The following is a 55,297-nucleotide window of genomic DNA, read 5'->3' on the forward strand; positions in this document are numbered from 1 at the left end:
TTTCGCGTCCGCTCTCCTCAGCGGCTCGGTGGGACGGGAGGCTTTTTCGGCCGCGTCGTTTTCAGTGGAAATGGGGAATTCTGTCAGTGTGGCTCATCCATAGGCAGCTGTTCCACATCTGCGCGGCGGAGGAGGCGACGCCTCTGCAGACACCTGCCTGCCTGCTCCGTGGAGCAGTTCGGACTTGTTTATGCATCCTGCCGGCGTTCTGCAGGAGCGATCCGAGAGATCTTTTTGATCAGTTGGGGCTCTCGTGGGGCAGCTGATTCGCTTGTATTGACGCCATAAGCTACTTGTCTTCAGAGAGAGCAAATACTTTTTGATGCCTTCAAAAGGCTGCCAGTTCCAGCCCTTCCTAGAGATGCAGCAGTGCTGGGAAACCTTTACGCAGTAGATAATAGTTTTCACCTTCTATTGTCTTCAGGCGGTTTTTATGTATGGCACAGAGGTGTTGGATGCTGACAGAGGAAGGTATAGCGCAGTCATGGGCAGTGTTGGGGGCTCTGTCTTCCACCATGTGCCAAGATCTGAGCGTGCTTGTATGGATTCTTGAACTTGGAGACAACAAGGAGTTTATGTCATGTGATGAGGCCAGTCCTCTTTTTCATCCTGTTGTCCCAATCGCATGTTCAAGGACTTAAAAAATTCGAGGATGCTGCGACTAAAGAGAAGTCCTTTTCTTAGAGACATTGAGCAAGTTCTTAGTGTACAAGACAATTGAAAATCCTGTGCTGTTGTAGTTCTGCAAAGCATTCATAAGCCTAAATTCATAGAACTGTGCAAAAGGACTCAGATTTTTTATTTTCAGAATGAGCAGGTACCTGACAGGCTTTTTATTGAAAATTTCTGTTCATGTAGAGAGCACAGATATTTTGCTATGAGTCCAATTAATTGTTGCACATATAAATTCTTTTTATACCTATTTTATATGCCTCCAAGTGGAGCAATCAGAGAAATTAGTCAGATTAATTATTATAATGCTTAGCTGGATGGTTTTATTAAACATAACAGCACGTGACATCCAAACAGTATTTCAGGAGTGCTAATCATATTCATGGTACCTTGTGAACTATTAGAACTTGACTATTAATATGCCTTTTTTACTCTGTTGAAAAGGAATATTAAGTTTCTCTAATGTTTTCTTGATGCTACTGTGCTGTCCAGCCAAGCTAGACTAGTGAGTCATAAATAGTGTAATTAAATTGATTTGGCAGTTGTGTGAAGTCTCTTTATTAGGACAGAGGGTAAATAAAACCTAGATTTTTTTAGCTTTCTCCAGTTAAGCTTGCCTGAAGATTCACTGTATTTTCCACTAACGTAGCTCTTCTACTCTTTCTGACTTTAAAACCAAAATTCATAAGCTATTTTAAAACTTACTTCCTTGTACCTCTAAGTTACGTTCCTGTTCCCACTTATCTTTTCTCCCTTCCCTTTTTCACGCTGAAGAAATATGGATGTCAAGAGTAGAAATTATTTAATTATGAACCGCCAGGCATTGGAAAAAGACATCAAGACTTCTTATATCATGGATCATATGATTTCTGACGAAGTACTAACATTACAGGAGGAGGAGAAAGTGAAACAGCAGGTAGAGTCATCTCTCACTTGTTGTCTTCTTAGTTTATTCACGTGTTTTACTATGCTTTTTAAAAACAGTAATTTCTGCCTCTCTAATTCCTGGGTCCAGCAAATTCTTAAGCATGTGGCTAGCAGGCAGCTTTTCTTGCAGTTCATAAGGTTGGGTTAATGGCTTGGTCAAATTGAAGGCTATTTCTGTAACTATAAATAGTCTATAATTTACAGAGTGATAGACGAGATGATTTCTAAGGTCTCTCAGTTTTGTGTAATACCTCTTTGAATGTTCTTTCTAGAGTACACAGAAGGAGCGAGCAGCTATGCTGATAAACATTATTCTTACGAAAGATAACAATTCATATAGATCCTTTTATAATGCACTGCTCCATGAAGGGTACAGCGATCTTGCTGCACTTCTTCAGGATGGAATCCCTTCCGTCTCCTCTGGCAACAGAAAGAGTTCAATGGATGGAATGACTTCATATGGTCAGTGTAATTACAGCAATCCCTGTGCTTGAAAGTAAAGTTGTCTTCTTTATTACTTAGGAAGTGACTATCTATAATACCCATTCCAATGAAGAAGGAGTAGTTGGTGCATTCACTTGTTTTGGTAGCGTCATAGTCAGTATTTCTGTATCTCTTACATTCAATATGACAGGAGAGTTACAGCAGTTGCAGCTTTTGTAGGTCATCTTGAAAGTGTTAGTATTCAGTAATGTTTATTTCACAAGATGGGAAACCAGAAACTCTCCTGGTTTTCGCTACATTGTAAGTTCTAAGTGAAAGACCCTCATTTGTATCTACTGAAGAAGTTGAATATAACACGAAAACTTGTAGCCTCCAAAATTCCAATATTTATCTGGAAGAGTAATCTGTAATAAGAGTAATCTCTTATCCTTTATTCCAATAGTTGATCTATTTTAATATAAATTAGGTTGCTTAGTTCTTTCCACCAGATCTTTTAGTTACCATACGTAAGTTCCTAAGTTCTACCTACATTGTCATTGGTGTCATCTTTGATTAACATGAAATAAATTTGCGGTTTCTAATGGGAAGAACTGTCTAACTGCCATATTTACTGTGTCAAAGGCATGTGGAATTTTGGTTATCCAAGTAAGATCTCCCAAAGTCTATCAGTATAATATGTCACTGTATTTGGCCACAAAGTGAACAGATAAAGTGTACATTTCCTTTTCTGCTATGCTTCACCTCTTCTATTTCAGGTCACTTCAAGAGCCTTCTAGCTATTTAGGGTGGGGAGCTGTTTGGTTTGAGGAGGCATCATGTTGAGAATTCACTTTTTATTTTCATGTTTCTTGTTTTTTACTTTAGTTAAGACAGTTCTCTGCGAAGGAGGTGTACCACAGAGACCAGTTGTGTTTGTCACTCGGCCGAAACTGGTAGATGCTATTAAAAAGAAATTATGCTGCCTGGGAAGTGATCCAGGCTGGGTCACAGTTTATGGAATGGCAGGTTGTGGGAAGACTGTTTTAACAGCAGAAGCTTTAAGGGATCATCAGCTCTTGACAGGTACTTTTAGAAAAACATATGTATTTTTATAAAAATCACTACAGATATATGTGTATTGGAGATAATAAGGTGAAGTATCATATGCCATCTTCCTAGTGATTTAGGTTTCTAAATTTCTTACCTGCTTCTGAACTACTTGCTCCACACAGCTTTCATAACCATTTCGTCCTCTAGGACCACTAAGTATTTTTTTTGTTTATGGAAAAAGATTTTTGAATTGCTTTTCACCTTAGAGTCTGCTGTGGTTTGTGAGAGTAGAGGCATCCTCAATTAACTTGAAATTGTTATTTCAGTTAGTGCAAAATAACCATATCTAGTTCATACTCCTTTTGGGCATTGCTTGTGAAGTCCTCAGACTCTTCTCCTTGTTGTGTGAGTTTACACAAGCTGTGCTCTAACTTTTGCACATATTTTAATAATAGGAATTTGTGGAGTGATTGCACTAGTATCACTTCAGCTGACAGCAGATCATAAGTGAAACCACTTCATTGTGTTTTGATTCTTTTTTCCACCTGCATAGGACACTAGGAGAAGAAAAGTAGGATTCTGGCATTAGAAAACATGAAGTAGGGATAGAGACTACAGCATCCTCTGCTACAGCTGACTCTTCTAGACTAGATGTGGCACTTAGTGCCATGGTCTAGTAACAACGGTAGGGTTGGACTTGATGGTTTTTGAGGTATCTTCCAACCTGGTTGATTCTATGCCGCTGTGATTCTAGATGTCTTCTTGATCACTGTTTTGGGGTTACATAACATCCCAAACTCTGGACTGCAGCAATACAGAGTTAAAAAAGTAAATGTTAAGCCACACTAGCAGGAAGGTGGATGCAGAAGGGACAGGCAGGAACACATGTAGAAAGGAAGGACAACAGCATCAGCTGTTTCATATTTTAGTTGAAATAGAGTTCTTGATTGCTGTCGTAAGCTGCTATTAAATATTTCTGATTTTAAATGTATAACATGATTAATACTGCTTTTTTTGTAAGATTACTTTCCAGGAGGAGTTCACTGGATCTCTGTTGGGAAACAGGACAAAGCAGGGCTCCTAATAAAACTTCAGAATCTCTGTAGTAGATTGGAACATGACTCAGCTCTTTCACAAAGGCCACCACTTAACATTGAGGAGGCTAAAGATCGTCTTCGTTTGCTGATGTTACGCAAATATCCCAGGTGATGTCAGTAAAATGAAACACTATTCTTTTAACTGAGAAAACAACTTTGCAGAGTAACTTTGGTCTGGTTATCTAAGATGTCTGTGTTGTGGTTACATGTCTCTGTGGTGGGTTTTTTTTTTAAAAATCAACTTCTAACTTAGTCTAATAAGGCTTCTGCTAACAAAGTATGTTAATCAACTGTGCAGGAGTCATATGTGCTTGAAAAATTATTAGTCATTGAATAGTGAAAGTTGGGAGCAAACAATTGGACATAAGGATTGCTCTAACTTTCAGTATTCTCATTGTGTGCATAGAGTGCTTCACTGATATGTGAGGATCATACAGCAGAAAAAATGGTGTGTATCAGTGCAGAAAATCTTTCCAGAACAGTGGATGTCTTTTTAAAAAGTGTTTGGTTTAGAGGTACCGAAGTGAAAGCAGGTTTTCATGGTGTGATCAGTTAACCCCAGGAAACCAGTTGCTTTGAAACTTCAGGGAAAGTGACTTGATTTAATCAAATAGTATCTCAGTCACTGCACAGCTTCTTCCTCTTTGAGCAATATGTTTTGTAAAGGATTTTAGTGCTCTCTGGGAAAATCTGTACTAAACTAAACAAGCCTGCACCTCAGTGAGTTGTCTCGGGATGAGTGCTCCAACCTTGTGACCTTATAGATGATATGGAGTAGAATACTGGCATTTTTGTACAGGGGTTAAAAACAGGTCTGTCTTGTGTAGAAGAGATGTGAAAAATATTGCCAGCTTCTCCACAAGAAAGCTTTCCTTTTTTTGGGGGAATCTTACATGAAAGGTTCAAATGATGTTTTCAGCTGAAAGTGTACTTTTCCATGAAGTATGTGAAGTGGTTGTCTCCATGGACACGCTTCCATTTTTAAATCTTGTTTATTAGCAAATTAAACAAAGCCAAACTCTTCAATACAGAAGAATTTTAAGGTTTAATTTGCACACAGCATTAGTGTGGGTGTGAGGGGAGGTAAGTGGGTGTGGGAAGAAGTAGAGGGGAATGTACTGAGGAGTGAGGTTCATAGAGCACAAGTGTATTGAAACCAAGCTTCACTTGTTCTGCAGCTAGTGGAAGAACTTGCTCTGCACTGGAATTTGGAGACAAAAAGTCACTTTAGCTATTTCTGGATTCAAATAGTCAACCTGATATATCTTGGAACTAGAGTATTAGACAAAGGATTCAGATTCTTGGGATTAAAGTATTAGTCAAATGAAGAAATTGAAACTATGATATACTTTAGAGTAATAAATGCCAGAGTTTAATCTCTGGTGGATGTTATCACAGGGTTTTGTTCGTTGGTTTGGGGTGGTTTTGTTTCTTTTGGGTTTTCTTTGTTTTAATTTTTTTTCAATAATCTTAATTAGGATTTAAGATTTATTGGTGTGGTTGAAGGAGAAAAATCGCTGGTGTTGAAAGACTGGGAGGACTTTGAACTTCTCAGATTAATTGAAAGCATAAAATCAGGCTGTAATTCGTACCACCCACCATATTTCCCGGTGTGAAAGTGCCACAAAATTAGTCATTTATGGCTATGGTAGTATCTTGAGAACCCTCTGATTTATCAAAAGGGTATTAATAGAGGAGTTGTATAAAAATGAGATGGGGTAGCCAAGACTTAGGTGTAACTTTGAAAATGTGGTATGATTTGTTTGAAGTTGATTAAGAGGTGTCAGATCCTTATTTATGAGCTTTGGTGGCATAAGTGCTATTTAGCTGAACAAAAAAATGCGGAAGTCTTGGCATGCTTCAGTGGGAATTGGACAAGTTAACCAATGACTAGTGTAGCTGAAATTTTCATTCCTTAAAAAAAAAAAAAGGCAGTAAAGGTGAGCAATTTGTAGGATTATGTTTCAATAACTAAAACCCACCAAATGCAAATAACTGGTATTTCTTTTCATACATCTTCTTGCCAGCTAGTCTTTTGGCTTCTTGCTCCCTTAGAACCAATCTTTAATAAACAATTTTCAGTAATTTCTTTGTCATATGTAGGCAGGTGTATGGAATCATGGAATATCCCCAGTTGGAAGGGACGGATCATCAAAGTCCAAGTCCTGGCCCTGCACAGGACACCTCAACAATCCCACCATGCGCCTGGGAGCATTGTCCAAATGCTCCTTGAGCTCTATCAGACTTGGAGCTGTGACCACTGCCCCTGGGAGCTGTTTCAGTGCCCAGCTACCTTCTGGGGGAAGAACCTGTTCCTGATATCCAGCCTAAACCTCCCCTGACACAGTTCTAAGCCATTCCCTTAGCTCCTGTCACTGGTCACACAGAGCAGAGATCGGTGCTGCCATTCCAGAGGAAGCTATAAACAGCCATGAGATCTCCCCTCTGTCTCCTCCAGGCAGAGATTTATCTCCATGGATAATTTTTCCCTCTTGAAAGCTAGAAATACTCCCATCTCTGCTTCCAAATCACTGGGTTTTGATATTCTATTCATTACTCACTGCTTTGAGAGCTGGTGGTGCATGTCAGATCCCAGCAGCCACCTCTAAGGATCTTTGACTTGCAAATCATGACCATGCTTCACCTGCAGCTCCTCCCTGGCCTGTTCTATCACCTCCAAACCTGCCTTAACATCAAAGCTTGTCCTCTTCACTCTGATTCTTATTTCCCTGCCAGCTTTTACTTGGCATCTGGACAATAATTTTTAAAAGAAGTTCCTGATGTCAGGGAGGGATTGATGGTCACTCACTCAGGTGTAGGGGAGTCTGCTGTACTTATTTTGGTGAGATTCTATGTGGTAACCTCTGTACAGGTCCAACCATAGGATTTGAATACGTAGTCACGATCAAATGTTGGTTGTATAACGAGCCTCACCATCCAAGATAATTCCTTCACAAAAGAATTACTCACGTATAGCTTTCTGAAGATACAAGAATGAAACGGAAAACTCTTGAGTCAAAAGGAATCTGAAATGCTTTCTCCCATAAAGCTTATCACTAGTCTGTGTCAAGCAGAATTGTTATTTAGTCCTATACAGCTCTTTTCTTCATTTATGATACCTTATGTCTTGGAAAACAGTAAAGATTTCTGGTTTTCCTGGATCTACTAATGGAAGTAGGTCTTGAAACAGTATCAATACTTCAATTGTAGCTATAAAGTGATAAATGGTAAAAGCTTCTTCAGCTTCTTTCACAGTGCTTAATTACAGAATCACCAAGGTTGGAAGAGACCTTCAAGACCATGTAGTCCAACCATCAACCTAGCACCACCATAATCACCCATAAGCCATGTCCCCAAGTGCCACATCCAGATGCCTCATGAACACTTTCAGAGACCACCACCTTTGTGGGCAACTTTCTCCAATGCCTAACCACACTTTCAGTGAAATTTTTTTCTTGTATCTAATCTGAATTTACCCTGGCACAACTTAAGGCTGTTTGCTGTCATCCTTTCATTTGAGACATGGCAAAGAGAACAACCCCCACATGGCTGTGACCTCCTTTCAGGTAGTTGTGACAAAGTTGCCCATGAGCCTCCTTTTCTCCAGGCTACACAACCCCAGCTCCCTCAGCTGCTCCTCATAGGACTTACTCTCAAGACCCTTCACCAGCTTCATTGCCCTTCTCTAGACATGCTCTTAAGATATTTTGCATATTAATCTAAAAAAATTATGCAGATACATTGTAAATTTTGATAATGTTCTTTCATTATTAAAATTCAATGCTTTCTTTTAGCACTAATAGTGGATCTGACATCTGCAATATTTCTTCTTACACCAGATCTCTTTTGGTCCTGGATGACATTTGGGATTCCTGGGTATTAAAAGCATTCGATAATCAATGCCAGGTTCTTATCACCAGCAGAGACAGGAGTGTAACAGATGCTGTGGCTGGTAAGGAACTGTTTTCTCTCCTGCACCACAGATTTTATGCGTATGTGTGTGCAACTTGATCATGTGAACTTTTAAAAGGATCTGATAGAATCTGTGTCTATCAACTTGTGCACAAGTGGCAAAGTACTAGAATTCTGCTCTGTGAGACTATGTCTTATAAGTTATCCTGAAAGTTACATGTTTACATCGAAGAGTGCAGTGATTCTCAGCAGGGTAGGTTAACCTCTGTGACACTAATGCTGTTAGACTGATTACCTCTACACTCTTAAGCAGTCACTGCCCATAATGCATTTGTAATTTTTAGATTATGGTATTTTTTTTTATTTGTTCCTCTAATGCAAACTGTTTCTGATGAGTAGAATTTTTACTGCTCTTAGTGCTAAGCCTATAAAATGCTATGCAAAAAATCATGAACCATCACCTCCTTTACTCCAGATTTTACTTGGAAAATACTTTCAACTTCCATAGAAATTTTTGCATTCTTTTAATTTTTTTCCTGTGTTTCTGTGTCTAGGCAATAAATATGAGGTTCATGTGGAAAGTGGACTAGTACATGAGAAAGGACTGGAGATTTTATCCCTATTTGTGAATATGAAAATATCAGAACTACCAGAACAAGCTAACTGCCTTGTAAGAGAATGCAAAGGTATACTGGTCGCTCTTACACATACCATTTACCACCAAACATATTTTTTGCTTCTAGGTTAGGACTTACAAGGAGACGAGGGAACATCTTTTAGTACTGTATATGTTAAGTAAAACACCAGTGTTTTTAAAATTTTTTGGGTGTTTTTTTAAGCTAAATAGAAGTGTCTTGTGTTGATTTTCGAGTAGTTTTCCTCAGAGTGTTTTCCCCCTGCACCACAATTATGCTTAAATTTGGTGAGTTTGCAGATGTGTGCATGGAGTACATATTTTGTTTCTCTGTCCTCTACACCTCAAGAATATAATCTGTGCATTGGGAAAACTACCTGATTCATTCAACCACTTGACTATCAATCAACTGTGATTGTGTTCCTTGAAAACTTGTAAGATTGATTTAATCTTTTCTTTTAGGTTCTCCTCTTGTGATATCCTTGATAGGTGCATTGTTACGAGACTTCCCTAATCGTTGGGAATACTATCTCAGACAGCTGCAGAATAAGCAGTTTAAAAGAATAAGAAAATCTTCATCATATGATTACGAAGCCCTTGATGAAGCAATGTCCATAAGTGTTGAGCAACTGAATGACAATTACAAAAACTACTATAAGGACCTCTCTATCCTCCCGAAAGATGTAGAAGTACCTACTAAGGTAATAACAGCAGTGCAGAGATCTTGTCATTTTTAGTGAGATACAAATAGCAACTTTCAAGAATGCATAAAATTTATAATTGTTGTGTATAACTTATGCTGTATTTAACTTAACAATGATTGCTAGATTAGGTGGATTTGGTCCATTATGGTGTCATGACTTGTATTGTTATAGTGAAACTAAAAAATCATAGCTTAATAAATGTATTCATAATGTTTAAGTTTAATGTGCATTCCATGTGTAGCTCTTTAATTAGACTGTAGTTGAGCTCACTGAAGGCTTAAAAACGGTTATGTGAAATATAGAGTTGGACTTGATGATCTTTGAGGTCATTTCCAACCTGGTTGATTCTAAGATATCACAGAATCACACAGAAATTTGTCTCCTTTAAGAAAAAGATATGATCCCTATAAATCAGCACATTTGTAATGCATCTGTATTTGTTAGTATGCATTTTATTGTCAGTCAATTGGTAGCCCTTTATGATATTCATAATTCATATTACAACTTAGTTCTGATTCTTTTCTCTGTTAATGTGTTCATTTTTCTTAGGTTTTTTGTATTCTTTGGGATATGGAAACTGAAGAAGTTGAAGATATACTACAGGAATTTGTTAACAAATCACTATTGTTCTGTGATCGTAATGGGAAATCATTCCATTATTATTTACATGATCTTCAACTTGACTTTCTCACAGAGAAGAATCGCAACCAGCTTCAGGTCATGACCTCTGTTGACTAATCTGCTTTTAACTCCACTCTCCAAGCTGGGCATTCTGCAGGAAGTGTTGCTTTGATAAATGATATCCCAGCAGCTTCATAGAACAGGTCCACAAAGCAGTTTAACTTAATGCTGACTAATTAAAAATACTTATTTGCAACTTGAAACTGTGGAGTGATTGATTTCATGATGGCTCCGTTTTAAGCTAAGAGGCTAAGCAGAGAAAACACCCTATATCCATTATTTCTCTATAATTCTTTATCTCTGGACATTTCTAGCAAAAGATACAATGTTCCACTGTTGATTACGAAGGCATCAAGGCCCTACCAGAATAGGAAGTTGCTTCTTTAAAGCAGAGAAGTGTTTTTTACTCCATTTTTCAATTTAAGGCAGTACTTGCAGGGAGAAGACCTAAAAGCTGGGCCCAATTAATTTATCATTTCCCAAGGACAGGTCAAAAAGAGTAGATATGAAGGAAAGGCAAGTTTTTAAATCAGTATGTGTAAGGATCCTTTTTTGTTGGCTAACCACATTTAATGTAAAGAGTGATTTGGTAGTTGTTTTCAACCTAAGAAGGAAGGTTAGCAGCTTCCTTTTCTGTCTTTTAATATCCAGAGAATGTTTCTGGAGAAGTCTTGAGCAATAAATTTGGTTAGGTGCACAGTTTTGAAAGGTTTTGTTTCATTTGTTGACATACTGTGATAGAATAATAATATTGTTCCTCAATAGTATTTATGATTAATATTAATAATACTTAGACTTCCTCAATGGTGAAACTAATCTATACCTTGGTATGCTATTAACTGAAAGTGTGTTTTTCTTCACATTGCAGGGGTTACATAAAAACATAGTAAATCAGTACAAGAATTACTACAAACTTAATATGCCTGTTCCATCTCAAGAGGATTGCATGTACTGGTATAACTTTCTGGCGTATCACATGGCTGGTGCCAACATGCAGGAGGTGGGTTCTGACTTGTGTCTTCTGTTTCCCTTCCTGACCCACTCCTTTCTCTGCTTGTCCCCCCAGGCCTTTTCCCACTTGCACCTCTCTTCCTCAGGCTTTTGTGCAGCTACATAAACACTCTATATTGAGTTCTTCAGGAGTTCCACTGACAATCACTGTCCGTTATGAAAACTGCTTTATTTCTGCCCTTCATATCTTGTCTTTTCAGTGAGTTCTTTAGAAGATTTCTTAGTTTATATCATAATAGTTTGTGTTTTTCTTTTCCCTTTTAAGAAGTTTTGATAAGAACTCTTCTCTAAACCTTTTTGAAAACCCAGGCTCGCTTTATTTTATGATAATACAAGTAAATTGATTTCTTCAGAGAATTTTATGAACTAGTTACTTTTTTCTTCAGAAATCTTATTAGTTTTTTCAACTTATGTCATACAGACTCGTATGTAAAAATTCATTATCTGATTTCAACAGCCACAAAAAGTCCATCAAGAGTTAGATGGGCAAATCTCTTATTACCAGGATTGCCTTGGCACCTTTAAGAACTTGCTGTCGTTTTTGCTGCCTCCTGTTCTTTAGATACTAAGCTGGTATAAGATGGAAATCATGCAGAAAGATTACTAATTCAGTAGTTTCACTTGAATTTGAGTTTCAGATGCCTTGAACTAATTGCTCTCTACCATGTCCTGAGCAGGGGAAGTGGAGGGGGAGGTGCTGAGCTCTTACTTCCTGGTCTGCAGTAATAGGACATGAGGGAATGGTGCAGAGCTGTGCCAGGGGAGGTTTTGACTGGACATTAGGAAGCATTTCTTTGCCAAGAGGGTGGTCAGGTACTGGAACAGGCTGCCTGTGTTAGGTTTTGGTCAGGCAGTTGAACTAGATGATCACTGTTAAGTCCCTTCCAACTGAAATATTATATTCTAATAATTCTATTTGCAGATTGTCTTTTTAAGTAGTCTTCTCATTTTTGAGTAAAATGCTGCTATAACAGATTTTATTGCTTTCGTTCAAATTCAGCATCTCTTACAAAGATCAACCATCACTAGAAGAAGCTTTTTCAGAGCTGTATCTTAAACCAGGTCTTTGTGCTACAAAAGTAAAGATTTGCTTTGTTCCCCCACCCCTTCTCCGATTAGCTGCATCAAAGAGTAGTCTTTTGCATTAAAATAACAAGCTTAGCCTTCTATACACAAAATTTTCATACCTGAAATTACCTAAGTTTTCAACTACAGACAGTTGTACCAAAGCATATTAAATGCCTAATGTATTTTCTGTGCTTCCCCCTCCCCCCAAGTAGATTCTGTTGTGAAACTTAGGCTCTGAACTTAAACTTGTATTTCTTGCAGGAGCTCCGTGATCTTATGTTTTCTTTAGATTGGATTAAAGCTAAAACAGAATTGGTAGGACCTGCTCATCTGATTCATGAATATGTGGAATATAGTTCAATCCTGGATCAAAAGGTATGATACTAAAAGGTAATTGATCAGTCTGTTCCAAATACATTTTTCTGTTTTGTAATTGCATTTTGTTGGATGTATAGAAGGTATATAGAAAGCTTAAAAAATTGAAACATAAACCCAATACTAAATTAAAGTTTAACTTGGAGGAGATAGAAAAGAAGGAAACTTAGTTTTAAGTTTCAGTTGTAACTTCAGTGTGTAAGTGATTGGCCATGGAACTCAGTAAGTAAAGTGATCAACAATACCTAGTGGTGGGTACATGAGGTACTCTGATTTTGAGGAGGTGTAGAATTCTGTTGGCCTCTTGGAGTAGTCTTTCTGATATTTCACACTGACTGCTTAGTGAGTAAATTACTGTTACCAGTATTCTTTATTTGAAAAATAAAAATATGCTTTCCTGAATAAGAATAATTAAATATTTATGTTTATTGTATGTACTTGGTGATAAAACTAAATAGAAAAATAGAGTTAAGTGCTTCTGTAAGAATTTTAGCTGTATAAAAAACTAAAACAGCAAAGCGCACTTAGGAAATAAATCCTAAGATAAATCTGTGTTATCAAATATTATCTGCTCTGTACTTAGGATAGCACAGTACGTGAGAACTTCCAGGAATTTCTGTCTTTAAATGGGCACCTTCTTGGGCGGCAGCCATTCCCTGACATTATACAGCTGGGTCTCTGCCAGCCAGAAACATCAGAGGTGTATCAACAAGCCAAGCTGCATGCTCAGAGAGAAACAGGGACATTCTATTTGGAGTGGATGTAAGTAGCTGCAGTCTATCTGCTGACCCCTTAATCCAAGGAAATCATTTAATGTACAACTAAATACAATGTATGGCTAATACAATGACCTTTGCAAGAACTGCTGGGTGTTTTTTCTGGAAAAAGAAAGTTAAATAATTTTCAAGAACTTGTGGGTGAAGGAGAACTCTGGATATGTAAGGCCACAAATTAGTAATAATTACATAGAAATAAATAGAGTAATATATTTATTCAATTACTGTTCCTTTTAAATTGCTTTATGAAGATGAAAATATGATATTTTGAAACTTTAAATATTTCTGAAGTTAGAATTGCATTGCAAGTATTGTGTACGTTACAGGATATTTTTAGGTTTTATATTAAAAGGTTTTTAAAAGGAGATAATTTGTGTTAACTTGCAAAATTTTTGAAAGTAGCAAGATGGAAAATGCTAAAAGGCTTTGTAATTTCTACCCAATCATGAAATTTCTCCTGTTTAAATTGTTCTTTGCTGTTACTGTATTTTTGTAAGTTGTTTGTTTATGAAGAAAGTATATATATCTAAGCATTTTCCCAGCAGAGTCCAATAGTTATCTCTCCATGGAACTCTCTTAGATTCTTCTGTTTGATGTTTCTCTTCTGATATTTGTAGTACTTGGTGATTACAAAACACTCTGCATCAAGCCATTATGGTAATAGGCAGATTAGTCTCCTCTTTGAATATTTGGTTGTTTCATTGCACACAGCTAACAGAATTCTGACAAAACTGCTTGGAAGTTGCACAGTTCACAAGAGTCAATGTCCAGTTAGATCAGGGTTTTCCCCCTTGGATGTAGGAGGCATGCTGAAGAGCATGAAAGAAAATAACAGAACAGACACAGATGTTTTGGTCATTCATCACCAAAAGTCATCTTATTGCAGTGACAGCTTTGGGTATGAAGATCTGGCTAAACAGGATGATTATGATTGCTGCTAACTCTTAAGTCTTGGTTAGAGTGAGGCAAGAACCATCTGCGGTGTATTAGATTCTGTACTTAATCTCTGATTGAAAAGCAATGATAGAGTGTATTTAGCTATCTAGTGATAACAACTGAGCCATTGCCATGAAAATTAAGTACATTTGCTAAGATCCAAACAAATTTGCAGATGTTCTTGAATAAACTTGAAAAGGGAGAGTTTTCTGCAGGAGAATGAGAATCCTCAGGAAGAAATTCATATTTGGCAATAGCACATATCAGATCATAAAAACATCATTATGAAGGCTGTGTCTTACAGCTTTGCCTGTAAAGCAGCACGTTAATTTATCGTGTGCATGTTAACTTTCTTGATCTCTAAGCTGTAACTGTTGAGGCACAATAAAAACTTCTGAGTGAATGTTGGAATTTGTGTTTCCCTTATTACTTCAGCGTGAAGGCTGAGAGGTAAAGTTTGATGGGTTGGTGTGTTTGTTTGTTATAAAGCTGTGTTTGCTATAAATGTGTGGAAAAGTGTTATATTTTGAAAGGCTTTTGAATAATAAAAAGGTACAAGGAAAGCCTACTCATCTAAACTCAGTTGTCTTATCCTGCAGCAATAAAAAATCCTTGAAAAACCTCTACCGTCTGGTTGTTCGTCCGCACAGAGATGCAGTTTACCATGCCTGCTTTTCTAAGGATAGGCAAAGAATAGCATCATGTGGAGCTGATAAAACACTTCAGGTAAGATACCAGTGCATGAGTGGAAAGAGATGCTGTGTACCATTTTGATAACATTTGTCACTTTTCTTTTGTTATGTGAAGATACTAGGGATCTAGAGCATAATTGGAGACAAACGGTTGAAAAGTATGTAAACATCAAGTGGCATGTTTAGATTAGTAAGCATTATATTTTTGTTCAAAAGCTATATTATGTGATTTTGGGTTTATACCCTCACTGCTCTAGTACCTGAATGTTAGATGCTGTTGTTGTTTAACCCCAACTAGCAACCAAGAACCACAGAGCCAGTCAGAGACTCCCCCACCAACGGGATGAGAGAGAGGATCAGAAGGGTAAAAGATAGAAAAACTCATGGGTTGAGATAAAGACAGTTTAATTGAGGAAGCAAAAGCTGCACACAAGCAAAGCAAAACAAGGAATTTATTCACTGATTCCCATGGGCAGGAGGTGTTCAGCCATCTCCAGGAGAGCAGGGCCCGTCACGCGTATCGGTTCCTTGGGAAGACATGACATCACTCCAAATGTTCACCCCTTCCTCCTTCTTCCTCCCACCTTATGAGCATGGTGTCCTATGGTATGGAATATCCCTTTGGGTAGTTTGGGTCACCTGTCCCAGCTGTGTCCCCTCTCAATCTCCCATGCACCCCCAACTCCCTTGCCAGTGTGGCAGTACAGAACACAGTGAAGGTCTTGGCTCTGTGTGAGCTCTGCTCACAATAGCTAAAACATCTCTGCATTATCAACCCTGTGCCCTGCAAAAATCCTAAACATAGCCCCATACTAGCCACTGTGAGGAAAGTTAACTCTACTTCAGCCCAAACCAGCACAGATGACTTTTAGCCACTGTGAGGTAACTCTACTTCAGCCCAAACCAGCACAGATGACTTTTAATGATGGGGAAAAACTGACAGCCTAAGCAATGCACCTCATCTTATTTAATGTTTGTTTGCAAGAAGTGTTATTTCCAGTCACAGTAGACCTTCTACAGTACCAAGAAGCAGTAAGATGTTTTAGTTACAGCTTTACTATTTATATGAGATGGTAATGAGCATTATGGCACTTAGGTTCTTATTTAGTAAAATGACTTTTAATGATGGGGAAAAACTGACAGCCTAAGCAATGCACCTCATCTTATTTAATGTTTGTTTGCAAGAAGTGTTATTTCCAGTCACAGTAGACCTTCTACAGTACCAAGAAGCAGTAAGATGTTTTAGTTACAGCTTTACTATTTATATGAGATGGTAATGAGCATTATGGCACTTAGGTTCTTATTTAGTAAAATGTCTTATGCAAAAGAAATATATCTGTGGAGAAAACCCCTGAAGCTGAGGACAGTATTAGAGTGGAAATGGGCCCAGAGTTTTTAGAAAGCAGATTAGGGGAGACAGAGAGAAGTGACTAATACAAATTTGCCAGCAGTCTGCCTGGAGGGGAGTCAGCCAGCTCTCAAGAAAACTAGCAATCAGTCAGCCAGTAACCTGGTAAAGTATCCATATTCCAGACAGCCAAAGGTAAGAGGAAAGAAAAACTGTTCTGCAAACCTTTGGTATTGCTTTCATGCTTGAGAAGTTGAGTACTAAAATAGTAATACCACTGTGGCTTAGTTGCTGTTCATTTGGCTATTTAATGTGTTGTTACTAGGTTTTATATTTGTTTATTTTATTTGCTGGCTTCTGCAGTGTTATGATTATGGCATCCACTTAAGGAGATGCCTGGTGAATGTACTCATTTTATGCTGTGCTGAAGTTACTGTGCTGAGCTTCTGTACTTAATGGCCTCATTATTGACACTGCAGATTGCTTTTTTTTTTTTTTCCCCTCTTAATTTTCTGCCCTAAAATTCTGTGGATTGTGATTGCATTTAAACTATACTTTTGTTGAAGAAGTAATAGGAAAATTAGCAACAATCCTTTTTTCATTAACTTTGAACTTATTAATGTTTTTTTCTAGTCATGGCCTAAGCTTTTCAGTTTTCAAGGCTACTTAAAAAAATTGCTAGATTAACAGATATTCTGCAGAATTTACTGTAATTGTAGATTTCCTGTTACTTCAATATTTATGTTCTTACCTGAACAAATACCATTTCATTGTCATTGATATTCCTGTTCAATGTAAAAGTAAAGGAAAAACCAGAGATTTTGCATTTGTAATATCCTGAACAGTGCTGTAAAGAACACCTTGTTATTTGCTTTAATAGTTAGGAATAGGTAATCTAAGATGGGAAGGAATACTTGATTCCTCCTTCCCCCCCCACATTGCAAAGCTAAATCTGAGAATTTGGAGAAATGATTAGTATGTGACACTTTCCTCCAGTTGTCCTTGTATTGCCTGTCTAGCTCCAGACTGAAACTTGTTTCATCCTGCGCAGTTTTTCCCTACTTATTTTTGGCTTTTGTTCCTCAAATCATCAATTGGTGCTGAAATTCTTACTTTCCACAGGATATCACATACATATAATTTATACTTTGTTAATAGATAGTGTTTTGCAGTTACTATTGAAAAACACTGCGGAAGGACATGGCTCTAGGCGTAAAGAGTGAGGGTAGAACAGAAATGCTTTTTGAAATCCGTTTTCATTATTTCTTTCTCTAAGAGTTTTTGTGTTCCTTGCAAAATTGAAGTGCAAATTTAGGTATTTTTATGGTTATGTTAATTTGCCTGAAATCATGAGTGCTTTCAAAAGGGAACCAGGTTTTTGAAGAGCTCACATAAAGAGAGCTGTTTGAGAGAAGACTGACTGGTACTTGTTTTAGAATTGTATGTAAGTTACAAGGTGTTAACTGTTTCTTGTTTTAGGTGTTTAAAGCAGAAAGTGGAGAGAGACTCCTGGAGATAGATGCCCATGATGATGAAATCCTTTGTTGCGCTTTCTCTGCAGATGGTGAATTTGTAGCAACTTGTTCAAGTGATAAAAAAGTAAAGGTAAGGGAATGAGGAGGAGTTTTTTTTCAAACTGATTATTCTAATTTCTGTTTAACTGATTCAGGCAGAGCAGATTCTTCTTAAGACTAAAGGTGTTTTAAACTGTCTTAAATCTTACATGGATAATTCAGTGCTTGGCAAACAGAAAAGCTCCACTTGTTGCATAGCAAAAAAGATGTTTAATGTTAACATCATACTTGCAGAATTGCCACTTGTTTTACTTGTATTATCAGATGATTCTTTTTAACTGGAACATAATGTTTGAGTCCAATCCTATTCATAGTATGAGATGAATGTATCCATAATTCTTTTTTAATGTTTTTTTTTTTCCTGTTATATGTGAAATATTTGGAATTTTAAATTCCTCATCATTGTAGCAAAATTTTGGTGAAATTCCTGTATTTATCAGATTCTAATCTGCATTGTGACCTCTTCCCTCATAACTTCTTGTTTCTTTTTGCAATTATGTATTCTTCAAAACATTTTTGAGGTGTTACTAAGAATGTCTTAGGTCTTTATCTGTATTTCAGCATTGTTTCCAGATTTTTAAAAGTTAATTAGATGCACTTAAAAGTATTTTTCATCCTTCAATTCTGTCTAGATTTGGAATTCAAGAACAGGCCAGTGTAGGTGTGTATATGAAGAACATTCAGAGCAGGTCAATTGCTGCCAGTTCAATAACAGGAGTGGTCAGTATCTTCTAGCCACCTGCTCAAATGACACTTTCATCAAAGTAAGTGGAAAAGGTTGAGATTATTCTCATGCTGCTTGTCATAACAGGATAATTAGTGATGTATAAATATCTTTAAACTTCTAATGAGTCTGGTAAAGGAGACATGGCAACAGATTAAAAGTACTGACTACAGCTTTGTAATCAGATTTCAACAAGGCAGTACAGGAGTGTTTATACTCAGCAGAGGAGAATGGCCAAGTCCTCTAATGGTAGGGCATGAAGGTAAGAGCTTTGGCAAGACTTCAAGAGTGGAATGGGAATATGGGAGTCAAATACCTGATTAAAAACAGCATAAGAGAAAATGAAGGCAGAAATTTATGATTGAAAACATGAACAATGTAAAAAACTGGGTGATGAAAGATTAGAGGGGAAAAAAGCATTATTTAAGTGTAGCAGGGACATTTTTTTGATTAAATTGATTGGGTGTAGTAAAGAAATGAATATGGAAGCCAGCAAAACAACAATAATCAATGCAGAGTTCTGTCAGGGTAACTAGCTTGCACTGTTCAGATTGGGGGGCAGTATGTATAGCCAGAAAGAGCAGAAAGCTGAAGTGTGCATGTGAGGAAAGGGGTAAACAGAAGAATCAAGTAAGACCTACGTGCTGTCAAATAAAGAGTGTAATTTCACAGTACAACTAAGCAAATTGCCCTGGCTGCATATTCTTGCCTTTGAGACAGTGCACATGCTTGTCTTATTTTGCAGTGGCATGAGACAAGGAGCCAGCTCTGCCAAAGCCTCTGTTTGGTGGATTTGGTTTTCTGCTCATTTGGTTCCCTGTAGTGGCTCAGTTGCCCAGTTTGAGTGCAGGAGAATTGCTGGGAGTAGACAGCAAGGATTGCCAGAGGCAGGGGCTACTGTGAGTTCTAGCTGTAGCAAGCACTTGCAGTTGTGAAGACTCATCTGAAGAATTCTTGCAAGAGCTTGTGTTTGTGTGACCTGGAGATAAAATACAGTTATGGTGCTTCAGAGTGGAAAGAAGAGGCCGCCTTTGCTGGTCTCCTGAATGTCTCAGGAGATGCATTTACTGTCTGGGTCTGCCACTTTGGAACAGGTAGATTTAGAAGGGACTTGTTTAGAATGACCATTTTTATACCATCATGGTGCTTAAGATTTTAGGCCGTTTGATGCTTTGATAAGTAATGAATAACAGAATTGAAGTATGCACAATAATCAAAAGGGCCTCATTGATTTTCGGAGAACACTCTACAAGTGATTGTTCTTGTTTTGAACTCTCACTTGAACACTCAGTTGCATTTTTTTTTGTTACAAATAGGAGACATGAAGTGTAGGATATAAGCTTGGAAATCAGTGGGGAGGAGGAGCCCTAAACAAAAAAATAAACGTGTGAAATCTTATTTTAACTTTGTTAGCATGGATGTGGCAAGGATGGTATTCAGACTGTTCAAGACTAACTTGGAAGATTTCCTTTTTGTTAGTATGTGTAAGCTACATAATTCTGAACTTTGGAGGTGAAAGAGGCAAGATAAACCTTCCTCAGTTTGAGGAAACTTTCAGTAACTTTGTGGTGTTCAAGGGCCTTCTCTGCACTGTGCACAAAGTTTAATTAGTTATATGTAATTCTGATGTTAACAGCTTTCTTGCATGTTAGCTGATAGAGGTGAATTTTGGGGTAGCCTGAGACATAGCATCCAGGCTGTGAGCATGTGGCTAAAACTAAGGAAAAAAGCATAATTTGAAGTTTTGCTTGCCAGTGCATGATTTTGAGAAGAGCGTGAACAGTCTGTCTTTGAGTAATTCATGAATATGGTATTTATATGTTTATTTCTGTTGCAGCTTTGGGATTTGAATGAAAAGTACTGTAGGAATACGATGATAGGTCATGAAAATTCCGTCAGTCACTGTAGATTTTCACCAAATGATGAATATGTTGCTAGCTGCTCAACAGATGGAACAGTAAAGGTATGCAGTGTATTTAAGTCAGCTGTTTGTTTTGATGATGTATGGGGTGTTTAAATAAAATGCAAGATATGCATAACAAAATTTTGTGTCTGCATGATCAGCTTTAGTGGATTAAATCCTGAAACAGTTGATTATTGGTCCCATTTTATTGCAAGAGTTTGAAATGGCTTGTCCAGTACCATGCAAAAAGTGTTGGCTGCCCGTAGTTTCCCCCCCCCCCGCCCCCCCATGCACATGGTTAAGAAAACTTGAGGTGGGAGTGAAAGTAGAAACAAGTTTTTAGGTTAATTAAAAGTTCTGTCATCTCTGAAAATAAATCATCAGGAGAGGTAAAAATTGAAAGCAAATTCTGTGTGCTGTTTTCATGCATGCAGTCGAAGAAATAGGTTGGATTTTTCCTTTTTTTTTCCCCTTTTTTGTTTTTCTTTTTTATCTAAACTGTTTGTACTTGTGAATATTCTAATGCTATTCATTGTCTGGGGAAAGTAGCAAAGGCTCTTTTTATGTTCTACTCCCTCCCCCTCTTTTTTCCTAGGAGTAATTGGGAGTTAGCTCTACCCTGTTGTATTCTGTACCTGCATCAGTGACAAGAGATTTTGTGTATTTCTTTTTCATTGTAGCTTTGGGCAGCATGCTCAGGAAATGAACTGAAAAGTATTGAGATAAAAGATTTCTTCAAAAATGCAGATGAGCAACCAGATGATGTGGAGGTTTTAGTAAAATGTTGCTCTTGGTCCAGAAATGGTGACATGCTATTGGTGGTAGCCAAAAATAAGCTTTTGGTAAGTACCTACTTCAGTGATTTTTTTGGTTGTAGTATATTACAATACAGGTGGAAATTATGGTTAAAGATAAAATTCCAGGCCTTAAAGGTGTTTCCGATATAACTATGTTTCTGCATGGTTTCAAGTGTGTGTAAAATGAAAATATTGGGCAACAAACTGGTGACTGAGAGAAATACCTTCCAAATTTAATCAATTTGTCAATAGTGAAGTCATTCAAACTGGGTGCTAACTATTGTAATTATGTGTTCACAGCTTTTTGATATTGAAACATGTGGTTTGTTAACACAAGTCGTTGTAAGTCATCATGGTACAATCCAATACTGTGACTTTTGTCCTGGTGGTGAGTTAGTAGCAGTTGCTTTGTCTCACTGTTCTGTTGAGGTAAGTGATTGCAGTACACTGGGAAAGACTACTTGTAATTTAAACTGTTAAATTTATCCTAATAGTTTCCTGTATACAGAGATAAAACAAATACAACTATTTTAGCATATGCTTCATTCTGTTTAATTTTCATTTGCTTCTGAAATATAAAATATCCATTGAGAAATAGTGTTTTAAAGTTACCCATTCATTTTGGACAACAGAAGTCACATTTATATAACAAGACTAGACTACTAAATTTATTTAAAGTTACTGTTGTCACTCTCAGGAGTATTGCTTAACTCAAACCAGACCAAGCTCTCTCTTCCTGCTGGTACAGACTGTGGCAACTTAATAAAAAGGAATGAAATGTCTAGAATAACTTTGGGACTAGCATGGCTAGGGTAAGCTTGTACAAATACCAGGTTTGGGGTTGGTTTGGGTTTTTTTGTTGATGTTTGGGGTTGATTTTTTTTTGTTTTGCAGTCCATGTGGTCAAGTTGAACTTGCTTGGGGTTTTTTTATGCTGTCTGTGATTTTTTTCTATTCTTTTTTCCCCCCCATTGTCTTTTAAAATTACAGCAGTCAGAGGCTGCTGATTCAAGTTCTCTGTTGAAATGTGATAAGCAGGCACATTTCTTGTTATGCCTCATTTCAGAATAAGAAGTAAGAGAACAGTAGAGGACATAGTAATAGTAAAAGTATAGTGCTTGTTTTGCATTGTTTTCCCTGCAAATGCAATCTAAATCCATTTGAATTCTTCTTTCTTATTTTTATTGTAGTTATGGAATATTAAATCTTTATCAAAAGTGGCATATTGCAGGGGACACATGAGCTGGGTTCACTGTGTGACATTTTCACCAGATGGATCTTTATTTCTGACATCATCTGATGACCAAACAATACGTGTAAGATGACTTCTTTCTCTTTTGAAAAATGTGAATATGCATATTAATTTAAGGAGCTGTATATTGTACATACACATGCAAATATACTTATATATTAAGTATATATGTTTATAGCCAATATAAACTTAAATATTTGTTTTAAAACTATAAAATTATTCACACATATAGTACTATGAGGACACTTTTTTGCTTTATTGATGTCTTATCTAAATTTCCTGTATGTCTAGATGACTTTTTTAAGTCTGGTGGCTCTTCAAGAGTAATTGTAACCTTCTGTTTTGTTTTAGGTTTTATCTGAACTGGGAATTGTGAAGGTTTTTGAGGATCCTAGCAGACTTGATACTAGTTTCATTGTTAGCTATATTTACCTGTTAGTATTCAGGATAGATTTCTGTAATTGTAATGCCTCATTAAGACCTGTGAAAGTAGAGCTAGAATTTACCAAGCTAACCTTGCCTTTTCTCCCAACTTAATACTTATATTGAAATTTTGAAAGCAATTTAAGTATAGAAACCTGGACTTGTTATTTTTTGCTACTGGGTTTCAATGCTTTTCTTTGGATTAGAAAACTGTGGACTTTATAGCTTTGACTCTAAACACAGGGGAGTCTAGTAGTGACCTTGAAAAAAATAGTTCATCTGTTGAAATCGCTATACTAATTGCACAACCTTCCCTAGTGTCAAAAATAGCAGAAGCAAAATAATTTTCACTGTTTAAGAAAAATGAGTGTTACTTGCAAGTTTATAAGCATTTGGTTTACAGGTACTCCTACTCAGCAAGTTTTAAAACTTATTCTTTAATAAAGCTAATGAAATGCTCTGTTCTTCAACAGATTTGGGAAACAAAGAAGGTGTGCAAGTCTTCTGATGCTGTCCTGAAAAGTGAACTAGATGTTGTATTTCACAATGGTGAAGTGATGATTTTAGCAATTTACAATCAGAAGCATTTACAAGTAAGCTGTATTTCTCAATATGTCAGTACATTGGAATGTTACCTGCAAATCTCAGTAGGAAACCAAGGAAGCACTGAAGAGCTGCTTGTTCGTGGCTTGTAACAGTGAAATCTGTAGCAGATGACTCAATGTATGATAACATTTTTAATCTAGAAACTGCCTAGTTTAGTATGTGAAAAATGGAGTTTGAGGGGAAGTTTCCACACTGATGTTGAAACTGAAGCTGGATGCAGAGAAACAGAACTCTTCTCCCTTTGTGAGTGTGGAGGCTGTGGGCCCTCCAAGCGGCTTAGATGTGCACAGCAATGTGTAATGTGTGCAGCACGTATGGACCACATGTTACACAGCACATACACATAATGCATCAGAACTCCTGTCAAATAGCTGAAGGAATTATCTCAGATTGAGGCAGTGAAAGGTGTGAACCCAGGACTGCCTATAGCCTTAGATTTGTGCTCAAGAAAATAGTAGTAGTGGGTGCACTCTTATTACTGTGGACCCAACCAAATGCTAAGTACACCAAGAGCCAAAATATATTTTCCATTCCATTTCCATTCCGTGCACGTCATCTTTTTTATCGTGATTCTATAAGACATCAAATAACGTCACTTAATAGGATTTTCATCTACTGCAGTGAAGAGCTGGAAGAAGCCACAGCAAATGGAGTTATACCTATTTATGTGCAGTAATAGTTCAGGATATTTGCTGCTTTTTAACCTGCCTGAATTGTAACATCTGTAGCTGCTACTATGTGATGGTGTAGTCTGCCTCTCATTTGAATTAGTAGATCTGATCTATGTATTTATGATTAGTGTATGTCTGTTGTAACTTTACTTGAGCCATTTCATAGAGGAAAATGGTGCTTAGATACTCTGCCCTAAATATAATATTCTGACAACCTGTAGACATACAGTCATGACAGAAGACTCCATTGTAGAAAGAGAATAGATTTTTCACCCTTGCACAAGAAGAGAAATTGACTGAAAAGACAAATTGCAGTTAGGCATGTGTACGGTGATTTAACAGTGTGTTTCTGCTATCACATCTCTCAAAGTTTTTCTTGCAGCCATGTTGTTTAACCTTTTGTAACTTTGTAGTCTCTCAGAACTTCAGTCCTACTCACCCTTTGGATTGCAATATGTTAATTTTTAAACACTTCACGTTGGTAGCTTTCTTAACGTAAAATTTGTTTGTAAATTGTTGTATTCTAAAGATTTTTTTTTTTCCGCTGGAGAATTGGTTTGAGGGTGATACTGAGTTGAGATTTGGTGTACTGTATGTGCTGTTAAGTTTAAAATCACGCTTAGAGGATGCTCTTAAAACATTTTATGCTCCATTTGGCATGAGCTATATAATCTGACTGGCACTGTAAATTTGAGCCTGAAGCTTGCTTTGGTATTTGGGAGTAGCATTTTGAGTTCCTGTTTCCTGTAGCCAGACAAACCTTAGAAAGCCTTCTAATACTGAGATGAGTTTCTTCTGCAAACTTATCCTGTTTGAGAGGATTCAATGGAGATAGTTACACTGACCTTCAAGGCAAGTGACTTATGAAAGTAACTGATACTTATAATTCCAAGTTTGGAACTGGTATGCTGTTCCCTTTGGGATTCTTAGCTCTGTATTGTAATTTACTTCAGTTTAAATTTTAAAATTTGGAATAACTTAATTAACTTCCTATCTTACAGCTTATCAATGGAAATACAGACAATGTTATTATGCAGACGGCAGCCCAAGAATCCCCCATTTCCTGCTGTTGCTTAAGTGGAGATCTTAAATTTGCAGCTTTTGGACAGGAGAATGGAACACTAAAGGTATTAAATCCTAAATTTGATTTTTAAAATAGTAGGAAAACACTCATCTTGATGCTTTTTATTTCTAAATAAATGTCTTTTGGATGACTTTGTACAATAACATTCTTCAACATAGTAATTCAAAGTCTTTACATTTGTGAGTGATGCCTAAATTACAGTAATTTAGTGGTGGTGCTAATAATCTAGCTCTGAATTTCATTTTACCAAGACTAAGCTAATAGCAATTTTTGGTTGTTCCAATCCAATGACTGAGAATCATGTATTTACAATCTCATGTTATTTAAAAAAGAATTTGCATGTTCTTGTTCTCCTCCAGTATGTCAAATAAATACAATTATTGAATTCCTCATTGTGAAGGTACTGCAGTTGTCGGATGGGAAAGTTCTGAAGTCCTGGGAGGCCTACAGGATATCTGTGCAGCACTGCCAGTTTACATCTGATTGTCAGACTCTCATTTCAAGTGCTCACGATTCAGTTATACAGGTTTGGAAAATACTTGAAAAGTTTATGTTGTAACTTACTTAAAGAGTTTTTATACTGTAGCTAATGTAAATTCAATAAATGGCTACTGTATTCTCTATTGCTCTCTTGGGGCAAGGACTGTAGAAACCGTAGCCTTTATTTATACCATGTGTGATAGTGAATATTACACATTTTCTATTTTTACTGCTGTGGATGCTGGAAGAGCACCAGCTGCTTTGAGAAGAGTGAAAGGAACATTCATTGTCAAACAAGATAACTCATCAGTTCTGAAGTGAGGGTTTGGGATGCATCCCAGAACTAGTTCTGTGTGGTGGGTCTGTCAGTAGGTTTGCTTACGCTCTCTCAGGGAATGAGGTAAAAAAGCTGTCTCTGAACAGGCTAGTGTGCCCACCTAGTCCAGTGCTGAATACAGATACTAGCCACTGGCTGCACTAACGTAGTCTCAAATGAATAACCTCTGCCTCTCAACAAGATAGATTGGCTCTGCAGATACATTCTGGTGTGTCTTGTGTTAGCATTTTAGCTCACCTCAGGGATACACTTTGGAAGTGAATGTCCTTGTCCTTTATGCTTACTGTGCTTTAGTTTGCACTGCAGAGCACTTGCAGCATGCTGACAGGATTCCTAAACTAGAGCATGTGGTCCAGCTGCTAATGAGCATCCAGTCCACACAACCAAACTTTGAGTTTGAAGTAAAACCTCCAAGACACTTATGGCTGCTGGTCCTCAGCTTTGGGATCCTCCTCTCAGGTCTAACGTGGGAAGCTTCTCTGCTGGGAGCTCAGCTCCCTCTAGTGGGCAGTGTCCCAGTTAAACCTCCGGGATTGAACGCTGCTGCTTTCTGCTCCTCTTTGCTGCAGGAAACCTGTTAAATTGAAAACTCTTAAATCATTGTCGTTTAAAATAAATTGATGCTTAATAGCTTCTGTGAAACAAAATGGCACATTCATTTTTTTTTTTAGTGAATAGTTGAATTAAAAATAGATGTTTCATTTTGTTGTAAAAATGCAAAGCAAAATGGCATTTCATTAAAATACCCTTTCAAATATAAAAGCAAGTTAATTTAAGTAGGCAAAATGTGTGGTCTGCTAAATGAAATAAGTCTTTTTGTTGCAATAATCAAAGTTTAAAACCCCAGAATTCAGAGGTGCCTGAAAGTTACTGGGTAGCTTTCTCTTTTTAAATTAGCAGTGAATTTTAAGCATCAAATTCACTTTGAAAATCAGATTATATGTGTATTATAGGGAACTCTGGCATAGTTTGGCTATTAAATACTATGGCATCCTCAATCTTCAGCATCTCTACTATGGATCCCTTCAATATCTAAGATTTTAATTAATTGCCACCACCATAAGTAATCTTTATTACTCTTGTGACTTAAAAATCAATCAGTTAGTTACTTCATTCTTCTTAATTTATGTTTGCTGCTACCATTTTTCTAAAAAAAGTATTTCATGTTTCTGATTAGGTATGGAATTGGCAGTTGAGTGAATGTGTGTTTCTAAGAGGGCACAGGGAAGCAATCAAGGATTTTAGACTTCTGGAAAATTCAAAACTTCTCTCTTGGTCATTTGATGGAACTGTTAAAGTAAGTGAAATGATAAATTGCATCAAAAACACTTTGTCTCTTGTAACATTTGGTATTTCTTGCTCTTTGTGTGGATATGCATTTATTGAATTGATCATAAAGTGTAAGCTGACTTTTTAGACAAAATTTTGCATTTTCTATTTTTAGTAAGATTTACACTGTTGTTGTATTTTAGCTATAACAAAATGTTGGCCATATTAGAACTGTCTAGCTGAGTTTTGTCTCTTATATATTGTTGTATAAATTGCAAGTGTTGTAACTTTTTTACCATGTTACAAAACTAAGCTGTTTTTCCTGTATATTTGATAGGTTTGGAATATCACTACCGGAAACCCAGAAAAAGATTTTGCTTGCCATGGAGGTACTGTTCTTTCCTGTGCTGTTTCACCTGATGGTACTAAATTTTCATCTACTTCTGCTGACAAAACTGCAAAGGTTGGTTACCTTCTGTACAAAGATAAAAGTGATGCCTTGTTTGTCCTGAAATGTAGTCGATTTTTTATTCTGAGGTAACTAGTGATTATCTGAGTTATCCTGTAGTTCTAGTGTTAAATGTCTTGTATCCATCAACATGTTTCCAAAGCTGTTAGTCATTCACAATTGATCTTGGATGTAACTTGAGGCTGTCCTGATGACTTCTGTACAAATAAAATGCACGTTTAATGCACAGTTTTGTGCAGAACACTTTTAGTTCTCTGTATCGATTTGTTAATAGCCTGTTATGCTCAATTTTTAAAGTTTAGAAAAATCTGTGAAACTTTCAGTGAAAGTGCTGTCCATAGGTTATGGTATTCCTGCTCAGAAATGAGGTGAACTGAGGCTGCTCCATTAGATTTTTAAGATATAACTTTAAATTGATTGATTTCTATGAACAGCTTTAAACTTCCTTGTAAATTAATCAGTTTCAGTAACAAGTATGCTTCAAGGAAAGGTGTGTACTCTTGGTCACTTCAGTAATTTGTAACAACTTCATTCTTGTATGATTCAGATAATAAAAAGAAAACCAGACTACAGTATGTAAAGCATTTACATAAATGCACAAACACATCTACATATATATAAAAAGTCTTATGTACATCTGAATGCTAATGCCTTCCAGAAAGGTCTTGAACTTGTCTTTTTCACTTGCTCTCTACTGTTTTCCATTTAGATATGGAGCTTTGAAAGTTCATCTGTTCTTCATGAGCTGAAAGGCCACGAAGCCTGTGTGCGGTGCTGTGCGTTCTCTCCTAATAACAAATTATTGGCCACTGGAGATGACAAAGGAGAAATAAGGGTACTGCTTTCATCTTGATGTTTATTTTATCATTCAGTTGATAGTCAGTTCACAGACAGAAGAGTTCTTGTAGTTTGTGTCCTGCATGTCTAATTTCGTTAGCATTCCAGTGAACATTAGGGCCTTGAAAAGAAGCAAAGTTTGCCATGTGAGGCAGTACTTTGTAGCCATATTGATAGATTTATGTTCCATGAATGCTAAGGAATTGATTCACAAGATTTGCTAATAATTCTACTGTGAATTGCATGTGTGATTACATCCTCCATGTGTGATATAGGTCTAAGAGAGATATTCTGGTTTTTTAGTTATTTTGTCACTTCAAGTGTCTAAGAGATCTGGTTTTTTAGTTATTTTGTCACTTCAAGTAGAATGCAGGTTTAGGTCTAAGAGAGATATTCTGGTTTTTTAGTTATTTTGTCACTTCAAGTAGAATGCAGGTTTACAAGGGGTTTTTCTCTAATATTGAAAAATATTTCAGGTTTCCTTATTTGAGATTTTTTTTCTCCAATAAGTTTACTTATATATATAATCTTTCCTCTCTTTTTAGTTATTTTGTCACTTCAAGTAGAATGCAGGTTTAGGTCTAAGAGAGATATTCTGGTTTTTTAGTTATTTTGTCACTTCAAGTAGAATGCAGGTTTACAAGGGGTTTTTCTCTAATATTGAAAAATATTTCAGGTTTCCTTATTTGAGATTTTTTTTCTCCAATAAGTTTACTTATATATATAATCTTTCCTCTCTTTTAGATTTGGGACATTTTAACGGGTGCATTACTTCACTTCTGCTCCCCAGTAACTGTAGACGAAGAACCTACACATGGGGGTTGGGTAACAGACCTCTCATTTTCTCCTGACAGCAAAATGCTTGTGTCCTCTGGAGGCTATCTTAAGGTGAGCCATGAAGTAATAAAGCATCCTAACATACCTAATTAAATGGCAATACTCTGATAATTCTAAAGGAAAACAAAGACTAATTCAAAGAAACAAACCGGAAACATGTTTCTTAACATGGAGCTGCTTTGTTTTTGTGACTGTCCAGCACTTTTCACTTCTCTTCTTTCTCAAATCTGCAAGTCCTCTGAAAAGATCTCTTAAGAATTCAGGCTTAGGGTTTGCTTTCAAACTCCATGTATTCCATTTTTATTAGGTTTGGATTTTTAGTAGCAATACTAAAGATCCCAGTCATTTTTGCCTGCCTTAATATCCACTCAGTTTTGGCAGTAATTGTGTTGTTTATAATGTCCAGAAAAATTCTCTACATGAGGCTTTTATTTTTGTGAGGTACTGTGGTTTAAGTTTTGTCATAAGTAGAAATTCAGAAAGAATCGAATGAAGTGATTGAAAGACATTCTATAAGTAATCTTTTGAAGAGGGCATGTTGAAACTGAGGAAATCAGTATTTTCATCAGTCTTTCACTGGTTCAAGCATCTACTGGACATGTTTTTTGGGAAGGGGAAGAGGTGATCCTTCTTTTAGTCTGTGAATGGATTCTTTATAATTGTAAATATCTCACGAGGTTTTGTGTTGGGGTTTTTTTCCCCTCATGTGGTGGCTAATACTCTGTGTATGTGAAATGGCAGGTGGTGAAGTTCCCACCTCAGAGTGATGGAGGTTAGTTGATTGTTGGTTGGTGTCTAGCTGTTGATCATGCTATTAGACTAATTCTTTGAAGTCTGTCAAGTAACCAAAGGCAGTGGAATTTACTAATTTAGCTTTGAAAGCATTGTCTGATGTTCATTTCATACAAAAGTACAAGTCATGCTTTCCATTTCTAGCTTCCTTCCCATTTTATTTTATGTTTTCACAGTATGGTGTTGTGATGTTTCTTGGAGTCATAGAATGGTTTAAGATGTTAGGGCCTTCTGGAGCTCATCTAGTCCAGCCCATTGCTAGAAGCAGTTTTCAGAGTTAGGTAAGATTGTTTAGGACCTTGCCCATCAAGTATTGTCCCCCAGTCCGACAGGGTCACACTGAAAGGAGAGTCTGTCTCTGTCATCTCTTCTCAGCAGTTGAAGACAGCAGTTAGCTGCCTAAACAAATCCAGTGCTCTGTCTCCTATGACATCTGTTCTAGATGTCTAGACATCTCAGTGACCATGTGCTGGACTTGCTCCAGTTTGTCAGTGGTTCTTTCATTTGTACTCAGGTGGGACTCAACACACAGTGACCAAACTGGTGGTTACTGCATTTTGAACCTAGCAGTCCGCTCAGTTTGTTACCCACCTTGTATTCCACCCATCCAGTCCTTATGTCTCCAGTTTGACTATAGAGACAATATGGGAGACCATGCCAAAGGCCTGGTTAAAGTCAAAGTTATTCACATTCTTGCCATGCTGTTTGGAGGGTCACCATTATTGTCAGCAGAAGCCAGTTGAGTGGTTCAGCATGATTTACCGTTGGTACATCTGTGCTAGTTGCTCACAATCACATCCTTGTTCTTCATATGACTTGAAATGGCTTCTAGAAAACTTGTTCTGTAATAATCCCAGACACTGGAGTGAAGGTTACTGACCTGTAGTTCCCAACCCCACCTTTGCTCTTTGTAAAAGTGAGGATAGCATTTGCCTTTTCCCAGTCACGGAAAGTCTAAAACAATTCAGAAGTCCAGACCTCTGAAAACTGGGCTGAGTTGGACTCCAGAGTTGTCTTATTCATAGCTGAAGTGTATGAGCTATGTACTGTTGAACTTGGTGTGTGAGTGGCACCCACTGGCACAGCACCTGATCCATTATCCATTTATTAAGAGCTAATTAAGACCCATTTTTGGTTTGGGTGGGGTGTTTTGGTTTTTTGTTTTGTTGGGGTTTTGAGGGTTTTTTGATTGTTTTTTTTAATTGTGTGTCTCCATCAAATAACAGATACTTCAGGAACAGTGTTTTTAATCAGAACATTATAGCTGTGTAGTTGCAAATCTGCATTATGCACACAACTATGTTACATATTTCATGAGATGAGTAAGCTAAAAAGTAGTAATACCATCTGCTTTTCTAGATGATCAAAGCTGAAGGTAATCTGTTGTGATATTTTCCTGCTGCACTCAGATGCTGCAAGAATAGAGGATAGACTTGTTACTGGCACAATTGAATAACAACTTTGTGCTAGATTCTGTGTGGGTCGGTTTTGCATTGGTCTATAGTTTTTCTGAGAAATTTCAGACTACATTCATGGAGTACACTGATGGTTGAAGGTTTCTCAGTTTCTTTGCTATTAGTGCTTACTGCGTATTCTAAAAATTAATAATTAGAACTTCTAATCTCACTGAAAACAAAGTCTGTCCTGCTAACAAAACTGCAGTTGGTTTCAAATGCATATGTGATGCTCATGTGAGTTGAGCTAAGTTTGGTAATGCAGCTGTAGTTTCAGTTGTCTGGCAATGTTTCGTGTATTTATTTGGTTATATAAAAATGCATGTTTTTTTACAATTTGGACATATTACGGTTTACATCTATGGATTGCATTTTGTGATGGGGTAAGGGGCAGTATGTGAACTTATTATTTTGTATGCTTTCTTGAAATTGAACAGCTTTAGTCTTTTTGAAATTTCTTTTCAGCTCAAAGTCTTATAACTCTAGTAATTTGTCCTAAACTTTTTCTACTTTCTATCTCTTTGGTGAAAGCTGTCAGCTGGGCTTGCCATGCTAAGCCTGTTGAGAGATTTATTTTTTTTTCTAAGCTCCCTTCACCTAACTGACTGTGTGTTATTATTTTTTATAGTGGTGGAATGTAACTACTGGAGAATCCTTACAAACCTTCTACACGAACGGAACAAACCTTAAGTCAATACATGTGTCCCCTAATTTCAAAGTGTATGTGACTGTTGATAATCTTGGTATTCTTTATGTATTACAGAAATTCTGATTCATGTGCTGAACAGTGCAAAGAGAACTCATTTTTTAAGCTGGAAATACAGCTCTGCTAAATGTTTGACTGACACTCCTAAAGCTGTGAATTATATTTCATTGTTGTATTCATGATGTTTTCATGCATATTTGTGTATATTTATGCATGTTTTTTCAGATGAAATTACATTTAATCATGTTTTTAATAAGCATTATTATAATCCTTAAATCTTGATCTGCATCTTAAGTAAGTTGCTTCCAATTTTTAAAGGAAATTATATTAAGATTTATTCAAATTAGTTGAATAATATGAATAGTAGTGAAGAAATAATAGGGCTATAATACTTTGAAATTATGTTTTGTGTTAAGGCTGATGGCTAAATGCTCTCTAGCCATGAGCATAATTTGGTAAGATGCAAACATTTTTTTCTTACTGTGATGCAAGGACTTCTACATAGTGCAGAATGGAAAGAAGAGGGGAATTCTTCACTTGCAAAATGAAACTAGCATCTTGGTGCTTGATATTCAAACCAAATTAAGTAGCTGTTCCATTTACAGCAGCAGTGCCTCCCACTCGTGGGACAAACCTTCTCGCTTCAAACCTGTGGAGATGAAGTGCATTGTAACACATAGGAGCTGTTCCTATTAAAGGGAACATCCTGAGACTTGTTTTCTCAAAACAAAAATCTAAAAGGATATTGCAACTGAAGTAGAAGGGATTATGCCACATTTCCAGTCAAAGGATGAGTACAGCTAACCAGCTAAACTGAGAGTGGAAATGGCTAAAAAGTTATATATTGAGAAATATAAGAAAGTGTGAGTTTTATAGTTTGATTTTTTTTTTTTTTTCCTTTGAACTTAACATTCAGTTTGTACTATGGAGATCTACTGTTGTCAGCTTTGTTTACATGGGATTCTATACCCAGTGACCTCTTGCCTGGTAATATGTGATTTTTAAAAGAAATTTTTTTATTTAATTTTTACAGTCTCTTTATAGATTCAGTATAGGGTAAAAATTCTGATGTTTTGTACTAATTATAATTGACATGTCTTTTGTGCATACTTTGGTAAAACTTTTTCTTGGGTACCTAGTAAGCCTTTTTGTATTGCCTCTCAACTGCTGTGAGCAACTGCAGAGGCATTAATACCATGATTTTCATATTTTTGTAGCTGGCAGTAGAACACACTGTCTAACTACTTGATTGTAAAACATGCAGTAGCAAGTATCTCAACTGATACTGAATAATGAAATGACCACTTTTAGTATTTTTTGTGTGCATCTCAGAAGATTTAGTATACATTGTTAGTATTGCCTGTTTTTTGACAATCATCAATTTTTCCTCTTTTTTTAACTTGAAATTCTGCTGTTTCTAAGGTGCTATTGAATACGGGTCAGTATAATCAAAGTACTGCTGGCAGAAGTATAAAGAGAAGAAATTCAATAGAAAAGATCATGATATTTTGTATTCTAAGTATGCATAATACTCAATAAAGATAAACCAGGTAATATTGGCCAAAGTTGTAAATGAATTTGAATTCTTGAGTGGTTTTTTATACATGGTAGGAGGAAGAGGGTTTGGTGCCTGTTTTATTGTCATTTATTGTGGTTTTATTTTCAATCTAAACATAAGGCTGCTGTACAAACTGCATCAAAAATACTTTGACAGGTGAGTAACAGTATTAAATATGAGCATGGAAGAAAAATGGAACAGAGGGAAACTGAAGCCTTGGAACATGTCCTGCAATGTTCAGCACAGAGTTGCTTCTACTGCCTAGTTTGTACACAGGCCCATCAGTACCCCCTGAATAGCTGATGATTCAAGGAGCAGGAAACTCCTCTTAGCCAGTATCCCTCGATCCCAGCAACTGTGCTGTCCTGACTGCACAGGACCCTGTTGGTCTGAGCTTAGAGATTCAACCAGGTTGAAAGATACAGGATAAATGGTTCCCAGGAACCAGGGCACAAAGTTGTCTGTCTTCTGTGAGAATGCTAATGAAATGCTGATGATAGCAAAAACTGATCATGGTTTACTGAAGAAAGTGAGTGGTGCATGAGCAGAGTTTGTAGGCAATTGTAATTTTGAAGCACGTATGAAGTAAGTAGCACAGAAACTTGAAGAAATGTGAGATAAATACTGTGGTTTTGGATTGTTCTGCAAGAGTGACAGCACATAGCATTGTACTTGTTGCTGGAACTGAGGAAGCTGTGCTTCATAAAAGGTAGTGTAATAGAGTTGGAATCATTGCATTCATGTATGTAAATGTATGGAGTTGGCTCTAAGTATTTCTAGCTGAGGTGGAAGAAGAGAAATAGTGCTGAAAAAATCTGAAGAGTCAAAGAATAGATCTGATTTGCAGGGAGAAGGTGAAAAAATTCAAGTGAAAAATTGTTAAAATAGGCACCAGGGCAGCAACTTCTTTAAAATATTTAAGAGAACAGTTTAATAAAATATAAGTCTTGCTGTGTCATCAGATTTAGCTGTTCTCTTTGATGTTAGATGTGTTTTAAAGGAAACAAAAGAAAATTTGGCTAGCAGCAATTTTTATGTAGATTGAACTTAGTGCTTCCATTCTCTCTTGTAATGTCAGATCTAACTGAATCAGTCTGCATTCAAATTTAACTAATGAGCATTGCATTTATGCAGTTCTTTAACTGAAATTATAATATGCTTTTGTGTAAACAATTTTTAGGTACACTTCCTATCAACCATACCTATCAGAATCTGTAGAAGTTTTGATTATCCAGCAATTACAGCGTGTTCACAAATCTTTTTTTCCCCTCTTTCCTTTTGCAACAAGGCATTGTATCCACATGTGATGCAGATGCTCAGGAGGATGCTTTGTATTGCTTTAAAGACTACCATTCCTTTTACTATAGTGTTCTTCTTCCTCCTCTCTTATCTTACACCAGAGTTTGAAATAGAACTGTGCACTTACAGCCTGAGGTTTTGCCATGTAAAGGATTATAGATCTCTTGTACTGCCTGGAATGTGGGGGTAGAGCTGGAACTGGTTCCAGCAGAGGAACATCTGCCACCACAAAATTATTTTGCCTCCATTAGGAAACTATGCAGTTAAACTCCCTATTACAGAAAGCTGTGCAAATTGTTGGTTGGTTTGGTTATTTTTTACCATTTTGTAATTTAGTGAAGTCTCTATATGGGACCCAGTTCCCCAGGTTGTATCTAGCTAAGACAGATTGTGTCTCCTTATGTCCTTATCACTACAGAAGCTGATGCCTTTGCAGGTTTCAGGGGAAAGCCAGGCTGAGAAAGTACTCTGACTCAGGTGGTTTCTTCTGCCCTCCTGAAACAGAATGTTGCAGGGAGGGCACTTGCCCCCATCTTGAAGAAGCCAGTAAATCCAGAATACTAGTAGGTCACAGAGAATTTGTGTATGTTCTTACAATTGCTAGTAGAACATAACCCCTTACTGAGCTGTTTGTTTGCCCTTTCTCCTTCATAGCAAGCACAGATGCCATGGCAATGCCAAAGAGTGGAAGAGTCAGCCTTGGGGCTGAGAGATGCTTTCTGCTATTTCCCTCTGATAGCACACACTCAGGTATTTGTCCACATTGTGCTTTCCTCCTCCTTATGTCTGCTATAGAGACCTAGATTTCTTTGGGCTCATAGGTGGTTATGATGATGCCCAAGAGCTCTGAGGACTTGGGAAGTCTTATTTCTGCTGTGATTTCAAGAAAAGCAGAAGCCAAATGATCTTTCCTGTTTGGAGAACAGGAAGTGTGCCAGATACTCCAAATGCTTTCAGTATGATGATTTTTTAATTTTTTTATGGTGCTCAATTTCACTTTGCTCTTTCAAGCTTGCCATGGGACACACAGGCTCTGTCAATATGCAATAAGATGTTAAGCTGAGACTAGGCTTGTTTGTGGCCAGAGCTCTGCAGTAGATTGACCTGTATTTTTCAGCACTTCCAAAGCTGTTGTGTGGTGTGCTGCTATCCATGTCTGTGTTGGTGCCAGGTTTTGTCGGGAGTGGTGGATTTAGAGCATGGGTGTTGGGTTTTCTTGAGTTTTGAGAGGGTTTTTTTCCCCAAGTTACCTTATTACACACCTTTCTTCTAAGAGGACTTTATGAGAAATGTCACTAACAGCGGTCTAAGCTGGGACTGTTAGGGTGCATCCTAAAAGAATATAAAGAAGTATGATTTTTCAGGCTGCATGTGTTATTGACAGCTTCCTCACTTCCTATATCATATCCTATATCATATCTGCAGGATACAGCACAGCCGTGTGACAGTTGGACTAGCTGAACTATTTCGTGCCATGTGTGTGTTTGTTCAAGAAGGATGAAAAAGCTGAAGCATCTTATAAGTGTTTCAATAGGCAGTTTCTCTCCTGGGGTCTGACTGTTTACAGTACAAATTATCTTCCTGTACTTGTTTCCATTTAACAAACCATACGACTGTACATGTGAGGAGTGCTCTGAGAATGGTTGATTCACATCCTTCAGGCTAGAGAGAATTCTTGCTCTGTACTAAAGAGGGATCATCTGAGTACTTACTTAGGACACCACAATTAGATGCCATGTGTTTATGTGCTTTTTATCATTTCCTACTGTATTAACTTCTCTCAGTTTGTGTTTCTCTCTGATTTATTTTAACCTTTGTCCAGTTTCTCTAATAACATTTGAACTCAGATGGATTTTGAAAATGTTGATGTTTAAAATTACTTAAAATCAGTGTCTGAATTGTCAAATTATTTAAAGAAATATTTTAATGCCTTGCAGATGTTGCATTCTCAGTTTTTCAAAGCAAAAAATTTGTGGGTTTTCCATTCCAAAAATTATAAAGCAGACAGTAATTTTTTTTTTTTTCCCATAATTTCTACAGTACCAAGGATTCAGCTATTGAATTGCTGTTCTGACTCAGCACCTGGTTTTTTGTAGTCTGGAGCACTGGGTTTGAGGTAGATCTTACATGTTCGTTCAAAGGAATAGTTAAGGGGCTGAGTTGAACCGGTGGAAGAATCACTAGTTTTTCACTGTGACGTTGCAGCAGTGAATACCTGCCAGGGACAGGTACAAATCAAGTGAACTACATGTGACTTGGAATTTTCTTCATAGCATATCTTGAGTGTTTAAATTTAGTTCAAAATATATTACACACAGTAGATGGCACTAAGCTAGAAGTCTCCCAGTTAGATTGTTTTATCTGCTCTTCCTGGAAATATCTTTGTTCAAAGGGTTAAATGTTTGATTGTGGTAGACAGAGAAAAAACCCTTCTATTCCTTGAATTATGATCTGCTTTTCCTCTTAAACTTCTATTGCTCTGAAGATCTTTCCACTTTGCAGTTTGTCAAGCTGCTTTACTCCTCATCACAGCTCATATTTAGCCTTTAGTTACTATTGTCAGCCTTCTTTCAAATGAGGGTTCCACTGTTCAGGGTTCTAGTATTGGTAATGTTAGGGGAAGATTTGCAGGAGCAAAGTTGAACTTCACTATCTATTTTTTTTGTCACAAAGTGGCCAGGTGGAACAGAACATTTTCTCAGTTTGTGTTCTGCATGTCTCTGGTTTCTTCAGATGTATTGGTGAAAAAAAAATAGAGTGATTTTTAACAATCTGTTATTTTTGTGTGTTATGTATCATAAAGCTTTTCTTTTTCTAAAATGTGGATCTAGGAAATCAAGATTATATTTGGTTTGCATACAGTTCACATCTCCCTCTTTTCAAAAATGAAACCACCGTGCTTCCAGCTCATGCAGCTTGTCCCTTTTGTATTCCTTATTTTGCTCTTTATTTGAGTTCTATCATGGGTTAGATGATTTTAGGATGATACTATCTGTCCATGTGTTTTGTTACGCAGGAATCTATTTGGAAAATGAGGATTTGATCACAGTAAATACTTTGAGCAGTGAGCAGTGAATACAAGAGGTCTCAACTTTGATGTAGTCTTTCTCACAAGAGCACAGTTTGGATGTCTAAATTGGAATTGATACCTATGGCAAGTAGGAAGGGGCTTTGAGCTTGAGTGTCTTCTGTTTTGAACATGCTTTGTGCAGGGTTTGTGTTCTAACAAAGTGTTATTTCCTATTGAAAATGAGATTGTTGTTGTTGGTTTGGTTGTTTCTGAAGTGACTGTTCATGGCTGCTGAGATTCATTGAAGGGAAAAAAATGGAAAGTTCCTAAATGCAGTTAGAATTTCAAAGTGAGAACAGCTGAATTAGGTATTGTAACCCAAGGGCTTCATCCCAAGGGGAGGATTGCAAAACTTCTTTCCCAGAGGAAGTAAAGAAAAATTTGAGTGACCAGTCAGAGATCAGTAGCACAGATACTCCAGCAGCAGTGGCACCTGAAAAGTGTAACTGTAGCTGTGGTGTTTGTGTGGTGACTGACAGAAGCAGCAAATTTTTTTAACAGTTAAGCACTTTTCACTTTCCATTTAAATACAGATTCTTGGGCTTCACTTGTTCTTTCTCTAAGCCGGTGTTAGAGGCTATGTTGAATAAGATATTGAAAGAAATAATTCTGACATTTTTTTCTTAAGAAGTGAGTAGAGTTTGAAAACTGAGTACCTTAATCTATCCTTCCCTTTCAGAGTTGTTTTTTCCCAACAGATTCTTGCTATGTTAAACAAATGAAGCCATATAACAAACATTTCAGTAATCAGGCCAACATAAAGTACTCATAAATTATCACCAAGCAGCTCTAAATCTGTCAGAGATTCTTACTGACTTGTAAGAAATGTTAATGTGATTAAGAGAAACTATAGAGGAAGTTAAGTCTCCTTTTTTTACAAGTTAAATCAACTACAGTGAGATGAAAAACACCCACACATTTGGCTTTGGATCAGCAGAGACATTCTTGAAAAGCAAACAGTTCTGAAATCTTTATTATGAAATCAAATTATGAAGCTAATTTCAAGGTGTAAAAAATTATCAGTTTTCCGGGTGCCACTGATTGTACTTTGCTTGCATATTCCTTGTTTAACAGGGTATCACCTTGATTAGGGAGCTACAGATTTGGAATCATTCCAGGAAATAAATTTTTGACATGATTGGGAGCACAGATGTAATGTAGGATGTGTTAAAGCTGGAAAGCTTTGAAAGGGGTCCAAGAAGTCACAGTTCCACAGATGTGAAAAAGCTCACCACACCACCAAACCTGCTGAATGAGATGTTAGCTTACTTGACATCTATTTAAAAGGGGTGTAGAACCTGCAGTGCAACAGAGAAGTATATTAGAAGATGATGTTCATGATATTTCACAGTGCAATTTGCTAAGTAAAGTATAAGAGCAACTGATAGGGGTTTGTACACCAAGGAGTCAAATACTGACAAGCAAAGCAAAAGAGAGATTGTTTATTATTAAACCTATGTAACTAACAAAAAGAAGATTATTCCATTGATCACAGTGACTCAGCTGTGAAATAGAGAATCATAGAATCATCAGGGTTGGAGGAGACCCCTAAGATCATCGAGTCCAACCATTATCTGCCACTCTGCTATAACCCCTAAACACTAAATGATATCCCCCAGTGCCAGATCCAAATTCCTCTTAAACACTTCCAGGGATGGTGACTCCACCACCTCCCTGGGCAATCTATTCCAGTGCCTGACCACCCTGTCGGTGAAAAAATGTTTTTCCTAACATCTAATCTGAATCTCCTCCGTCTGTTTATGACCATTCCCTCTAGTCCTCCCATTCCAGGCATGGCAGAAGAGACCATCCCTCACCTCTCTACAGCCCCTGTCAGGTAGTTGTAGTGAGCTATGAGGTCACTTCTGAGCTTCTTCTCAAGGCTAAACAAACCCAATTTCCTCAGCTCCTCCTCATATGACATGTTTTCCAGACCTTTTCTGAGTCTCATTGCCCTTGGCTGGACTCACTCCAGTGCCTCAACGTCATTTTTAATGTGAGGGGCCTAAAACTGAGCACAGTACTCGAGGTGTGACCTCACTCATGTTCAGTACAAGAGGATGATCACTGCCCTAGTCCTGCTGGCTGCATGTGATGTTGGAAAGATGGCATACTTGGAATATGTTAATCACTGGGATTGGAAATTAATAATCTTAACACAATAAGGATGCATTTGTACAAACTAAAGAATTTTGGATCACTGAGTCCAAGTAATAAATAGCCATGTGTCTGAGATGGATAAAATGAAGTGTCCTTAGAATCACACCTGGTAAAATTCATTATGCCTTGAAAAAATGAGAAATTTCTAAAGGATTTTGATTCATGACAATTCTGGTGTTTTGAAAGATGTGACCAAAGCAACTACTGACCTGAAGTGAGTTCTGAGGAAAACAGTGGGATGGCAGATTTGAGGCTATATGGAAGAATCTACTCTGAGCACCACATAATTTTTCTAGGTGTTGCGGACTGTTGTGGGTTTTTTTGAGAGACTGTTTTTGGCAAATATTACTGACAGATTTCTAATTGTTTTGCTTGTTATTTTTAACACATCAGTGTTAACATATGACCTTTGGATTTCTTTAGGGAATTCGATTTATTATCACACTGTATTTTGATTTCAAAGCACTGGTAGAGAACATTAGATTAAAGTATGGGTCATATTATTGGTACAATGTTGTTTAATGTTTTTGTCCATGATCTATAAAACCTTAGATGATAAAGCTTAATAAGATGGCCTCAGAGAGTTTGGGCTGTTCAGCCTGGAGAGGAGAAGGCTCCAAGGAGACCTTATAGTGCCTTCCAGTACCTGAAAGGGACCTACAAGAGAGCTGGAGAGACTTTTCACAAGGGCATGTAGTGATAGGACAAGGGGGTAATGGCTGTAAACTCAGAGTGTAGGTTGAGATTAGATATGGGGAAGAAATTCTTTACTCGGAGGGTGGTGAGGCACTGGAACAGATTGCTGAGAGAGGCTGTGGATGCCTCATTGCTGGAAGTGTTCAAGACCAGGCTGGATGGAGCTTTAAGCGACCTGCTGTAGTGGAAGGTGTCCCTGCCCATGGAAGGGGGCTTGGAACTAGATGATCTTGAAGGTCCCTTCCAACCAAAACATTCTGTGATTCTATGAAAGCTCAGATGATATAAATTGGCTAAAGGGTGAATTGTAAGAATAAGTAGCTATCACAGTGTGATGCATGTCTGCTTTCAACATCCAACAGCACAGTTTTGTTACCTTATGGACAAAGTATAGCTTTGTCACAGGTAGCCTCAGTGGCATTCTGGAGTCCACGATCTTGAAAATGGTGGTGTGGGAATGAAAGTGGATGGTATCATCCATACAAACTCCAAAGTGTCTGTGGTGGTATGTAAACAGTGTTTGTGGCTGTGTGAACAAGATCTGTCTTAAAGAAGTGAGAATGTGATCTCTGTGCTCCATTGATAAGACATCAGCTGGAATAGTGCCTTTAGCTTTGGTAAATTCAGGGACAAAATGGATTCAATCAAAGCTAGAAGAGTGCCACAAAAAATGATCCATGGGTTGGGGAAAAGCCTTGCAGTGTAAAGTTTGAGTTGAATTCATTTTGTTGAATTGGAGAGAAAGCTGAGAAGTGACATGTTTGGGACGTGTGGGAGAGAGGCACAACAATTCAGCCTTGTCAACAGAAAGAATGATGAGTTCTATTGGCTGGAAATAAAACAAACTTCTGAAAAATACACAAGGGAATTAGCTCTTAACTTCTACATCTCTATGCAAAACAGAGTCTAAATAATCATCTCAGGAAAACATTTTCTACTTAAATGCTCCCTGTTATTCTGTGTGCTTCAAATGTTATGGGTTATTAGAATAACCCATATGCATATATTCTGTCTATATAATAAAAATATATATTCTTTATTCCCTTTTTTTACATATCCCACCTAAAGATAGGTACAGAAAGGAACTTTAGAGACCCTCTGATAATATTCCTTGCCTCAGCTCTGCATAGTCCTTACTAGGGGAGTGATTGTAATGAAAGAGTAGGTTTCAGAGTTGTTGGTGATCTGTGGATTAGGAAGAACTTAATTCTTGACCTGTGTAATTTGTCCTTTAAATCTTTTCACCTTCCTTTGAGATTGGCTGCTTCAGGAAGTGCAGCAGTGAACACATGTGGTCTGTGCCTTCACATGCAACAGATACTCATCTTTTCATTTCCTTGCAGATCACATCATGCCATGACTAGACTTCTGGCTGGGAAAAGGGTTTCCCCAAAGTCAGATTGGCAGGAATATTTCCCCCCCATCTTTTTCTGTAGTATATGGGGCAGGCTGTATCAGCAGCTGAAATTACTTGGGTACTTCTCATCTAAGGACTTTCCTGCCACATTGGGGGCTGGGGATGTTGTTGGTGCCTTAGTAGTGTCTTTTCCTTACTTCTTGTAGCAATCAGTTTAATCTTCTAGGCTTTTGAGGCATTTGGCCTAGGTAACTCTTGAAGTTTCATGTAAGTATAACTGAGTGATATGTAGTGGTTGTGATGGAGAGATGATCATGGTGAATGATCTAACATCTGTTCACATTTACCTCCACTCATGCACAGCATTCTCAGACACTTCTGTGTTTCTGTAGATTCACTCAATTCCAGTGCAGAACGGTTCAACTTATCCATCACTGATACTTTCATATACTGATGTAGTCTGGAAGATGAAGAAAAAATATTAGTCTTCTTTGCAATATAAACTCAGGAAATAAGTAGTGCTAGCCCCAATTATATACATTAGGATATTTTTGCTTAGGACATGCTCAAGACCTTAATTCTGCAGCTTAGCAATTATCATTATCCAATAATCACAATTGGAAGAATGAAGACTGCACTGTATCTAATGCATTTTTTAAATTAGTGTTGTCTGTTTCTTTTTTTCCTCATGGTGTCACTATAGGATAAAGTTAATGCTCATTGGGTATTCTTTATACTGGAGCATATTTCCTTTGTCTCACTCTTTCTTGAATATCTCCAGTAAGTTTCATTTTTCTTATGTTGCTGTAAAGTGTTTTGAATTCAGCTTTTCTGATTGATAGAAAAAGTTTTATTAGCCAAGCTCTTGGTGTCAAGGTAAGAGAGAGAAAGAGAGAATTTTGTTTCATTTACATACTGATAGCATTTTTGTGTGCCTCATTGTTACTTTACCCAGACCCACATTCTCAAGTATATCTAAGTACCTGACTTCCCCAGAAGGATGAAAGATGTGGCACTGCATAAAGGTTAAGGAGGACTGTAGAGAAATTTGCCTGTGGTCTTTACAAGAGTGGGAGCCAGATGGTGGTGCCATTTCCCATTCCTGCATTTGGAGCATAGCCTTCCTGAAAGGCAAGAGCCATAGGCCATGTCTCTGCTTTCCCTTTACTGCCTCTTCAGTAGGACAGCAGTGTTTGGGCTGGTGACATTCAAGCTTCTAATAAGGATGAGTGTGACTCTTTAGGCAGTAGGAAGGAATTCATCCACCAGTTCCACAAAATCTAAATCCAGTGTGAACTCTGACAAGTGAAGCTTGTGTATTTGTCTCAGTTTGCTGAGCTTGTGGTCAACCTCTGTCTCTCTTGTGTTATCAGCTCATAGATGTGAAAGTTAACTAGAAGCAGCATATGATTAGTATCAGCATGGACTTGATAGCAGTAGGGTCAGCTTGCCAGTTTAGCAAAGAAGTTGGTTCACCTAAAGGAGTTATAGAGCACTAAACAATTACAGAGCTTTCAAGTAGAAGCCTGAGCACTATCCCCCTGTGCTTTCCAGTGAGCTGAAAATCCTGACAACCTTTCCAGCAAATTAAGTCCTTTTTTCTCCCACTCTCTTTAGGTGGTCTTTAACATGAGACAACAGATATCCCCCCATCTTAGATAAGTGCCTATATCCAAATATTGCCTATGATCTATTGCCTTGTCTTACATGCTTGTTGCTGCCATGGCAGTTCCCCCAGAGTCAACTGATGTTTGGGCTGTAGTTTGAAGTTACTATTTCTAGACTGTTTTCTTGATGACGTCTTAGACATCATCCTCCAGTGAAGTGTAAAGCAGACCAGCTGAACAGCACACATTGAAAGAAATCTAGGGCAAAATTAGAGTTCTGCATGTGGCACAAACTGCCTGATTTAATTTGGAATGCAAGAGATAAACTATTTCATGGTTGGATGTGGAAGTTTATTAGTTGTTTGGCATGCTGCTGCTTTTCCAAAGGACAGACACAACCTTCTTCACAACCTGCTAACTTGCTTCCCAATGGTCACTATGGCCATGCTAGTTTTTGATGCTGAGACGGTGGCTTCAAAATGTAAGGCATGTGTAACCTTGTGGTTCTGCAGGACAAGCAGCCTTTTACAAATTTACTGTCAGAATACCAGAACTGCACATGCTGAGTGTTTCTTCCTGCCAGCTGTGAGCAGTGGCTCTTCTGGCTTTTAATAAACACCAGGCCAGTTTGGAGAAGTCGCCGTGTCCAATCTGAAATGCAGTGTCAAGATCTGCTTTAGGAAACCCTCTAACTCCACAAATACAGAAGTTCCCCATTGTTTCCTCGGCAGTTTTTCCAGTTTTAAGCCTTCTCCCAGTAGCAGCTTTTTTACCTTGCAGAGGTGGGGGTGCATGCCCCTTTCCACCTCAGTCCATACTATGATCTCAGAAATTCTTGTTAGGCCTCAGCCTTGACAACAGCTGAGCTAAGCTCCTCTTGAGCTTATCAGAAACACTGTCTGCTCCCAGGAACTTATGTTGGCTAATGTGCTCCTGTTTTTTTTTTTAACAAACAGCTTTGGAAACTTATTTTTCTTGCCTGAATAACAACCCAAGTGGAATGACATATTTGTGATTGAACTTTCAAAAAAACTTACCGACCTGAATTGTGGCCAGGGTGAAAAATTGCTATGATGAAAGCCTCTTGCAACCCTGTAAGCAGCAGCCCTAAGTGAGACCCTTTGAGCTCTCCTGGACTGCAGCAGGCTGCAACCAGCAATCTCCCTCAAAGTGGGATGCTTCTCAGAGCTAGCAAACTCTCAAGTTTGCTATACTTGGAGGACCATTGCAAAACCCAGCGATGGATCCTGGGCTGATAGTCCCACTCGAGGTTCACCCTTCACCCTTTGAGAAGATGCAGAAGCATCCAACGTGAGCACTGCACTGAACTTGAAGGGAATTTTTCACAGGTACATACTTCTTTAGGTCCTTGTGCATACAAGTGTGAATATGCTATAGCAAATGTGCTATGAATGTTCTTCTCTTACATTCTTAAGTACATTAGATTTGTAAGTAAGTTAGGCCTCTGAGTTACTGTTGTGCTCATTGTAAATTCTATAGAATCTTTTCTTAAATTGTTTAAATTAGACTATCAATTAAGTGCTGTTAAAACTTTTAGGCCTAAACCATTAGTCAAGTCCAGGGCTAAGTTTGGCAAGGGGGTCCACTCTGAGCCTTGTGACTCAACAGGAGGATCTACCTCATCCCTTTTCATCTTTAGCCTTTCCCCATCACCACCCTCCCATGGATAATTTTAGAGTGATTTTTCTGTTTAGATTGATTGATTTTAGATTTTAGTCCAAGTTTTCTCTGTGCCTCTTTAGCTGTCTAGTTAGTAGAGTGAACCTTGCCAATGAACTTTGTTGTGCTTTCACTTTTTTATTAAACCTGCTTCTGCTGATAGCTTTGCCAGTGATTCTTTGAGTGAGCTAAAATACCCATTCACAACAGCATATTAGAAACCTCACTACCGAAATAATTCTCAAAAATCCTTTGTCACCCACACTTACCTCATTTTGATTTCAATTTGCTTATCTTCTCATGTCAAATGCAATCTACTTCCATATCACCTCTCTTCTTTTGTCTGTTCTCCACTCTGCTACTATAAGGCAGTTGTTGCAATTAACTCTTGTTTTACAACACCCCAATGCTCAAATGTCTTCACTTACCCTCCTTGACTAGCTCTGCTTCCCTCTTACCTTCAGTAGAGGTCAAGAATAGCAATTTTCCTTGTTTTCTGAGGGAGATCTTTGGCTTTTTCCCTACCTTCACTGTTAAGACTGACTATGTCCCCTTACTGCCTACGCACTTCCAGCATACCAGGAACTTAATGGAAAGTCACCTTAACCAAAAAGGATTAAAAATCGAGTGGTATAACTCCTTCGGATTAGATTTGTAGAAGTCTCTTTGGACCTGAAAAAAAGCATGGCTGAACCACTCTCCCACACCATAGGGGACCTTATGAACTTCTCTCCAACCAGCTAACACTAGTATCAGTTAGTGAGGGAACTGTTTCCTTCTAAAATCCCAGGTTTCTGCAAATACAGTAGTGCCTTATGTCTCTTATCTTTCCTTCCAGTTTCAAGTTAGGCCTGCTGTAGGAGCTTCAGTTGTTCACTGCCTCACCGTGTCCCAAAAACTTCACACTCATTCCGTGCCCTACCAGTCTTTCATCTGTCTCATCTTTTATCAGTCTTGCTAGTCATCCTTAGTCTCCCTTGCCCCAATTTTCTCTCCCAAACAGGTTCAGCTTCTTACTGTGCCATCTTACCTGCTTGACATCTCTTTGATGAACCTAGATCAAATTCCTCCTGCCAGGTGCCAGTTGTTCCTGTTGTTTCACACCTTTTCTTTACATCTGCTTAGAGTTGTGCCACAGTTCCTGTCTCATCCTTCAGTTTTAAGGGTCACTCAGCTGCATAAGAGGTGGCCCAGTTTTATAGCCTGAAAACCTGGCCACTTGGTACTTTTGGTGCCTGAAGTGAATGTGTTTTACCATAGCTCCCTACATGAGTCTCTAAAGGGTGCGATTAAATATGGGAAGTCAGCAGTTATGTAGTACATGGAAGAAACAGTTAATTAAGGACTTGAAAGTGTGAAGTATTTACCATCTGTAAACAAAATCTGTATTCCAAACCAAAACCGTCTCCACAGCAATTCCTGGGTTTGTGTGGGACAAGATCCAGAGCCCAGTAAAATCTGGGAAATGGGAGGGGTGAACCTTTCACTGCTTTCAGTATCCTTTGCATCAGGCCCCTTATTTCCTTTAGCAATGATGAAATGATGCACAAAGCACTGGGACTGTACAACTTCATTTTATTTTGTGTGCTTTTATAGGATATAAATAAATGACAAAATTACAAAATTTATAACTGGAAGCCCAAGCATATTTACATAAGTATTTGTTGCAGTGAGGCTACTATTTACTGTTCTCCTATACAATTTTCCTTTTGGTACCATATTTTTAGTGTTATTTTTTTTTTTACTGTCAGTTGACTAAGTACATATCAACAGTGAATAGGCAAAAATATGTACAAGGAACTATTTTGTTCAAGTAAATTGAATACTGTATTAAAAGGATGTCATCACTCAGCGCTATGATTAGGTTTAACTAAACCATATACAATTATCAGGTTTAAACCAAGTTCAATTATCCATTTTTTGGAGTATACCAACTGATGATTCTAACTGAAAAACCTCAGCTGGATATGAAATAATAATTAAAAAAACATTAAGACAACCACACAATTTATCAATACCTCTATAATGAACTTCAAAATGATTCACAATTTGACTGGATAGAACAATATACGTTAAAATGTCATTTTTTTCCTATAATGATATTTGTACTGTTATAATTTCAGTTCTACATAAATATACATCATGGTATTATACAAATACTCCACAGACATTAAAAAAATTAAAACGCTTCAAAGAAAAAGTAAGTAAATCTTATTTAATCAAATATTAACCAAATGCTTTACTATTTTGTTCCATGAAAACATTTTTATTACTTTGGAATTTTTTTCTTTTTCTTGCTATTTTTATTTAGAAAATCTTTTGCAGTAGAATTTTATCAACACTCTTCCAAACAAGCTTTCTGTGACAGAAATCTTGATAGCAAAATCCATGGTTTTGATTTTTTTTATAACCACTGAGATTACTTTTTAAAAATACTAGTAGAATTCATGGCTATAGCAATGTTGAACTGCATAAACTATATGTAGGTGTAGTAGAATGACCATTCCACTTTCATTCCAGACTGATCACACAGAACATCCAGTGCACTGATGCTACAACTCTTATAGTTTCCATAATGCTGCAATAGCAGTCGTTTCCTTAACTTTAAAATAAACAATATTTCTCATAATTAATCTGGCTTCCTTCCATAAATAGTCATATGTTTTCCTATAGTACTTCTCTTCCATAAAAATATCTAATAAATGTTTTCTGTGCATTATTAATACCTTTTTCTAACCGTTCATAAAACTCTGATCCTTTGCTACAATGCAAGAGGTTCTTATTTCTGTAGAGGATCAAAGGACATCAATGATTACATATAAAATCAGTGCACACAGAAATCAGGGTGCCTAATTTCTTGTCACTTTAATGAGTTTTTTATTCAACACAGTAATTATTAATGAATTCAGTGGTTTCACAAATAGTCTATTTATTAATTCTGGTTCTATTTCAATTAAAAACTGCCAATATTTAAATAAAAAACCCAATCAAATACTCTACTCATAGGCAGCATTAGTATTAGTTTAGAGACCTTTTGTTTTTTCTTTTTCTTTAAAAAGTAGAATTCCAAAATAAGAAATCAAAGAAAGCACTGTGGCAGAGTCACAAGGGAGAACTGCATGAAAAATAAGGTTTCTCACTCCTCTTGTGGACTGTAATTTTAAAAGTCTTCATATAGTGTCATTCTTCTGTCAGTGCTGCAGGAAGAAGGACATCACCAGAAATGACTGTCAGCCTTTTTTGTTAGTTACAAGGCCACTCATACAGTGCAGTCTTCCTCTCTGCTGGATTGAAACGTTGCCATAAAGGAAAGGCTGTGCTGTGACTGCTTGGTGTGCAAGGCACAACAAGGAACAAGGGGACAGTTTTGGATCAGAAAATTGTAGTTTCATACTTGGTATTAATGCCTCTTTTGGCCTCTTGTCCAGGTTCAACAATCCACGGTAGATTCGCAAGAGTCTTTTGTTCGGATGGATCTATTTGCTTTAAGACAAACACAAACATACAGATGGGTTACCATCTCTGCACAGCCGCTCGAGCAGAAGCTTTTTCTTTAAGCTAACAGAACACAGAACAAATCCTGAATCGACAAAGTCCTACAGCAGCGAGTAGGGTGGTGTCTACACTCCCATGTACTCATGGCTGCTTTCTTCTTCCTGTTGAGATCTGAGCTGTGTCTACCCCCAGGCTATAGGACATCATAGTTCGATAAAGCCACTCTTGATCCTGAGAAGTCTGTTTCCTAATGAGACAGATGATGGCATCAGGAAATGTTTTATGGAGGGATATTCTGTGGCAATGGATGACAAAGTGTACAGTCATACTTCTTTTTTCCCCCTTCCTCTCACCCAATAATTAAGTATCATACAGTACAGTCCTAACTTTATCACCAGTGAATATGATACAGTGCATGGTCATTTTTCTCCTTTCCCTCCCAAATCACCCTGTGCCCACATTCTCACTTGATTTGAAATGGCTTTCATAATTTTTTTAAAAGCACTACCATAAAAGGCTATTTCTCTCTCATCTCTGTGCTTCAGGAGGGACTGTAAAGACAACCAATATGTAGGCTCTGATGAGCTTGATTTCTTGAGAGTCTGAGATTAATGCTGAAAAGGTATACCAAATCCCAGTTTTGGAATAGGAGTGTCTGGAGAGGATCAAAAAAACCCCAAAAGGGTAACAAAAGACGTAGCTTGGTCTGATGGGATATCTGTAAATTGATTTGGATTTGTAATTTGATTCAGATTCATATGCAGTAATTGTGTACCAAGCGAGTTAAGTGCAGATTTTATTTCCTGATAGGTGATTAAGAAAGTCCACGGAACCACAGAGTTTGAGAGGTATACAACTGAGCTTAGACCAAATCATCAATTAAAGCTCTGCAATTACTGTAAGAGACATATACACAACACTAGGCAAGCAACATCTTAAACTGGAGGAGTCTGAAACAAGCAATTGTTCTAAACGGCTGTGCCTGTGCTGTGGTGACACAGCTCTGCTGCCTGACGAGCAGAGGTGGCACGACAGAGCATTTCTGACTCAAGAGGTATTTTTATGTGTACAGCTTCTAGTACACTTAACTCTCAACCATATGGCTGAATTTGGGGTATTTTTTTGCATGCATAACTACCTTCTACTTACCACTGACTTCCGAATACTAACGCGTGGTTTAGGGATAGGTTTAGAGGGTTTGTTTTCAAAGCTTTCTGGGAGGGTTGAGGAATGGCCTCCTTTCCGTGCTTGTAGTGCAAGCTGATAGGCCACTTCAAATGCTTGTCCTAGCGTAAGAATGATTTCGTAAGCTAAATTCTGGAACAAAACAGAAACAGTTAATATTGGAGTGAGGTTGAATTTCCGTCGGATCCATGAAGTGGGGTGGTACTGCCTACAGAAGTGATTTGTCAAGTAAATAATTAAAATCACACTGGTAATAGCTTCCTTGATCTCTCTAATGTTTACATCTGTCATTTGATTTCTCATTGATTAAAAGCAATCTAAATGTAATTTATTGTATTGAAAGTAATTACTTCTAAAACCCTTGAAAATGTTGTCTCAAAGTGAAACCCTTGAAAATGTTGTCTCACTAAACATGAAAACAGGAGTGGGTGAGTGTGTGTCATCTCTTTTGAGAACAAGTTCATTAAGCTTCCCACCTTCCCAGCTCACCTCGTATCTGCTGCTCTCAAGATCCCATCCCTCTTGCACTACTGCACGTACGTGACATTTGATGTCACTCTGTTTCAGGACTGTTCTGCTGACTTGTCCTCCTCCAGAGCTGGCAAATCTGACCTGCTGCTACCCAGGGCACATGCCTTGGGATGCTCTGTGGTCTCACCAAACAGCACAGGAAAAGGCTGCAGCATTGGCGTGACGCTTCCAAAAGGACCAAAAGCCACTGTTTAAAGTGCATGCTCTGCTTTGCAGATGCAGTGCAGCTAGGCATGCATAGAAGCCATAGAACCAAGCTTTGGATGCTTGGTTCAGGTGCTAGGGAAACCTTCTCATGGCTTTGTTTTCTAGAAGTAAAATTCTTTGAGCTTAAACTGTCACATAAGAACACTTAACGTAAGCAAGAGGAAAAGGTTAGTGCACATGACCAAAGTGAGGCTATTAAGACTAAGACCAGTTTGGTGTTATAGGTAGAATACTTTAAATCCTCATTGAGTATGGGGAAGAAAACCTGTTGAAAGATTTATAAAGCATGAATGAGGTATTGGGGGGTTGGTATAAATATTTTTTCTAGTACAGTTTTACATCAATGAAAAAACAGCTGTGAGTTTCAAATTTGACATTAATCTAAATGGCAAGTGAATTCCTATGGTAATTTTTCTTCAAGTTTGTGGGGTTTGTTTTGGTATATTTATTCCTGGGCTCCTACGAGAGCCTATTTCTAGGCTACTAGCTTTGCAAAAACGTTTTGAGCCCCTGCAGAGCAAATGCAAGCCTGCAGGCTTACCTCCATACGATGCCCTACAGTCCTACACTTTAATTTCCCTGAAGAAATTCCATCCCTTTGTTATCACACATGTATACTGAGGAAGTACAGGCTAAATTCAGCATATTTAGCTCATTAAATGAGTTTCTTGTAAAGGTGCCAGCTCTGGCCTTTGTTAGGTTAGACAGAAAACAATTATACTCCTCCACTGGGACATGCTCTCAGCTGTTAGGACTGCAGTCACAACAGCAAGCTAGCCAAAGTTTCATAGCTTTCCAAATAAAAATGTCTGTCTGATTTGATAGCTGTAGTCTCCAAATTATCTCCCCTTTAACTTCAAGGGGAAATTGGCCAGGACTGAGAAATACTGAGGATGCAGTTTGCCAGTGGAGTAATAAAAGGAAAACTAAAGAGGCTATTATAAAGTGTTCTGCCTTTTAACAGAATGCTGGCTATGGAATTAAGAACAACAGAGTCTAATTGTTAAAAATGTAGAGAATAATATAATTTGAAATGGAGTGTGCTTTTTAGTAGGACAAGAATATTGTTCTAGAGATACATGTCTTTAGAATCAGCTATCGTGACAGTAAGAGAGCATATTGTATCACGGTGGGATTATTGTCTACAGTGGATGTTGTTATTGCTAAGGAACACATCAGCAGGACAGGGTATAGTAATGGCTCAGAGAAAATGCAGGCTGCAATACTAGTAAGGCAGAGAAAATGCACCATCCAGCATGGCATACAAAAAGGTCACCAAGACAGGCCTGAAAAATCTCCACGATAAGACTGGAGACAGACTGAAAGTTTGCCATGCTGAGCCATAAATCTAGTGTGAGTCCTGCATCTCATCTGAAGCCACTATAATCTGTTTTCCTTTGTAGTCTGTAAAATGAAAAGAACAGGCCTGCCTGGAGCCTGAAAGCCACAAGAAACATGTAACTGTTTCTCTGGTTAATAAATATTTGAAACACAGCAAACAAAACAGAACACTCACTGTTCTGTTCAATAGTCAAAAGGCAAACTGAATCGTAACTTGTACATAAATTTCATACATCCAGTACTGCGGTAGAGCCTGCAAAGGGAGGCAAGGTGGGTTGTACCTTGTAAAATTTAAAGAAGCTATCTGAAAAACTGTATTTTGAAAAAAATCCAGAAGTAAATGAGCTAGGTTTGAGGAATTTCTCACCTGTAGGAGATGATTTTAAGGATTACAGTTGGTACAGATTCTTGCAGGGGCTATACTGGAGAGGTAAGAGCAGGACTCCCTGGGGGATAGGGGTGGAAAACCAAACAACAAAATCCATTGTGGAAATTCTTCTGATGGAGTGAAGAGACTATCTGAACTTTTCACACATGGCACAAAAGGAAGGCTGCAGGTCTGCCTCCCCAAAAGATGCTTAGCACCAAAGTTGTAGATCCCCTGGCCACTGTAGGAGACAGTGACCCTTACAGAACCCCATCAAGCTCCTCAGAAAGGAGGGAAAGCTTTTAGCAATGTGGTGCTTCTGAGGCTGCTACAATCCTGCTCCTTGCCTGGTACAGCAGAGAAGGAAAGTGAATAAGCTAATGCCTTTAAACAACAGTTTCTGGGAGATGAGAAATGAGGTCAATTGCCTTGTTTTCCATGCAATGTTACAATTCAATGCCCCAGTGCAAGTCTGACTCGGGATTCTTCAGCTGCTTTAACTCAGCCAACCTATTACAATGCCTAATTGGTTTCTGAGATTTGTAACTGACTTTTTTTTTTTTTTCTTATATTTATAAGTGCATTGGGCAATGAAGGAATATCTGGTGGAAATTACTCTGGATATCTCTGATACATTAACCAGAATTTAGTATAGGAGCTGTTAATGATGTTTTTTTCTTCAGAGGGAATCTGTCACTGGAAGATTTAAAGCTACTTCGTAAGTGAATGAAAGTGAAGTGGATTTCAAATATTGGGCAATAAATCCTCTTCTTGTCCCCTTCAATATTCTTTAATCAAGTCTGATGCTTTTGCAATTTTGATTATAGAATTTTAACTCTGAGTACACAACTTACACGTACACTTACTCCTAAACAGTATCAGTACCAGTATCAGTAATGCTGGTGGTTGACGTGTCACTACACTAAAATACTTCCTTATCTACAAATAAATTGTTGCCTATGTTTCCTGAGAAACTGAAGGACCCAAGAGAGTGATTTTTTCTTTTCATAACACTGCATATACTGTATTTCCATAACATGTACGACTGAAAATGCATAATTATTGTAGATTTCTAGTATTTTAAATCTTATTTTTCTTAAAATGATTGGACTTCCATACACTGACGAATGGGTAGGATTGCCTCTATTAGCAAACTGGAAGATCAGTCTAACATGATTAGACTTAAAATAGAAAATTTAATTCATTGCATGCTTGCATTCTGAATATCTAGCTAGATTTTAGACAGCTTCTACTTGCACCAAAAAAGCTAGATCCTGAGAAATAAAACAACACAGAAAGAGAATACTTGAGTAGGTAACACCCCACTGAGGATTATGTTGCAGGAGAAAACTAAGTTAAGGCAGTTAGACATTAAAGTTTCTGTATTGCTTAAAATAGCCATTTAAAGTGCTCTGGGTATTACATACTTCTCTTAAGGTACAGGAAGTGAGCAAAATATAATTATTCCTGGATCACTTTTCTTCCCTTGCCAAGAAAGGAGATGAAATTCATCTGCTATACCTATGTTTGTGCTTGATTATTAAACCTATAAATGAAACTGCAGTACTTCAAAACCATTAAGAAGCATTTAAATGGATCAGGAGAAATAATAACCTCTCTCAATCAGTCTAATTTCAGTAGATTCACTTATCACTAAAATCCATACAATGTAACATGTTGTTGACCATTGTCGATCTATTTTTCACACAATTTTAAAGTTTCCTCTACTCCTTGTGGACACTAAAATGCCAGCAGAGACTTTAAACACCAGAAGGACTGAGCCAAAATGCTAAAATTAGTTCTAACCTACCTGTACATCTTGGAATTTAAACTCTCCTACAAGCTATTGGTCTGCAATGTTAACTATTTCCCCAGTGCCAAATAAAATACTGCAGTTCAGGCACCTCTATTTTTTTGATTTAACTTATTTATATTCATGTAAGCATGTTTCAAGAATTCATTCACATCATACTATATTAAAATAATTTTTCTTGAATGATTTTGAAGTTTCACTAGCATCTTCAATTTCTCCTGTGTGCAACTCAAAGGGCAAGTACTCCTGAAGGTTTTGGACAATAAATCTTAGTCCTAAAACTACAGCCACTACTTATTTCACCAAATTTAGCTGAAAAATGCATGACTGATTAATTGGTATGTATTCATAATTACTTACACATATATATTATATATAATAACATATATACACATATATATATATATACA

At 37.5% G+C, this 55,297-nt stretch overlaps 1 protein-coding gene and 1 long non-coding RNA gene across 2 annotated transcripts; one reads left to right on the top strand and one right to left on the bottom strand.

Annotated features, from left to right (window-relative positions):
• Positions 1–1,450: 1,450 nt before the first annotated feature.
• APAF1 (apoptotic peptidase activating factor 1) lies at positions 1,451–32,587 on the top strand. Its single transcript, XM_009081975.1, has 26 exons — positions 1,451–1,588; positions 1,872–2,061; positions 2,908–3,105; positions 4,094–4,277; positions 8,009–8,121; positions 8,636–8,767; positions 9,178–9,416; positions 9,969–10,136; positions 10,969–11,100; positions 12,441–12,554; positions 13,138–13,316; positions 14,866–14,992; positions 17,786–17,911; positions 18,513–18,644; positions 20,442–20,567; positions 21,188–21,349; positions 21,605–21,733; positions 22,495–22,620; positions 23,453–23,572; positions 25,258–25,383; positions 25,741–25,866; positions 27,335–27,454; positions 27,764–27,889; positions 28,605–28,730; positions 29,477–29,620; positions 32,444–32,587. The coding sequence occupies exons 1-26, from the start codon at positions 1,451–1,453 to the stop codon at positions 32,585–32,587; spliced, it is 3,747 nt and encodes a 1,248-aa protein (XP_009080223.1).
• Positions 32,588–47,955: 15,368 nt separating this feature from the next.
• On the bottom strand, positions 47,956–50,761 carry LOC103809160. The gene is made up of 2 exons (XR_624793.1): positions 50,593–50,761; positions 47,956–49,604 (listed from the first exon to the last, which is right to left on the bottom strand). It is a non-coding gene; the product is annotated as an uncharacterized LOC103809160 (long non-coding RNA).
• Between the last annotated feature and the right edge of the window lie 4,536 nt (positions 50,762–55,297).

The sequence above is a fragment of the Acanthisitta chloris genome, unplaced genomic scaffold, assembly GCF_000695815.1.
Source record: "Acanthisitta chloris isolate BGI_N310 unplaced genomic scaffold, ASM69581v1 scaffold10379, whole genome shotgun sequence".
Taxonomy (NCBI): Eukaryota; Metazoa; Chordata; class Aves; order Passeriformes; family Acanthisittidae; genus Acanthisitta; species Acanthisitta chloris.

What these genes read in the sequence shown, in the direction of transcription:
- APAF1 (XM_009081975.1), top strand. Translation starts at nt 1,451, where the DNA reads ATGGATGTCAAGAGTAGAAATTATTTAATTATGAACCGCCAGGCATTG. An exon ending in ACAATCAGAAGCATTTACAA is followed by an intron (nt 23,573 to 25,257) that starts GTAAGCTGTATT and finishes CCTATCTTACAG; the next exon opens with CTTATCAATGGAAATACAGA. An exon ending in ATGACAAAGGAGAAATAAGG is followed by an intron (nt 28,731 to 29,476) that starts GTACTGCTTTCA and finishes CCTCTCTTTTAG; the next exon opens with ATTTGGGACATTTTAACGGG.